Source organism: Galeopterus variegatus, unplaced genomic scaffold (genome assembly GCF_000696425.1).
Source record: "Galeopterus variegatus unplaced genomic scaffold, G_variegatus-3.0.2 Scaffold7302, whole genome shotgun sequence".
NCBI lineage: Eukaryota > Metazoa > Chordata > Mammalia > Dermoptera > Cynocephalidae > Galeopterus > Galeopterus variegatus.
The window spans coordinates 34,532-103,852 of record NW_007733413.1 but is presented as its reverse complement, the minus strand read 5'-3'; the positions used below and the strand labels follow the sequence as shown (position 1 = coordinate 103,852).

General features: G+C 37.2%; 2 protein-coding genes and 1 pseudogene across 2 annotated transcripts in view; all 3 read right to left on the bottom strand.

Annotated features, from left to right (window-relative positions):
• Positions 1-6,618: 6,618 nt before the first annotated feature.
• Positions 6,619-7,667, bottom strand: LOC103607285 (annotated as a pseudogene).
• Positions 7,668-23,610: 15,943 nt separating this feature from the next.
• Positions 23,611-51,614, bottom strand: UHMK1 (U2AF homology motif (UHM) kinase 1). The gene is made up of 8 exons (XM_008591807.1): positions 51,347-51,614; positions 49,729-50,021; positions 48,919-49,110; positions 45,692-45,786; positions 40,774-40,850; positions 40,524-40,622; positions 36,637-36,725; positions 23,611-30,633 (listed from the first exon to the last, which is right to left on the bottom strand). Exons 1-8 carry the CDS (start codon positions 51,612-51,614, stop codon positions 30,535-30,537), a joined length of 1,212 nt encoding a protein of 403 aa, XP_008590029.1. The 3' UTR covers positions 23,611-30,534.
• A 12,731-nt stretch (positions 51,615-64,345) lies between these two features.
• The window catches only part of LOC103607286 (SLAM family member 6-like), a 25,095-nt gene continuing 20,119 nt past the window's right edge, over positions 64,346-69,321 (bottom strand). The window contains exon 5 of the mRNA XM_008591808.1: positions 64,346-64,592. Within this exon, the coding sequence (XP_008590030.1) occupies positions 64,346-64,592 (247 nt within the window). The remainder of the gene's footprint in view (positions 64,593-69,321) is intronic.

Below are 69,321 nucleotides of genomic sequence, written 5' to 3'. Positions count from 1 at the left end.
TCCTGATGCCAATTGTAAAGCTACACCACCATGTCAGTTGTCGGGCTGTTTTACCTGCCGTAATCCTGCCCCGAGGCGAGGGAGCCTGACCAAACTATTCTATTTTCCCAACAATCCACCCCTTCAGTGTCACTACCCACACAATCTACTCATTCAGAATCTTCCGAGATGTTCCCTTAAGGAGGATAGATGACCCTTACATTTACATATTACACATTCCATCCCAGTCCCAAAAGTCTTTAGCTTGTTACAGCACCAACTCAAAAGTCCAAAGTCTCATCTGAGACTAAAAGCAAAACTCCTTTCAGCCGTGAACTTGTAAAGAGCCAAAAACAAGTTTATCTACTTCCAAGATACAGACATTGTGTAAACGTTCCTATTCCAGAAGGGAAGAATAGAAAGGAAAAACAGGCCCCAAACATATCCAAAACCCAAACACGGCAAACGTTAAGCACACTGGGGCACCTGGACCCCTAAATCATTGGGCAACTTTGCTCCTACAGCTCCGCCAAGTGCAGACCATTGAGCTGCCTGGTACCTGTGGCTTTTCCAGGCTGGCACTGCACACTGCCAGCAGCCCCACAGTTCTGGGCTCCTAGTGGCAGTCCCACCATCCTGGCTCCACTAGACATTTCCTCAGTGGGGGTTCTCTGTGGGGGCTCCAACCCCACTTTTCTGCTCCACATTGCTTCGTGGATGACCTCCACAGTGGCTCCACCCCTGCAGCAGCTCCACCTCTGCAGCAGGTCCCCACCAGAGTGCCCCCAGCTTTTTCATATATCATCTTCTGAAATCTAGGTGGAGGCTGCCACTCCTCTACTGCTCTCACATACTGCAGGACTGCAAACTTAACACAACGTGAACGCCACCAAGGTTTTTGGCTTTTTTCTTCAGAGGTGCTCAGGCAGGATTGATCCAGCCAGAGTGCTGGGATGCAGGGAGCAATTTGCCGAGGGAAGTGACACCTCAGGTCTGTCCTCTGGACAACTCAGTCCTTCTAGGCCTCAGGGTATGTGATGGGTGGGGCACCCTTCCAGACTTCTCGAATGCCTTTAGGGCTTTTTTCCCATTGTTCTGGTTCTTAGCATCTGCCAAGATAATGTCTCTAGCAAACAGTTTATCTGCTTCACCCTTGCATTTTTCTCTTGCTCTCTGCTTCTCTACCACATGGCCAGGCTGCAAATTTTCCAAATCTTTATGCTCTGCTTCCCTTTTACATTCTGGCTTTTGAATTACTTCAATCAGCTCATCTTACACTGGCTATTCACTCAGTCTCGGGCAGTTGTGCAGCATTCACCCACAGTTCAAACAGCTGCATTTGCCCAGTCCATCAAGGAGTGGCTGCCCTGCCCTTTGCATATCTGCAGTTATTCTGCAGCTGCTGCCTCAGGGATGGGTGCATAGTAATGGAGACTAACTTTTCCACCTTTTCACCAGGTGAAAACATACTTGAAATTCTGCAGGGGCACCCTTCCTCGGGTCATCTGCCCATCTGCATGTGGCACTCTTTTCTCAGGTTTATATGGCACCCATCTGGCAATGGGGTTTAAGTGGCACTCTCCAGGCCTTTTGCCTTCACACAAATGCAATATGCATTTACTATAGCTTCTCTAAAGCACGTTACACCATCCACCCCTAGATCTCATAGCTCCAGCCGCCAGGGGCTCTCCCTGTTTCTGCTGCTTTACTGTCTCAATTTCTCATACACAACAGGTTGTGCCTGGAGACACAAAGTTTTCCCCACTTACCACTGGGTTGGTTGTCTTCACTGGTGTGAGAGGCAGGAATGGCCCATTGCTGCACATCGTCCTCCAGGATAATCATCCTTGCTTCCAACAACTCTGCTTTCTGCCGCAAATCTTGATCAGTTTGCAGTACAGTGAGCAGCAGCCAGGCTCCGGTCAACAGAAAAGTGGCCACCAGGCACCACATCCTCAAGGAGAGCCATATTTCCTCCCCCTCCCAAGGGGTTTTGCATTGTAGTACCTGGTCTACGCTGCCTTGCAGTACAGTGTGCAGCAACCAGATTCCAGTCAACAAGAAGGTGGCCACTGGGCACAGCATATTCAAAAGTAGCCACATTTCCTCCTTGTTCCAAGGGCTTTTGACTCCTGTACCTCCTCAGAATCCTGTCACAGCCTATGCCAATTGTCGCACTATGGCTAATGTTGGAATCCTGTCAACATAGCCAATTGTAGAGCTACTAATCCTGTTCCTGATGCCAATTGTAAAGCTACACATCTGTGCCACTTGTCAGGCTCTTTTACCTGCCAGTAGTCCTGCCCCGAGGTGAGGGAGCCTGACCAAACCATTCTATCTTCCCAACACCCACACCAGAATCCCTCATTAAATTACATCATGATGGAATTCTACTGATACGTATTTGTTTTGCTAAAGATTGATGTGTCATTTTATTTATCTGTCACTGAATACTATCCTATTAGTATTATGTTTTATTAGGTTCTATTGCAATTACTAAAAAAGTTGTGATATTTTGTTTGGAAGTGGTTATTTTTGTTTAAACTATTTAAAAATTGTCATTTATTATTGGCCATTAAAAACACAGCTTTAGGCCACAATTTAGTACACAGAAATAGTAATTTGCTAAAAAGTAATATGAAAATATGAATGAGACTTTTCAAATGGCAGTTGGTGACTCTTCTATAGCATCCAATTATAGCTGGTTTAAATCATTTTTATGATGAGGAAGGTATACATCAAATTTAAAATGTAAAATATTTCCAATTATTTGCTTGAAAGTTTTTGACCACAAAAGGTAAGGTAATTTTCTAATAATTTCTTGGTTCATTTTTTCATCAGTTAATATCTTCACAATTGATCTGGTAAAAGTATCCATGAACCGTGTTCTAAACATGATTTATTGTTATAAGATTGGCAGATTTCCAGAATTTCATTATTAATTATATTGACTTGCCTTTTGTTAAGCATAGCAAAATGCATTTTGGGTAAATTTAGTTCAAAATTGACTGAAATAATATATGAAAATCCTTTAGTTATTTATAACTATAGAAAATTTTCCATTATTTCTTAGGTGCTTACTGTAAAATACTAGGTCTAATTTATAACTTTTTAAAAATGTTAAAGTGCCCATAAGTGATTCTATGCTGTCATAACTTCTGTCAAAAAGTAATAGTGCCAGGGCCGGCCCAGTGGCTCACTCGGGAGAGTGTGGTGCTGATAACACCAAGGCCCCGGGTTCAGATCCCATATAGGGATGGCTGGTTAGCTCACTGGCTGGGCGTGGTGCTGACAACATCAAGTCAAGGGTTAAGATCCCCTTACCGGTCATCTTTTTAAAAAAAAAAAAAAAAAAAAGTAATAGTGCCAACAAGAGATAATTATCACATCAAGTTAATCATGGTTTAGAAAACATGGACATTTCTAAATCACTGAGCTTTTCTGTTTCAGTCTGCTTGGGCAGCTATAATACGATAGCATAGACTGGGTAGCTTAAACAACGGACATTTAGTCTCACAGTCGTGGAGGCTGGGAAGTGGGAGATCAGGCTGCCACTGTAGTTGGATTCTGGACTGCAAACTGGTGCCTTCTTGCTGTATCTTCACATGGCAGAGAGAGAGAGAGGGTAAGCAAGTTCTGTGGCTCTTCTCATAAGGGCACTAATCCTATCATGAGTACCCCACTTCAATGGTTTCTTCTACACCTGATTACTCCCCAAAGGCCTTGTCTCCAAATACCAGCACATTGGGGGTTAGGGCTTCAGTCAAAAGCATCCTGTCCCTGACCCCCAGAATTCGTGTTCTTCTTGAATACAAAATACCATCTCAACAGCCCCAAAAGTCTTATCTTATTCCAGCATTAAATCTAAAGTCTAAAGTCCAAAATCTTACATAACTGTCATCTAAATTAGGCATGGGTGAGATTCAAGGCATAATTCATCCTGAGGCAAAGTTCCTCTCAGTTGGGAACCTGTGACACCAGAAAAGTTATATGCTTCCAAAATACAGTGGTGGGTCAGGCATGGGATAGACATTCCCATTCCAAAAGGGAGAAAATAGGAAAGAAGGAAGGTGTTTTAGTCCATTTTGTGTTGCCATAACAGAATACCTGAAACTGGGTAATTTATAAAGAAGAGAGGTTTATTAGGCTTACGATTCTGGGACAGCTGCATCTGGCACGGGCCTCAGGCTGCTTCTACTCATGGTGGAAAAGCAGCAGGCAGCTGGCAGGTACAAGTAGATCACATGATGAGAGGAAGCAAGAGAGAGACAGAAAGGAGGTGCCAGGGTCCTATAAACAACAAGCTCTTGCAGGAACGAATAGAGGGAGAACTCACTCACTACCCCTCCTCCCCCAGGGAGAGCATTAATCCATTCATGAGGGATCTATTCCCATGACTCAATCAGTTTCCAACACTGCCACATTGGAGATCAAATTTCCACATGAGTTTTGGAGGGGACAAGACACCCAAACTCCATCAGAAGGGATGATGGGTCCCAAATAAGTCTAAAGCCTAGCAAGGAAAATTCCATGATATCTTAAGGTTCGAGAGTAATCCTCTTTGGTTAGATGCTTTGCCCTCCAGGCCCACCAGGGTGGCAACATCACCCCCACAGCTTGGGGAGACACTGCCCACACTGAGGCTCCCTGAGGTGCCACTACCACTAATGGGGGGTGCTGTGGATTGAATTGTGTCCCCCAAAGTCTATGTATTAGAAGCTTAATCCCCACTATAACTGTTGAGGGTGGAAAGTCCTTTTATGGTAATTGAAATGTGGGGCCTTGAAGAAATGATTAGAATGTGAGGACCATGCCATAGTGAAGGGATTAATCCATTTGATAGTTGTATTAGTCCATTTCTATTGCTTAACCACAAAATACACAGAACTGGGTAATTTTTAAGAAAATGAAATTTATTGCTTACAGCTTCAGAGGCTGGGAAGTCTGAAGTCCAAGGAATACATCTGGTGAGGGTCTTTGATCGTGGCTTTATGGCAATGCAGGGGTCTCACATGGCAGAAAATGTGGAACAGAGAGTAAGAAACTCTCACATGCTGTCCTTTTAAAGCCCTCAGAACCATGTCCAGGACCACAATTGTTAATCCACTTATTAGGGCATGATCCTTAGAATCTAATCACCTCTCCAAGGTCCCACTTTATAATTGCCATAATAGGATTTCCCACCCTTGTCACAGTGGGACGCAAGCCTCTGACACATTAAACTTTAAATTCAATCCACTGCAATGTTTTAATGGTGGTTGTGGGCGTGATTCTGAGGCTTTAAAAGGAGAACGAACATGTGACAGTCTCTCTCTGTCTCTGCTCCACCATTCTCACCATGTGACACCTTGCATTGCTGTATAGTCACCTCACCAGATGTGTTCCCCAGACTGTGGGCTTCCCAGCCTCCAAAACCATAAGTAATAAATTCTGTTTTCTTACAAATAACCCAGTTTCAGGTATTTTTGTTATAAGCAACAGAAACAGACTAATACAGGTGGCATCCCAAGAGGTGGCCCCACCCCTTGAAAACCAACAGCTAGCCCTGCCCCCTAGGAATGTGGTTGGAGTGGCCACCCAGATGATCTCCGAATTGCCTTTCAGCTCATTTTTCCCTTTTCTTAAGGACTAGCACATTCTCAATAACTAAAATGTACTAAATGATTTTTATTAAATTTTTTATGTGTGTGGGAAAACATCTCATTTAATTGTGACATTCTAAAATCGTACAAGTGTGTTGACATATTTAGTCTCTTAAAATGACGGGAAAACACCAACCAATCACAGGTTTAATGGGTTTAATAAATTTACCCCTTCAGTTTCCATTTGCAGCACCCACTATTCCTTTGAAACTCCAGACTCGGCAGTGGCCAACAGTAAAATGGAAAGTTCCAGTTATCTGAGCATTCTATTTTGTGGTGGCAGTTGTCCAGAACTGGTACCTCCCCACAGTTTGGAAACTTTAAATTTACCGGTGAAAAAAGCTTTTTCCCCTTCAAGGTGAAGAAAGAAATTCACTCCTCAAAACCCAGTAGATCTGGCTGAGGTCTTTCCTCCTGTCCTATTTCTTCAGGCTTTTGTTTTTGTTTTGTTTTGCAGTGGAGCAAGAGAGACTGAAACCTAACCTGAGTTATGAAAAGCAAGACAGTGATGGCTATAAGGGGAGTAACCAGGAGCAACTGAGATACTCTTTTACCACCCACATCCAATGCATGTGCTTTACAGAAAAACAACAAAAATAACAAATCCACACAATACAACAGGTAGGATTACAAAATCCATTCATCCAAGGGTAGCGGAAGTCAGGAAGGAGAGGGGGGAGGGTAAATGGCAGAGGAGAAAAACAAACTATTCAAATCGGTTCAGGCAGAGGGGCTGGCAAATGCTAGAAAATAGCTGCAGTAAAACCTGTGGTCCTTTCAGACTCACGGTGGTGTTAAAAATCCACATACTGGTGTCAGGACGATTCTACCTTATGTGCACCAGAGACAAAAATTCCAGTTCTTCAGAGGGAGGGGAATATGCAGAGGGCCCTTGGCAGAGTATGTCCTGCCTTCCCTGGTTGGGGGAGGAGAACTGGGACAAGAGCCCCCACAGCCTCCTTCCAATCTCGCTTGTCCCCTCTGGCTGGCAGGCGACTCAGTGGCCAGCAGCAGCCTTCAGTTTGGCAGGACATGGATGTGGTGAAGGAAACTCCTCTGCAGAGGCCGAGCTGCTCAGGGCAGACTGCAGGTAGTCTGCTTTGTGTAAGAGTATATTGCTAAAGAAGACCACCAAGGAGAAGAGGTGTAACTGGAAAAGGTTTGCTTTGCCAGCGGTCTTTGCTTCATAGGCATGGATAATGAGCAAAGAAAGGAGAATAGAGAAGAGGCAGCCATCGTGTATGAGGACCGCACTGCTGTGAGGAAAGCCTAAGGCAAACCACATCCAAAGTAGTAAGGCCCATTCCTTTCTGTTTGACAGCTGCTGTTGCATTTCGATCCCTTTCTTGAACCAACGATATTCGAAGCAGTATAGTGAGTAGAGAAGGGACATATACAGGAGACTAACCAGCTGACCAACAAAATGAATGGCAAAGAGACTCACAAACATCCCCTGGATGATGAAAAAAGCCTGCATCAAAAGATTGAACAGCATGTCAGCAATTATTTTGCTGACACTAGGGAATGAGTGAGGCTTCCACGCTGATACCTCAAATGCCAAGTCAGCTATATCCTGAAACCAAATGGCATTCGCAACTTTGCTAAGCACTGACAAGGGGAGTACCCAAACAGCACTGAAAATTGAGGTGAGGAAGAATTCCAGCCATGACCAAACATCTCCATGCAGTGATAGATCACCAGTAATTCAGGCTGTGACTGACTGAAGCACAGGAATAAACACTTGATAAAACAGGAGGAGACTGAACCAGAGTACTCCACTCCAAGCCCGGCAGTGGAAAATTCTAACAGTTCGTGGCTCACGCGCTTGCCTTTGCTCTGCTCTCTGGGCTGTCCTCTGTGCGGGGACAATACTTGCCCTTCTTGGACGCTGCACCTGTCTTTTGCTGGATTCGAGCAGCTAGCTTTGAGATGGTACAAATACCCCAGCTGGAGTCTTTGATTCCCCTGGCAAGGTCCCGGAGACAGGTTTTGACACTGTCAACCATCTCTTCACCACCCAGACTATCAAAGGAGAGAGAAGCATCCCCAAATCTCTCATCATGAAGGACCCCAGAGCTCCTCTGCCACAGCTCCAGCTGGCCCCGGTCACCTCGGGCCCACTCCGTTCTTCTGCGTCTGGCTCCGGCTCCACCCGGGCCCTCCCCAATTTTTATTAAATCTTACATACATTTTTCATTGTCTCATTTCATCTTCATAATAACCTATTAGGTTAATTATGATTTTATTTTCATCTTATAGATCAAAAAATCAAGGCTGAGAAATGTTAAGTAGCTTTTGCCAGGTCTCAACCAGTGGCGGATTTTGAATTTGAACACGTACTTGACTAGAAATTTCATGTTCTTTTTTTTTTTTTAAAAAGATGACCGGTAAGGGGATCTTAACCCTTGACTTGGTGTTGTCAGCACCACGCTCACCCAGTGAGCAACCGGCCATCCCTATATGGGATCCGAACCCGTGGCCTTGGTGTTATCAGCACCACACTCTCCCAAGTGAGCCACGGGCCAGCCCGAAATTTCATGTTCTTAATCACTGTTTTATTGAATCCACATCTCTAAGCATTTAATTTCCAAAATTGTAAAAACTCTCTCCAGCACCCACTTAAGTAAATATTGCATAGGAATGTCTCAAAAAGACAATAATGGTGACAAATTACGTATCTATAACCTAAATGCTGGGGTTTTTTTAATAAACCTACATGCTGTTAGGAACATAGTGTAATAAGTTATATTTTAGCTTGCAAAAACATTCCTTGTTTCATGAAAGATAACATCACATTTAGTTTCGTGAACTTTTTTTTGTCGTATACCTGAGATGTTTGGTCTCAGGTATTTGTATTAAGGACAGGGATAAACAAATGTGTTTCTGATATCTTCCACTCAAGACAAAAAACAGTTGACTTATAAGACAAACATGAAATGTGTTTGTTTATCAGTACTTAAGAAACTAAGCAATAGCAACTATTAGAATTTATCCATATTATTTAACTTGCTGGAACTTTGACAAGGATTTCATTAAATCTATAGATCAACTTGAAAAGAATTGCAACCTTAACAACATTGAATCTTCTGATCCATGAACATAAAATGTTTCTGTATTTATTTAGGTTTCCTTTTTCTTAGCAATGTTTTGTAATTATCACTGTAAAACTATTGCACTTTTTTTTGTTAAATTTATTCCTAAGTATTTTGTTCTTTGTGATACTAAACAGAATTTTTTTAAATTTTATTTTTAGATTCTCCATTGCTTCAATAGAAATACAATTGATTTTTTATATTGATCATGTGAACTTATGAGGCATGCTTATTAGTTCTAGTAATTTTTTGGTAGATTTTTTCATGTTCAGTGCAATACACAGTTTTTCTTTTTTCCTTTCCAATCTATATACCCTTAACTTCTTTTTCATGCACTAGTACACTGGCTAATATTTTTACAGGAATTTTCTATCTTTCTTCATTGATCTGTTGTATTTTTTTCTTGTGATGTCTTTGACTTTGATATCAGCTTCATAGAATGAGTTGGGAAGTATTCCTTCCTCTTCTTTTTTCTTAAGGAGTTTGTAGTTATAACACCAAGGTCAAAGGTATGGATCTCCATACCAGCCAGCCACCAAAAAAAAAAAAAAAAAAAAAAAGTTAAAAAGTTTGTATTATTACTTCTTCTTTTAAAAATTGATAGAATTCACCATTGGAACTATCTGGACCTGGGCTTTTCTTTGTGTAGATTTATAATTACTGATTCAATTTCTGCTTGTCATAGGGCTATTACTAATTTCTATTTCTTTTTCAGTCAGTTTTGTTAGTTTTTGCCATTCTAGAAACTTGACCATTTCATATACTGTCTAATTAGTTGTCATAAAGTTGTCTATAATATTCTCTTATAATCCTTTTAATTTCTGTAGAATAGTAGTAATTTCTAATTTACTCTTTAATTCCTGATTTTAGTAATTTGTGTCTCTCCTATTATTTTCTTGGTCATTTTAGCTAAACTTTTATTATTTAAACAAAATCTTTTCAAATAAACAACTTTTGATTTCACTGTCTTTCTCTTTTGGTCTGTTCAAATTCCATTTATTTACACTATGATCTTTATTGCTTTTATTGCTTGTTTTTGGTTTAATTTGTTTTTCTTGTTATAGTTTTTTTTAAGATGGAAACTTAGATTACTTACTTGAAAACTTTGTTTTCTAATAGGGTGTTTAAAGTTATAAATTTCCCTTGAAGCAAGGCTTTTGCTACATTCCATAAATTTTTACATGCTGTGTTTTCATTTTCATTCAGCTCAAAATATTTTCTAATTTTTCTTATGATGTCTTTTTTTTGACCCATGAGTGAGTTAGCAGTGTGTTCCTTATTTTCTAAATATTGGGGGATTTTCCATATGTCTTTCTGTTGCTGATTTTTAATTTACTTCTACTGTGGTCAGAAAATTTTCAATAATTTAAATCCTTGTAAATTTATTGAGACTTGTTTTATGAGCTATTCTGGAGAATGTTCCATATGCATTTGAGCAAAATATGTATTCTACTATTGTTGAATGGAGTGTTCTATAGATATTATTAGATATTAGGTTAAGTTGGCTGTGTTGCTCAAGTTTTTTATATCCTTGCCAATTTTCTGTCTAGTTTTTCTATCAGTTATTGAGAGTGGGGTATTGAAACCTCCAACTATAATAGTGGAATTGTTTGCTTCTCCTTTTAGTCTGTCAGTACGTGCTTCACATATCTTAGGGCTCTCTTGTTAGATACATATACATTTATAATATCTTTGTGTGTGTATGTGTGTGCTGGCCAGTACAGGATCCAAACTCTTGATGTTGGTGTTATAACACCATGCTCTAACCAGCTGAACTAATGGTCATCCCTATAATATCTTCTTGATATGTTAACCCTTTTCATCATTATGAAATATACCTCTTTGTCTCTAGCAATGTTCTTTATTATGAAGTCTTTTTTTTTTTTTTTTTTTTCTGTGGCTGGCCAGTATGGGAATCTGAACCAGTGACCTTGGTGTTACAAGGCTGTGCTCTAACCAACTGAGCTAACTGGCCAGCCCTATAAAGTCTATTTTTCTGATATTAATATAGTCACACCAGCTCTATTATGGTTAATATTTAAATAGTATTTTTTATCCTCTTATTTTAAACCTAGTTGTGTTTTTTGAATCTGAAGTGTATCTCTTATAGATAGCAAACAGTTGTATCTTCATCATTTATCCAGTCTATCTCTGCCACCTTATTAGTCTAGTTCATTTACATTTAATGTAATTATTAACGTGGTTGGATTTACCGCTGCCATTTTGACATTTGTTTTCTATGTTTCATGTTTTTCTGGTTTTCTGTTCTTCCTTTATTGTCTTCTTAATGTTAAACAAATATTTTTAGTGCAACATTTTAATTACTCAATTGATTTTTTTATCCATAATTTTTTTGCATTTTTTTTCCTGTGGTTACTTTAGGGAATACAGTATACCTTGTAAGTTATCACAATCTACTTCTGGTTAATGATGGTTTAATTCTAGTAAAGTACAGGAAATTTGCTCTAATATAGCTTTATTTACTCATATACATTACATATTTATATGTTATAAATCCAATAGTAGTGTTAACATTATTCCTTTATACAATCTTAGCTCTTTTAAAGAATTAAGAGAAGATACATTTATTCAGTCTTATATTTACACACTATTTACATTTCTGGTGCTCTTCATTTCTTCCTTTGGACTCAAATTGCCACCTGGTGTTACCTCCTTTCATCCTAAAGTACTTCCTTTAGTGTTTCTTGAAGGCAGGCCAGCCAGCAGAGAATTCTCTAAGAATTTTTTTTATATGGGCATATACTTAGTTTGCCTTCATTTCTTGAAGCATAATTTTCCAGAATATAAAGTCCACTCTTTATTTCTGATAAAATTTGCTATTTTTGCTGAAACATGTGTTTCTTGCTTTTCACCCAAATCAAGCCAGCCCCCTGCAGCAGTGAAGCTTCTGGTTTTCTCAGGCAGTCTTACCTCAGTAGCACTACCAAGCTAGTTGGGAGCAGGGGAGGTAGAAGCATCCCCCTGGCAAAAACACCACAGACTCCCACTGCTTAAACAGAACTTCAGCAGTTTCTCATGAATAGATGCTTCTTAATTTGTTGTTTGCCTTTGGTCTTTTCCCAGAGTCCTTAAATGATTATATTTAAAATTTTTGTCTAGTTTTATAGTTGTTTTTTACTGCCAGAACTCCTGCTGTGATTTTTACAAATCAGATATTTCCAAAAGTTTTAACTCTTAGAACAGCCTTTGATTTAAAAACCCTTTATAATTTGGGCTGTTTCGGTCAGTAGACGTGATTTTCCTATCCAGTCGTGGAAATCTATTGCTCTTGTGTGTGTCACTTTATTTTTTCCTGCTGGAAGTAGAACATATATATATATACACACATATGTATATATATATATATTTTTTTTTTCCCCCATCAGAAATAATAAGAAACTTAGATTTACTGAGCATATACCAGGTCTCTGGCATGATATACCCTCACGTGCACTATTTCTCTTTGAAAGAATGATTTAGAGATTTTTATAACCGTAAATGCAATGTATGCTTGTTTTAGAACATTTGAGAAGTACAGAAAAGAGTCCTCTCCCCAGAAATATTTTATAATGCCAACACCTAGAGAAAGACATACTCAAAATATTTAACACCTCAGTCGATTTTCCTCTCTTTCTCTCTTTCGCGCTCTCACTCCTTTGTATGTGTGTTTTGATGTTAGCTGAAGATGAGAAATAAATCTACTTCCCTCTTCTCAAGATCATAGCCCTCCTCTAAGGCTCTAAGGTTTGTAAAAAGCTTTCTTCTTATAGCAGCTTCTGGGGTCAGAGGAGAAACCTTTTGAGTCTGAGCAATAACACATGTGTTTTGGTAATATGAAGATAAAGCAAAGATTCCATACTTCAAAGAGAAATCAGATATTTAGCTCCAAAAAAATTATATTGTTTTATATATGTAAAATTTGTCTTCTGTGTGGGTGCATACCATATCCTCCATTAAATTTTTTAACATAAATATGGATTCAGACTGCTTTGCTCTTAAAAATTATTGCTGACAGTAGGATAGATTCCCATCAGGAGAAAACTTGGAATAAAGAAAAAAAATTTAGTTTGAGCTGTTTCTTCCCCTTCTTTATAGAAAATAAAGAGTAATTTACAGCCAGAGCATAATATAAGACAGGCCCAGGAAAGAGCAAATGCTTCAATAACCAGGGTGTGTTGTTTGAAAGGAACAGCCAAACCAATAGCAGTATTTAATGTTTTGTTTTTTAAACTTTAGATGTAATGTCCCCAAAGGGGGAAGGGAGGGGAATAAATGCTCTTCTTTGTTAGTTTGAGTTGTGTCCTTTTTTTAGGTGAAGTCAGTAAGGAAATCATTGGCTACTCTCACTGATGGTGAAACTGAATTGGAAATGGACCACTCCCCACCCCCCACTCCCACCTCCACCATCACTTTCAATCCAGAAAGGAGAGCTGGTTCCTCTTCCCCCAGGAGCTGACACAGACTGAGAGGAAGAGAGTCATCATTAGCATCTGGGAATAATCTGCAGCATTCCCCTCGAATGCCTATGAAGAGACTGAGAAGAAATTTTCCTTCTCCAATAGCTGGGATGGCAATTTTCCGGTGGAACAGTGGTCATGGGGCCACCTAATTGACAGATCTTGAAGGCAGACTGTACAAGAAAACAGAGAACTGAGGGAAGAGGGGAGTGTGTGGATGAAGAAATTAAATGATCAGTCAGTCTAGACTTTGAAAACCCATTTGATAGACATGGTGAGAATCTGCTCATGACTCAGTCCTGGGGGAAGTGATCAGTCTAAGACACATGTGGGTAGAACACCAGAGTTCAAAACTATCTCAAATGGATCTAATATGTAACCCAACTGCACCAAGGGGGGTGAGGGGTTTGGCCTCCTGAGATTAACACATTTTTATCACCCAGATAAAATAATCCCAATTTTATGTCTTTTGGTTCCCCATAAGCAGAAAATCAGGCAATCACTTAGTCTCTGTAGACAAGGAACAGAATATTTAATATACAGAGCAGATTGATTCCTCATTATCTCCACACACTAGTCTGCCAGTACTGCCTTTATGTAGCCTGAAGGCCCACTGAATTGCTTCCCCAACAAAAGATTAATTTTCTCTGAAGCTATAAAATACAGCTTATAAAATTGTAATATTTTTACAATCTGTGACTACCCCCAAAAAACTATTTTTAAATGATCAAGGTTTTCCTGGCTTCTTGTCCAGAGCTTATATCCAGGATCTTAATTATCCTATCTAGAATACTTTTCTTTAAAATTTGGTACCCTTTTTATTATGCTCAATGTCTTTGGATAGGGAAAATATAACATTCATATATAACTCAAATTCATTAAACTAGAAAGAAAAGGATTTTGTCATCCAGCAGGCTCAGTCTGGGCTTTTAATTCTGCTGCTAACCCAGTATGATCAGGCAAAACTGCCCTCTCCTATAGATGGGCTTTGAGCATTTGTTGGGTTGTTCTAACAAAGACCGCAGTTGCCATACTTACCCTTGATTGAGAACTGTAATTTTCATAAGGAGGGATTGTTTCAAGCTGGTAAGGAACTTCAGAAGGGCTTAATGATGGGGTGGTAAAAGAACGAGGAAAGGCCTATGATTTCGGGCAACCAGACGGTTGAGACACATTAGAGTCAGATTCGATTCACGTCCTCTGAGGTCACTCATTATTAGCCTCTGTGTGTATTTTTTGTTTTCCCTTGAAAACTAGAAAATTAATCTTTGGTCATGTTTCTGAAACTCAAAGAATCTCATGAGCAATGAATTAAGTGTGAATTTTATCCGTGTAATGTAGCTTACCCACATGGAGCATACATATGGGGGGCACATATTCAAAATTACTCAGGTTTGTTGAAGCCAATTGTGAAAAGCATAATGAAAAAAAGATTTGAATCTTGAAATTCTGGCTACACTGGGGATAGACTGTTTGAATGAGGTCATGCAATTTTATTCCTGACATTTAAGCAAACAGGTTAAGAAACAATTGGCCCACATAGATCCACGCCTATGCTAACAATGAAATATCCTTTGTGAATTAATCATCAGCCAACTCACTGAGTTTTTCATACAAGTAATAATCCCCTTTCACCTATTCACACATCTATAAGCTACAAGCAAAACGAAGGGCCCACTATCTGTGGAAGGAAAGATACTGTTAAAATCCCAAACAAAAATCTCCCCAATCTTCATTTAGACCTGACAGTGAGGTTGTATTAATGAGGTTAACTTTAATAATTTTTATATGAAATAAAAATATTGATGGTAGAAGTATTCTTTTTTTTTTTCCCTACAGCATCAAAGGGTAAAGAATATAGTTTATATTTAATCATTCCTTGACAGGTTTACGGACCTAATGAAAAGAATAACAACAGCTGGGGCCGGCCCAGTGGCGCACTGCGCTAGTGCGCCGCTTGGGAAGCACGGAGGCGCTCCCGCCGAGGGTTCGGATCCCACATACAGACCGGTTCCCGCTTACTGGCTGAGCGAGGTGCGGGGGCAACACCGAGGGGTGCGGTCCCGTTGCCGGTCCCGGTCCGGGACGGGGGGGACACTGAGGGTTGGGATCCGTTGCCGGACACGGAAAAAGACAAAAGACAAAAAAAAAAAAAAAGAATAACAACAGCTGGGGCCGGCCCAGTGGCGCACTGCGCTAGTGCGCCGCTGGGGAAGCACGGAGGCGCTCCCGCCGAGGGTTCGGATCCCACATACAGACCGGTTCCCGCTTACTGGCTGAGCGAGGTGCGGGGGCAACACCGAGGGGTGCGGTCCCGTTGCCGGTCCCGGTCCGGGACGGGGGGGACACTGAGGGTTGGGATCCGTTGCCGGACACGGAAAAAAAAAAAAAAAAAAAAAAAAAAAAAAAAAAAGAATAACAACAGTAATAATGGGGAGAAAAGCAGAAAGCATTAATAACTATGTTTCTGGATCCATTGCAGATGACATATTTTTCACAGGTGCAAGTAAAAATGAGTTTTCCAAATGTAAACTTGTTAGAAATATAGAGTATGGGTTTGCCAAAAAATCCAGCTATTAGGGGATTCCTTATATCAAAAATAGTTACAGGATGAGCTGTGCACTAAACCAACATGGTTGGAAAAATGGAGACAACACTGAAGGGGAAAAGTTTTGAAAAGCTCAACTTGCAACCTGACAAGAGAAGAGTAATTAGGATGATGATGAGAACAAAGGAAAAGGAAAAGGAAAAACAAAACCTCACTGTGGTGTTTCACGTAAATTAGCTCAGTTAGTCTTCACTACAATTTTATGATGTAAATACAACTATTACCTCTGTTACTAATGAGGAAACCAAGCCTTATAGTGTTTAAGCAGCTTAATAAGGTCATATAGTTCCTGTGTGATGGTCTCTCCAACTCCAAAACTGAAGGAGAGTCATACATGTCCCTTTATCAAATGTCCCTTTTTACTATTTCATTTCCAAGCCAGCTCTTTGCCTGGTCCTCAAATCTCTAATTCATTTATTCATTCTCTCTCTCTCTCTCTCTCTCTCTCTCTCTCTCTCTCTCTCTCTCTCTCACACACACACACACACACACACACACACACACACACACACGTTTGACATTTGATCATCTTTCACCCTAGTAAAACTTGGCCTTTGTTAGCAGCATGGTGGCCCTGATGATCTGTTGAAAAAGATATTGGGGAAATATGGCATTAAAAAGGAACCTCCTGTTCCTTAGCCCTTGACTATCTATGTCCATTTGTGATGCCGACAAGTATTGTAACATCACCAGCCCTTGCCAGATCTTGCCTATTGCCTAAGGGTTAGCCAATTAGTTGATTTCCTGACCCATTTCTTTGGAAAAGAAGAAAACAATTGTGTCATGTGCATGAACAGACACATGAAGAAGTGGATGGGAGTCATTTTGAGCGGCAGAGTTCCAGTTTGCCAATGTGGGTATAACGTGGGTCAATATCTGGTCATAGCTTATTGGCCTAGGATGGACACTTAAATACACTATGCCAATTAAATATTCTCTTCTGGGAATTTGTGATTGGGCCTAAAGAAGCCAGCTTTTACATGTGGCTGGAATTTTAACTGTCTGGGCAGTGGGCAGTTGTTTTAGTCCATTTTGTGTTTCTGTAACAGAAATACCTGAGACTGGGTAATTTATAAAGGAAAGAGGTTTATTTGGCTTACGATTCTGGGACAGCTGCATCTGGCACGGGCCTCAGGCTGCTTCTACTCATGGCAGAAAGTGGCAGGCAGCTGGTGGGTACAAGCAGATCACATGGCGTGAGGAAGCAAGAGAGAGAGAGAGAGAAGGTACCAGGGTCTTTTTAAGCAAAGAGCTCTCACGGGAACTAATCGAAGGAGAACTCACTCATTAACCCCCATTTCCCCAGGGAGAGCATTAATTCATTCATGAAGGATCCACCCCCATGACTCAATCAGTTTCCAACACTGTCACATTGGGGATCAAATTTCCACATGAGTTTTGGAGGGGACAACACATCCAAACTCCATCAGCAGTCATATCCCACCAGTGGATTGGGAAGCTGAGAGAAGACAACGATAGGAAGAGGAGGAGGAAGTGGGCAGAAGAGGAAGAGAGGGAGAGGGAGAGAGATTAATAAAGCACAGAGAAGGCATACACCGAGAGAAGCAGCAGAGACCAAGAGACTAAATAGGAAAAGAATCAGGGAGAGTGCTGGGAGCTTCCCAGATTCTGGCTCCTATCCCTGTGTGACACCTGGGCTGCACTGCTATTATATTCTATAAGCTCAACTGTGTCCTAATGATAAATTCTGCTTTAGTTTTTAGTTTATTCATTTAAGCTAGCACTATTTTCTGTTATTTGCAATAAAAGGATAAAGATAACAAATGGGGTTTTGGACATATGGAGATTTAAATATCCACAGGACACCCAACTGGAAACATCTGGCAAGCTGTTCAATATACGGTGTAGTACACAGAAAAAAGGGAAATGGCTGGAATGAAATAAATACTTGCCTGCACTTGGCATATAAGCGGAAGTTGAATAAGAGTGGCTATGGTCACCAAGATAGAGCATAAAGAAAGCAGATAAGAAATATAAGCCACCCGGATACTAAAATGATTCTGGAGGAAAGTTAAAGGTGTTATTTCTGAGGAAGGAGAAATTATCTTATGGGAACGTGTGTTGTAGGGAAAACAGAATTTTCCCCAACTCTTAGAATTATTAAGTATGATTAAGGCCTATAAATACTGTAATTAACCTAATAAGACTGTAAGTAATAAGTAATGACACACATTAATAAAGAGAAAACCTCCACGTACAAATCAGACACAGTAATATTTATTCCAGATGAGTAAAAATATTCGTGCTCAGTGTCTTCAGTTTTCTCTCAGGAAAAACCAAATATCAGTGACAACTTTGATGACTCTATTATCACCTACTTCATAGAACGCAGAAATTCAGGATATAATACAACTGATTTTGCTGAGGAAATTGGGAATGATTCCTTAGTTTAGCTACAAATGAGAATCAGAATGCTTCATTGAGTCAAAAACTTTACCACAATTCCTAAATCAGCAGCGTCCTGGGATTATCTGGGATGACTTCCAAGCATGTGTTAAGCATTATTTGTCATGGAACTTTGTGTAATAAAAAGTTGTTTTTTTTAAATTAAATGTTCACTAGGACATTTGTCAATTATGATAGTTCTTTGGACCATACTTGCTCTTTCCTTTTCCTCTCAACATCACACAAGCCTTTAAAATGTTTTTTTAAAGTTTAGGCTCTGAAATGTATGTCATTTTCAGCATGCCATTTCCCTACCCCAAAATCCATATTTAGTGACATAGAAAAAAGACAGAAAGGAAACAAACTCTATTTTTTCCAAATTTTCTTTGAGAGTGAAATTTATGAGAAAAGATAATTAGAAACAGCATTTTAAAAAAAGGAATCTCTGTGGGTCTGCACTTTTTTAGCAATTAATATATACAGGTGGTCTTCAAAAAGTTCATGGAATGGTTCATATTATATTTTAATTCAATTTTTCCACAAACTTTTTGAAGTACACTCGTATTAAATTTCCAAGGCACACCTGAAGTTAGTTAAGTTTCTGTAAACATTATTTGCTATTTCAGTGAATATTCAGGTACTTAGTAATTGTAGTTCTGTTTTCCTCTGCTAGCATAACTGAGAGATGCAAAGGATAAAGCATATAGTCCAGTCAATACTGCTTCCCCTAAAAAAAGAAAACGCATTTTTAATGTTAGCATTTGTTAAATTACAAGAAAAGAGATAGATTTAAATATACAATCTAAGCTTGTTTTTCCCAAGCTGTGTTCTGCAGAACACTAACATCCCACAAACTCTCAATAGATACCTTGAAAACAAAAGCCTTTTATTAGGTCCTGGGTTGGGGGGAAAAAAGTTATAAAAGACATTATGTGAGACAATTGGGGAAAATTGAATATGGACTATATATTAGATATTTCTGTATCAATGTTAAATTCTGTGAGTGTGATAAAGGTATCATGGTTGTAGAGGACAATTTAATATTTAGGAGAGTCATGTTGAAGTATTTAGAGATCAAGTGTCACAATATCTGCAACTTTTAAATGGTTCAGAAAAAAGTTACATTTATTTGTGTATATAAAGGGGGAGAGAGCAGGAAATAAAACAAATGTGACAAAACGTTGACAGTGGGTGAAGATCAACTTGTACTACCCTTCCAACTCTTCTATAGGTTTAAATAGATTCCTGACTCTTCTGAGAAAATTGGAGAAAAGTATGCAGCTTATCCAAAACTTATTTAACTTTGGAATATTTTTGACCTACCATGTTCCTCAAAGCTTCTCTTAATATCATCCAATATGCTAATGTTCCAAGGATATAGTTTGGGAAATGCTGAACTAAACACGAATAAGCACTTCTCTAATTTCAACTTATTCCATTACTGCTTAAGTAAACTTTGGCCTTGATTCTTTCTTTAAAGATGAGTCTTCACATCCTTAATCCTTTCTCTTGGATCGCTTTATTTAAACATGTTTTAACACACAGTTAAATTATATGGTTTACCTTTTTGAAACAAAATAAGCATACTGGCATATTAGCCTCCCAAAAAGCTCTCTACTGCCAACTGTATAAAGCTGAGACACTATGGGCCATGCCACTAAAGTGACCAAGTGTTTGCTACTTCCATAAATTCCTCATTTCCAGCTAAAATGCAGTTTTTGCTCTTTTGTGAGCTTCATCTTCAAAAGGTTATTGCAAAACCTCAACTTTGTTTTCCTTAATCTATCACTGATCCCTCCTTTCTTTATAGGACTGTGGTCTTAAAAACGTAAATGTTCTAATTATATGACAGTAATCTTTTGCTACTAGTCTGATGAATATGTTCCAAGAGAAACACCAGTAATATGACTCACTGCTTTACAAATCAATCTCAACTGAACAGACTTGTTCAGAGGTCCTTATCATAGAGCCTCTTGCCTGATATTTACAACTCTAGGAGACATTTAATTTAGCTGGTATTTAAACATACAGCTGTTTGAGTGACACCAAATGAGTGAGGGGGAACAACACACACCATTTTTCCTCTACTCTTACTCCTTAACTATCATCATGACAGAAGACCGACTTTGTGACCAAATGTGTGGGGTTCTTCCCCTCACATCAAGCAAGGAATTTTTCAGCCCAGGTGCCTTTTGATATAATTCTGACACTATCTACCTGGAGATAGCATCAGATCCCACAGGTTGAGGGCTCAGTCCCCAAGACTGCCCGTGCCACACACCCCCATTCTGATGCGAATCATAAGCAACAGGTTGTTTTGCCTGGGCTTCTGATCGACTGGCTATAAATTGGGGTTCCCACAACACCCTCCCTTGGGTTTGATTAATTTGCTGAGCGGTTCACAGAACTCAGGGGAACATTTACTTACATTTACTGTTTATCATAAAGGATATTACAAAGGATACGGATGAAGAGATGCAGAGGATTAGGTATGGGGGAAGGAGAGCAAAACTTCCATGTCCTCCCTGGGTGTGCCACCTCCAAGAACCTCCACATGTTCAGCTATCCAGAAGCTCTCTGAACCCAGGCCTCTTGGGTGTTTCTGGAGGCTTCATTATATAGGCATGATTGATTAAATTATTGGCTATCGATGATCAACTTAACTTTCAGCCCCTCTCTCCTCCCTGGATGTTGGAAGGTGGGGTTGAAAGTCCTGCATTGGTCTTTCCTGTGACCAGCCACCATCCTGAAACTACATAGGGACTGCCAGCTGTCAGTCAAGTCATGAGCATATGAAAAGATAGCACTCTTAAGATTCTAAGAATTTTAGGAGTTGCGTGCCAGGAGACAGGGATGAAGACCAAATATATACTTTCACAATATTACAGCAGCCTTCAATCACCCATTTTCCTTTGAATTGATCTGAGCATTATTTTTACTTCATACATAAATGAAGATGTTGAAACACACATGTAGACATTATATATAGTTTATAATGTACATATGCAGATGACATTGTACACCGCATGAAAAATGAGCTTTAGGAAATGTCTTAGTAATTGAGAGTTGCAATTTCCTCATGTTCCATCCAACCTTTAGGTCAAGAATTCTTATTAAAAGTTGCAGGACAGTGGAGAGAACATCATAAAAAAACCCTCATATTTTTAAATTAGAAATTTGCTTAGCAAGTTCAATATACTAAGAAGGAACTCAAGGGTTTTGGTTGTTCAGATATACAATTTTATGCAGCAGAAGGAAATGAAAAATCCTAATTCTTTAAGACTACAAACTCTTTCAAAATAATTTGCTATAATTTTAAAACCCAAAGAAAGTCTGTCTTTCCATATTCCTCTGTAAATTATTTGATTAATTGCTAATATTGTTATTACTCATGCATCAATAGGTTACATTTTCTAACCGTTTCCTTTTGTTTTAAAGTTAACTGAAGTAGAGACTACCAAATTGTCATTCTTTGAAATACTGGAGTCATCCACATCCAACTGGTGTAAGCTTCTCATATAAATTCATTTTCAATTCCCCAAACATCTACCAAGCAAGGTTAAGGAGTGCAATTGGGGTAAGCAAAAAAGAAAAAGGTAAATCTAACCATATAGGACATGCATATATTTGAAGTACAGAGCTGATACGGAGGTACTAATAATTGTTTTGATGGGGGGATCACAGGAGAGGTAACTACAGAAGGTGACAATGAGCTATTTTAAAAGATAAACAGTATTTCATCACCCAGATAAGATGGGGGGTGGGGGGCAGAGAATTGAACAGCTTTTTCTTAAGAGGTTCAGCTACAGGGAAAAGCATGGAACTTGCAGAAATACGGGCTGAAGCATGAAATATTAATGGGAAAGAGATGAGGCAGGACTGAGAGGTAAAGTCAGATTACAAAGTCTTATATGCCAATTTAAGGAGATTAGATATTATTTTGAAGGCAAATGGCAGAAGAGATGTGAAGTAAGATGAATTTTAAAACAGGAAGTAGCATGATTGGAATTATTTTTAGGAACGAAAACTGTCAGCAGTGTGAAGGAGACACTAGAGGGCATGAGACTGGAGATGGGGGAATCTTGTAAAAATCTCTAGAGAAGAGAAATCAAGGACTAAACTAAGTAGTATCAGAGGAAATGAAAAAGGGGAAAGATGAATTTGAGAGGAATTATTGGGTTGACTAGAAGGTAATCTAATATAGTGGTGATAGCAGCCCAACTTTAGAGCTAGACATTCATTTATTTACTGTGCAAATCCTAGGAAGTAAGCTAACCTAAACATCCATTTTCTTCAATCATAAATGGAGTGAATATTAGTACCTTCCACATAGGATTGTTGTGAAGATTAAGTGTGAGGGGAAAAAGATAATGCACAAAAGCATTTACCTGGTGCAAAATAATGTTCAGTTAGTTACTATTATTATTACAACTATCAGGGAGGAGAGATAGAGAATGACTCCCAAATAGCTCTTGAATCAGGCCTGCTTCTAATTTTCAATCCCAACACCAACGCCTTTGTTTAGACTAGTGGTTCTCAAAGTGTGGTCTCTTGACTAGTGGCAGCAACAGCCTCACCTGGGAATGCGTTAGAAATGCAGATCCTCAGACGCTACAAAGAAACAGTCAGAAACTCTAGAGGTGGGGTCCAGCAATCTGTATTCTAACAAGCCCTCCCCAGTGATTCTGTTACACGGTGAAGTGTGAGAACTGCTCATTTAAACATTCCTTATCTTATCTCTAGTCTGAGCTCTTAAAACCGTCTTTCAGGGTATTGCTCCTAACCGCATCTTTCCCTTGAATTTATCATCCAGATCAGTCACTGACTACCTAAAAAAACATGCCAGTGCCACTCCCAGACAGACCAGTATGTGAATACACCTCTAAGTTTTATGAAATGTTGGGCACGTTTATATAACCTACTCGGGCCTCAGTTCCCGTATGTAAAAAGGGAACATTAAACATGGTATAAACTATCTAAAATAGTTGATGCTCCATAAGTGATGGTGGTTGTTTATCATTACTATTGTTCCTACTATCTCAGTTGATCCTCACAACATAAAAATACAACTATTGTCAAAATTAAGTCACTTGATTAAAGCTATCCAACTTGATAAAAGATCCAAGATTAGAACACAAATCTCATGACTTTGAATTCTGGTTCTTTTCATCAAATCAGGCTGTTTCTACAATATCAAGAACATTTTTCCCTAATAAAAAATTACATTTCAGTATTGTCAATCTGATGCACTATTTCCAAAAATGAAAAATCATATTCTTTAGAAATGGACAGTTGAAGCTACATGGAAATTTTTTCAATGGTAGCTTTTAGTGAAAATTGAATCATTAAATGAACAAATTTATCTGTTATCTGAACCTGAATGCCTTTAGTTATACTAAGTACAGAATAGTTGAAATAAAAAGCAATTACTTTATTTTTAAGCTTTATTTTATCACTCTTATCAAACACACATCAGAAAGCATATCAACAGTGCATCTTACGGTTAAGTCAGTTTACAACAAAACTGAACAAGGCAATTGTGTTTACAGAAAGTTTTCAGCAAAAATTCGCAATACAGTCAAAAACGCAGTATTCATACTTTTTAGGTACATAGGAAGTGTAAAATAATAGTTCTCTGCTACTCAGCAAGAGAAACCAAGTTTAAAAGACTTGAATGGAAATCAGATATTTAGGGATTCGGGAAAAGAACTTCTTGGCACTGACACACATCTACATTTATAGTCCCACTTGGTTATTTAAAAAACAAAACAGAACAAACCCTCATAAACAATAAGACATCACAAAGAACAGAAAACCACAGTGCCAAGAAATGCCAAGACTGATATGCTATTGAAACAACAGGTAGAAATGTTATAGACAAATATTCACTATGTATTGTAATATTCTTATAGTTCTGAGGTGAAGGTAAACCAACAGGAGAGAATACTCCTTATAACTGGCTTTGGTTTAAGTGATCTTTCACATTTTTTTCTAACCATACCTTCTTATGAGAAACACAGCAACTACATGTGACTGAGGGAAAATAGTACTAGGTTTCAATATTCACAACCAACCACTCTAGTGCTGACATAGGAGGTCATAAGCTGTTAAAATTTATTGATCATAACTGGATTTCTAAGAGTGATCAAAAGATAGCAAAGATGGAGCTCTTATATGGGGGCAAAAATCCCTCCTACACCAGTTTGACACTGTTAAGAGGATATAAAGGAATGTTAAATTATTTAAGATTTTTCAAAAAAGAATTAAGAATGAAAGAATAAATCCTGCTGGAAAAGACATGACAGTTTACAAGCTGCAAAGTAAATTTCTAAAGAGGTGCAGCTTAATTTTTTTTATTATAATAAATAAACACTACTTAGTTCCATAAGGTGCTGTAATTTTGCAGCTAGTGCATACTAATGCCACCCACTGTATCCAATGTGCAAAGGGATATATATGGAGATGGCTAATCCCCAGTTTCTTTCCAATCCTTGATTTGCATGAGTAGTGATATACACCATATACACACAAGGTGGAGCTCAAACACTTATTTTTAAATATTAGGCCAAACTGAATATGAATAATTCACCTGGTTTCATAAACTCTTACAATAATTTTCTGGGGAAAAAATAGCGAGGAATGTGTAGGAAAGGCAATGTTTCTGTGCTATAGGTACCAAACCTGGATTTTTAAAAAATAAACATCATTTTTAGATCCTTAACTATATGGAAGATGCCAGTAAAGGAGTCATTTTCTTCACCTCATTTCTCTATTTTTATTAGTTATCTTTTTCCTCCTTACTCTTACTTCGGCAGTCTTCTGACAACCCACACTAATAAAATAACATGGCTACAGATAACTCAAGTAACTGAAGAGATTTTGAGTGCATACATAAATGATTTTAGAATGCTTCACTACATTTGCTTTTACACACTCATTGTCCTGATATCATGAATATTATTAAGGGGAGATAATCTTGAAAAGGAAGGCAATTCCAATCTCAGATAAAAAAAGACTACAAATAGTTCTCTTGCTGACAATCAAGAGCTTATGGTAGTAAGAAGTTCTGATTTTTACATAAGGGCTTCCCTAAAAGAAACAAAAGGATGAACAATTCCGGGGCATTATTTTTGTTTGTTTTTTCCAGAATGTGACTTACTTTCATTATACAAAGCAATATAACAATGTAAGCTCTCTTCTGCACAACAAGGATTAATGGCCATATAAGGCAAGTAAGATTTACCTTTAAATTAAAATACTACGAACCTAGGTCATAAAACATAGATAGTCTTCAAAAGAGCCATCAATTTTCTTCAGGTTATTGTGACAGCTACCCAATTTAATGGGAAATGACTCAGGCAATCACTGGATAAGATTCCCATGAATCCCAGCATTTACGGTGCCACAAACACAACTACCATGATTATGACAACTCTCTAAAAAGCACAAATAAAGCAAATTTAAAACAGTTATCCTCATAAGCAGTACAAGGAACAACAAAAGTGCTGAGCTGTAGGAATATGAATAAAAATTTCATATCAGGAGAACAAAGTTTGTGTAAACTATGTACCTTATATTCTATAGATCACCTTAATGACCACCCATAAAATATAAAATTTCTTAAATGCTCTCTGGTTTATAGATATTTCTTTTACAGCCCATTTCTTCTATAAAATTTCAGCAAAAATAGTTTAAATTGTTTACCTTCTTCTTAAATATCCATAGCACTTGTCAATTGCATGCCACTTTGTGAATCTATTGATGATTTATTTAAAAAATAGTGAAAAACATTTAGGGGAGACAGCTAGGATAACAAACATGACATATCCTGTGGTATCAGGGAGAAAAAAAACTAATCTAAAACCAAACAAAAATCTTTAAAATTCTGGGTACTCCAAAAATTAAAATATCCATGTTTCTCTATGATTAAGAATGTAACTTATTTAAATATACAAGAAGCTCAGATGAGGTCCATATGATGAAGACTCAATATTTTTATATTCATTGAGAAAGCTAGTAATACTAACTTGAAAGACTATCATCTCAAAATAAAGATGATTTATTGGGCACCTTAAGAAATGGGAATTCTTTTGAGCTGTGACCTCTGAAGAAATTAATTATATCAGAGAGCTAGAGTAATAAAATTTGAGAAGAAACCTAATATTAAAGATGGAATTAGATCCAAGAATTAAATTTTGCCAGATAACTCTGGCTTTTCCATCATATGTAATATTGGAATAAAATCAACACCTACAAAAAAAAGGTAAACCAAGGAAATTTTGGACTTTCACACCACGTGATTCAATCCAAAAGTTAAAAAAAAGGCAGAGGTGCAATTATCATCATCTGGGAAACTTTCACCCAAACGAGTTTTAATATTTTCCAGGAAACACAAGGCACTTGCTTAAATCTTCAGCTATCTACACATCCACCAGACTAAAAGTCATGATGCGATTCCATCTGTACCCTAATCTGAAAAAAACACCTGGCATGTACTCTTGATAAGAATCTAGGTAAAACACTTGGTTACTGACTGTCTCTCCCACTCTCTCATCCAGTAAGCATGTTATTACAATTACTATCAGTTACTATGGTGCTGATTTTCATTAAGTTAATTATAAAAAATTAAATGTCATACCACCAAGTTTAACTGAGAGTAGGAATTTTGTAAGATAGGTCCAATTGAATAAAGTCAGAAAATAAGACCTAAGAAAATGATGCCAAAATGTTAGTTACCTGCATTTGATGAATGAACTCAAATGAGCCATGAAACAGGATCTGATGAGAGTTTTAACTCTAACTTTAATTTATTCCAGAAAAGTAACTGATGCCCTTCCCAGAGTGAAAGTCCATTGTAATAAGACAGAAACAAGCATTATGCCCGTAGCTTCTCTTCAACTTCCCCTCCATGGCAGCACTGTTTTTGGCAGCATTCCTTATAATAAATCTCCTCAAAAGTTAAAATATAAGTACATGTAACATGAATCTAGAAGGCAAGTTAAATAAGAATTCAGAGATTTATTTTAAAAAGGTTAATTTAACATATCTCAGCACTCTTTAGCAGCTGGAGTACCAAAAAGAAGGCAATGCTTCTCTCAATGAAAACAAAGAGATGGATGAATAAAACTGTATTGATGGGTTTTGTTATAAAAGCAGCCACAGTTTTGGCTCAATGCATAGCAGAAAGGAAATGTGTCTAAAGAGAGTTGCCATATTGATGGCCACAAAACAAGGAAGACATCCAGCAGTAATAAATGTAGATCTCTTATTGCAAGAGAATAATTTCTTTCAATTTTTAAAAAATGCAGCCAATACTTACTTTTAGCTAGTGTTATCTCTTACTGAGGTGTCCAACTGTACTAGTTCTTCTCCTCTAAATACAGCATTATAGTTTTGATAGTAGCTAGCTAGCCACCTCTTCCAAACATGCTTCTGGAGAACCAAAGATCTCCTATAGAATAATCACTTTATATGCCTTTTCTGGGGCAAAATATGCCATAGCCATACCACAGAACAATAAGAAGAATTTAGGAAGATGAGAGGGAAGAAAGCACAGGTATTAATTTAGGGAAAGAAAAGCTACCTGAGATAAAATTTGCCCAAAAGGGTAGATTAAGTGACATGCACCCTCAGCTCTTTACCCTGCCTCTCAAAAAGAAAGTTTCTAGGTTTTCAATAACTTCAAGGAATCAAATACTTGTGAATACATTTCATCCAAAAAGAATCACGAAAATTGCATCTTTTGCTAATATTTGGTTTAGGTTTAAAAAAGATAATAAGATTAAATTTCTGATATCAGAGGAGGGAAAGAAAATCTGCAAATGTCATCTTTGGTTGAATGGGCAAAGAGATATAAAATGACCATTTAAATCATAGGAGGCATTTTTTTTTTCAGTTCTGTGGCTTTAATATAAAATATTTAATGAAATGCAGTTACTTAGGCTCATCAATTATTCCCTCAGCTCCCTTAAAATCTAGTTAGCATCTTCTGTAATAAAATTCCACAGTGTCAAACACTACATATATGTATGAATACATCAGCAATAAAATGATCAAAGAATGCTGTGACAATAAGCATCAAGATGTCAGCAGCATACTGCATGACTAAGCTTAGAAGCTGACTGCAGTTTATTGTAAGGATTTTTCTTTTGGGGAATGGAGTGAGAGAAAGGTACATATGCCAACCTAGAATACTGGCCCTAAAAATGATTCAATTGTATTCTGCATTCATTAGTATATATGTAAGGACCTGGTGTTTCTAATCACCACAGAAGCTGCTCCCCAGACATTTATGTTTTAGGAAAGCTTAGGTCCTCACAATACTGGTTTTACTCTCTTGAAGTTTTACTTGAAAACAAATCAGCTAATCAACTTCTAAAAGGGCCAAAATAAAAAATAGTAATTCTTCCTTCTAAGTAATTCTTCCCCTCATACTGAGGACCATGCCACAAGATCCTTTGGTAATTCATAAATCAGCCTCCTTATATCAAATTTGACACCATAATAAATATTAAGGGAGAGTCCTGAATAATTTGATAACTGTAAATAACTAAAATGTCAAATAGTGATTGTTTAAATAGGGTAAAATAATTCAACCTCTAAAATGTAAATTCTAACTGGGCTCTCAGTAACCCGCATGGCACATGTAAGGAAAGACTATATAAGAAAGTTTCCAGCAGGGAAAGATATAAAAGAATTTTTCCTTAGGAAAAAAATGAATAAATTAAAATTTCATTCAGGTAAGGAAACAAAAAAATTCATAACCTGTATACAACTTATCTTTTTTTTTTTTTTTTGTATAATCAGTGCTTTATGAAGGTTTCCTAATTGTTATACCTTTAAAAACAATCTACCATAAAGTGAGAAGAATCCATAATTATAATTCTTAAAACCATGTAATCAACCTGTGTACAAGAACTCATGCATACTGGCATCCTCTACTCAGGGATACATTAGATTGTTATGGAACCTTTTAAGAATTCTTTGAGTTTTTCTTCCTTTCTACTTCTACTTTATTTTTTCTACACCTTTCTTAACTTCCTTGCAGTCAAAGGAAGGCCACCTGGGGTGCTATTCCTCTAGCTTCTCTTCAGCTAAGGACAGAGGTAGAGGATGGGGAAAGGGAAGGAGGAGCAGAGGGGAAAGAGAGCCAGAAAGGAAGAAAAAATTATCCATCCTCTTTGCCTATTTTTTTCTTTTCCCTCCACAGTACATCTAATTCTTTCTTTTTGACCCACTTCAATTTTCCATCATAGTAGGTAGAACCACATCTTGAGAAATCTTACAATTATTATAGGAGATTCAGTACAAAAATGATGAGCCAATTCAGGGTCTAAAATTGATTGAAGGATGGGGTGATTTATGTATAATAAAACTTTTTCTTTGCAATAATCACTTTAAGAGTTTCAATGTAACCCCAGTCTAGACTCCAGTTTGTTCTGAGCCTCTCAGGAATGAACTGTTTTGTCATTTACATTTTATCAGACAGACCAGCTCTCAACAAATGTATATCCTAAATTTTACAGATGTGAAACAGATAGGAAAGAGATGAGTAGACTGTATTTAGCTCACAAGATTCACACTACAAAGTACACTGACTCAAATTTTCTCTAATCTTTCACACCTGCACTCACTCAAGCATACATACTGGACATAAAAATTGTGCAAGATCAAGCATCAGCTTTCTATTTTAAAAGCCTTAATAAAAAAAAAAAAAGTAGATAGGCTCACTGCAGTTTCTTTAAAGGAATATTCAATACTACAGTACTCCTTTAAAAAAAATTCACAACTCAGTGTTAAGAACACAGTAAGTAACTGTTGCTTGACAATTACTTAACATTACTGAGAGCATCCAGTGCCAGCTATAAATATCAACAATAAGGAAGAACCACCTGACAACATAAAGGAATAATCTGTAAGTGATGCCATCAGCCCTAACAAATCTGTTAATAATATTCACTATGACATGATACTATTCATCCTTGCTTCATGATCACATGGAATAATTAATATCTTTTTAGGTTACATATTGAAGAGCAGCACCTGCTCTACTGCACAAAAAAAGGTTGCCCACATGGATGCTCTAAAACCCCTCAATGTATAGCTGAGAAGTTTTGTCCTATTCAGTGCCAAATGTTTATGATGCAGTCACTGCTTGGGCAATGGCTACACGTTAGTAGGATTACATAAATGTACAAAGTACTCCCTTAAAATGGTAAGGAGGTACTCCTGCATTCAGATGTGGAATACAATAACCCAAGAAATTGAAGAGGAGAAACAGGAAAAAGTCCTTAGGTTACTGATTAAAGCAAGGTTTGATACAGATATCCCCTCTTGTAGGCACTCAGTGGTTAGAACGTAGCCACAACAAACTTCCCGTCAAACATCCTTCCAGTCAGTAATTTCTGAGCAGCTTTGGAATCACCAGCATTTGCATACTCAACAAAAACCTGAAAGAGGACAGAGAAAACAATTTCATCTCCACCACGATTGTTTTAATCAGTGCTTTACCAACCTTAATACCTGTGTGTGTGTGTGTATATATATATATATATATCACTTGTTATGTATCTTGTTAAAATGCAATTTTTTCTTTCCTTAGGTCTAAGGTGTGGCCTGAGCTTCTGCATTTCTAAATAAACTCCCAAGTGATACAATGCTACTGGTCCCTGGACCATACTTGTAGAGCAGAAAGGTTTAGAATACTTTCTTAAAACTCAGTTCAATTCTAAAAAATCCATCAAAGACCAATTGGGTGAAAAACATACAACCTTTGACAAGTTCATACAGGAGAAATGAATAGCACTATACACTTGCCAAACATAGGGATGAACAGTCCAGAGAGCAACTGCATTTCAATGATGCCTCAAAGATTATCTGAACTTTTAGAAGTGGAAGGAGAAAATATTGGTCAAAAGCTCCTGGAAATTATACCTATTTAAAAATGTATAGGAGCTATAAACCATAACTGTAGTAAAGAAGAAGTTTAAAATGAGGCAATTTCCTTTTCCAGAACATATGAATTCCTACCTGAAGTAGGGAGTGAATGTAATATAATAATTTGTAAGTTCTTTTTGTTGACCTAAAGTAAAAGTTATAGGGAAGCAAAATGATTTGAAATGACTTGCCCTGGATTACCCTGTGAATTGGTGATTGAGACAAAGAACTCTCCCTCCTTAGCTGTAAGCCTCATTCATTATGTCCCCAGTCTTCAAACTGGTATTCTGGCATCCTAGGACACTCAAGAAACTTTCAAAGGGGACGTAAGAATAGATCATTTTAAGAAAATCAATTTCCAGATTCTCAACTTTCATTTGTACTTTTTCCTATAATCAACTGACCTACAAATTCAGGCAGGTTATCCTTTTTAATTTCCCATTTCATAGGAGTCCTTCTTCCACTTGAAAAACAAAGTTATTTCCTCAGAGTATAAAAACTTCCAGGGCGTGAAAAAACGAGGCAATTCCTAACATGGTACCCTATTTTTAAAAAAATCCTCCTTCATTGATAAACAAAGCCCCATGACCTATGACTGGTCACTCCCTGTGCTATGTAAATATTGTTGTTAAGGGTGATATATGACAGTGGACCTAGGTTATCTGGGCCTGTGATGGGATTTTCTGAGTTCATATATATTAAAAAATGGAGAAGTGGAGCTGATTTTGCCTCTTCCATCCCATGACTATTTTCAAGGTATGCATTGCTCTTGAAGAGAAAATAGAGATCATCCAATGCTAAAAACTGCCTTTCAAATAAATAAAGTAGTGCTTATTAGCTATTTTTAAAACCCACCCCTAAAATGTGTCATTAACTGGAAATAAAAGCACTTCCAAATGACCAAAGTAGTAGAGTCAGTCAGGCTATTTAAGTATAATTGCATAGAGAAAATGCCATTAATAAAATTTTATGTGATTTCTTTCAGAGTAGATGTACTTCATATAATAAAGTAGTTAAAAATCTATATTATCAGACTATACCATAAAATATAAAAGGTTAATGCTCATTTTATTTCACCTTAGAAATACTTAAGATTTTATATCTCCTTTTTTTTTACAAAAAGGAATATAAGTATATATTGGCTGCAGGGCCAGTTTTAGCAGTATATACTTTATCATCAAATACAAAAGAAACTCTAGCTGCCACCTTGCATCCCCACATGTGTATGCCAAACCTCAGCTGGTCTGCTCAACACCCCCTGAACGCCAACTCTAGTCCCCCGCGTGGCCCTTTTTCCATTCTGACAAGATTAAAGAAAGTATAATGAACCAGGAAAAACTTGCCAAACTGCAGCCTCAAGTGCACATTGATGGGAAAAGGAACTGCTCACAGAAAGAAGGTGGTGGTTCATAGAACAGCTACAGCAGATGATAAAAAAACTTCAGTTCTCCTAAAGTCAGACTGGTGCAGACAGTCTGACTAGCTTAAGAAGACTGGCTGAAGCTCTGCCTAAACAATCTGTGGATGGAAAAGCACCAACTTGCACTAGAGAGGAGGAGGAGAACGAAGTTCCAGATCTTATGGACAATTTTGATGAAACTTCCAAGAATAAGGCAAACTGAATTGGGTGGACTGAAGAAGAAGATAAAACTTGAAGAGGTTTCTGGGAGCTGCTGTTTTATATTATGACTGCTTTTTAAAATTGTTTTGCTTAAGGATTTGATAAAATCTAGATCTCCAATATTTTTAAGTCCAAGCCTCTTGGACACTACAGCTCTTTTCAGTTTTTGCTTATACACAATTCCTTCTTTGCAGCTAATTAAGCTGAAGAAGCCTGGGAACAAAGTTTGGAACAAGGTTAACCAAGAAAAAAAAAAAAAAAGAAAGGAAAGTTAGAACATGATGGCCAATAAAAATGAATATATTTCATTTTTTTACCCGATTCTTTTTTAAATTATTGAAACATAATTGATTATAGATATCTGTGGGGTACAGAATTGAATACAATACCTATGTATAATATATAGCGATGAATCAGGATAATTAGTGTTGGAGTTTGGATGTGTCCTCCCCTCCAAAACTCATGTGGAAATTTGATCCCCAATGTGGCAGTGTTGGAAACTGATTGAGTAATGGGGGCGGATCCCTCATGAATGGATTAATGCTCTCCCTGGGGGCGGAGGGCTAGTGAGTGAGTTTTCCCTCTATTAGTTCCTGCAAGAGCTTGTTGTTTATAGGACCCTGGCACCTCCTCTCTGTCTCTCTCTTGCTTCCTCTCACCAAGTGATCTACTTGTACCTGCCAGCTGCCTGCCGCTTTTCCGCCATGAGTAGAAGCTGCCTGAGGCCCGTGCCAGATGCAGCTGTCCCAGAATCATAAGTCAAATAAACCTCTCTTCTTTATAAATTACCCACTCTCTGGTAATTCTGTTATGGCAACACAAAACGGACTAATACAATTAGTATATTCATCAATACACAATGTAATCATTCTCTGTGACTCTTTACCAATTTCTCATTAACTCCTCTCCTCCTCCCCTTTTCCTACCTCTGGTAACCTCAGTTCTGTTCTCTCCTTTTGAAAGTTCAACCTTTCACTGTAATTGTTGTATCATCTTTTTTTTTCTAGCTCCCACTTATGAGTGAGGACATGAGATATTTCTCTTTCTGTGTCTGGCTTATTTCACTTAACATCCAAGTTCATTCATGTTACTGCAAATGGCAGAATTTCATTCTTTTTTATGGCACAGTAATAGTATCCCATTGTGTATGTATACCACACTGTCCTTACCTAGTCATTTGTTGATGGAAATTTAGGAAGGTTCCAACTCTTGGCTATGGGAGTAAAGGTATCCCTTCAACAAGATAGTTTCCATTCCTTTGGATATACACCCAGTAGTGGGATTGTTGGGTCATATGGCAGTTCTATCTGTAGTTGTCTGAGGATCTCCATACTGTTTTCCATAATTTACACTAATTTACAGGCCCACTAATAGTGTAGGAGGGTTCTCTGAACTAATTTACAGTCCCACCAATAGTTAAGGAGGGTTCTTCTTTTTCTGCATTCTTGCCAGCATTTGTTATTCTCTGTCTTTTGATAACAGCCAATCTAACTGGAGTGAGATGATATCTCAATATGATTGTGATTTGCATTTCCCTGATGCTTACTCATGTTGAGAATTCTTTCACGTGTCTGTTGTGGCCATTTGTATATCTTCCTTTGAGAAATGCCTATTCAGCTCCTTTGCCCACTTTTTAATCATGTTACTTATTTTTTTTACTGTTGTTTGAGTTCCTTGTATATTCTGGATATTAATCCCTTGTCAGATGCACAGTTTGCAAATATTTTCTCCCATGCTGTAGGTTGTCTTTTTACTCTGTTAATTGTCTCCTTTGCTGTGCAGAAGCTTTTTAGTTCGATATAATCCCATTTGTTTATTTTTTCTTTTGTGGCCTGTGCTTTTTAACTGATTCTTAATTACTCTCAAACCTATACATCAAAGTTCAATAAATAGGTATACATGTATTTATAGGAGGAATATCATACTTTGTCATACTCCCTGCTTCACAGATAACCTATAATTTTACACACTACACACATTCTACACTAAATAAGAAAAGCATCTTACTAATTTCTATGAAATTAAAGAACTAAATTAGAGCTATATAATTTTAATCTTGACTACAATTTGTAATTATACGATGCATTCATAATTTATTTTTCAGTGGTTTTTATAATATTCCTTAAAAATTAAGGTTATTTGAATTGAAAAATTCAATTTGTCAACTAAGTAATAGACATTTTTAATAGCCTAAATAAATTAAACCTGTGATTCCAAGAGTTTATCAAAAGCTGCTTTCACTCTCCTTTAAACGTCAGTGAAAGCTTCTCAACGTAGCAAATTTCACCTCACTGATAAAGACTTATTTTTCTCATATCTTCTTAAAGCTAGATACTTCTCTGTTCCTCGTGTGTTGCTATTCTGTGTCTTCCGTTTCACTTTGACCAATGAAGTTAATGCTGAGTCAGATCATGTTAGTCCTTGATTCAAAATCTTCCAATACCTTCTCCTCTCACTCAGAGTAAAAGCCAATGTTATCTCAATGCCCTACAAGGCTCACTCTACTTGATCTGCCCCCTACTCCTCCTAACCTCTTCTTTGAACTAACCTCTAACTATTCCTTCCCTTTCTCACTCTGCTACTCAGGTCTTGAAATGTGCTGTTCCTTTTGCCTCCAATTTTCTTCCTCGTTTCCTTCAAATATTTTTTTCTTTTTTTTTTGGTGGCTGGCCAGTATGGGGATCCGAAACTTCCTTCAAATCTTGACTCAAACGTAACCTTCTCAGTATGTCTCTCCCTACCACCCTCTTTGAAAGCAGAATTCACCCTACCCCAGCACTCCTTAAGCCTCTTTATCAATCTATTTTTCTCCTTAGCTCTTATTACAACATATTTTTTGTGTTTTGATCACTGTTGCATGCTGAGTGCCCAGAACATAATAGATGCTCAATAATTATTGGTTAAGTGACTAAACAGCAAGGACACATTTAGTATGCTCCTGACACTGAATGAGATAAATGCTGTTATTACTAGATTGGCAATAACTTTTCACTAAGACTAGAATGAATCTTCTTTCATATTTTTTCAGAAGACAAGAATTTTCATAATACTGAACTGTAAGATAAAATAATAATCCGTGACCAGAGGCAGTTTCACCCCCTAAAGGACATTTGCCAGTGTCTAGAGACTTTTTTGGTTGTTACAATTGGGGTTGTGGGGGAGTGGATAGAGGCCAGGGATGTTGCTAAACATCCCATAATAATATAAACAGGATTGCTCCCCCAACAAAGAATTATCAAACTCAAATGTCAATGACATCAGGTGTGGGAAACCTTGAGATAGAGTAAAACAATACTGTTTCTCAGGAAAAAAAAATACTACAGATAAAGATTTTCTTATATCCTTTGCCATATAACTTATTTTAAAATTGCAGAGTTTCTAAAGAAAATACTATGCTCGTAGTTTTAGCCTGTATATTTTATAGACTGAGAAACTGAGTATCATCACAAAGCTAGTCACATTTAGACTAGAATTCAGGTTTCAGAATTCTTAGTCCAGTGTACTTTCTTTCTTTAAATTATCACTGATGATTCTATTATAATCAGAACCTAACCTAATTAGGTTTCTACCTAATTACAACAAAATTGGACCAAAATATTTCTCTAGCTGAACCTGACCTAAATTAGAAAATGATTCAGTTAGTGGAACTGTTTACAATGGCTCAAAAGTAGATTATTAATACTTTTTAAAAAACAAATTTTAAGTGATAAAAAATGTAGGCATATTATAGAACTTTTAGAAAAAGTAAAAAAATAAGAAAATAAAAATCATCCATAATGCAAAACTCATAATTCTTAGCAAAATTTTTGTATATATCTTTCTACACAACTAAAACATTTTACACAGAATTTTGAAAATCTCTGGATAATACTGCAATATGAAAACATTCACTTACTTGTCCTCTGCCAGGATTTTCCTTTGGAACAAGCAGAGATACCACTGGTCCATATTTTTGACACTCCTCTTTTACATCTTCTACAACATCTGATTATTAAAACACATAACAAAAACTGCTGTGATGTAATGAACAAGAATTCATCATTTTAAAATTTTAAATCATCAAAGAATTCAGGAATACATATTTAACTAATGAGATCATTTTCTATATCTTCTAAAATTAAGCTTAAGTTAGAAATAACATGAATTCAATGCATTTAATAATTTTCTTTTTATATTTTAAATGTAATGTTTTGAATAGTTGATACATTCAACTGATTCAAAATTTAAAAAAATAAAGTCTTCCTCCCACCTTCCCAACTGCCATTCTGTTCCCTTTCTTGCAGGCAAAAAACATTATCAACTTCTTATGCATCCTGCCACAAATATCATAAGCTGATACTGTAAAGCAAATGATTATAGATAATTAAGTAAAAAATTCCAATCTTGCTTTTTTTTTTTTTTTAAATTTAGGCTCTTCAATATGGCAGAAAGCTTTTTGTTTATTAAACAATATATCTTGAAGATTTTTCCATATCATTACACGAAATTTTCTCATTTGGAAGGGGGGAGGAGGTTGGCTGGTATAATGGGGATCCAAACCCTCAACCTTGATGTCAAAACACTGTGCCCTAACCAACTGAGCTAACTGACCAGGCACTCATTTGTTTCTATAGTTGTACAGTATTTCACTCTATGAATGTTCAATAAATTATCTAATATGCCATCTGCTGATGAATAAGTAAGCTATTTCCAAACTTTCTGCCACGATAAACAATACTGTAACAGATAAACTTGTACATATCTCATTTTACTTGTGTATTTCTAAGTCGACATTCCAGAGGTGAAACTGCTGTGTCAAAATTGACATGAATTTAAAGGAAAGAAATATTCTAGAATAATCCAAAATAAAACATTAATATTTTGTTCAAATATTCATTAACATAATTAATGACAGATGAACTGAAATAAGTGGAACATCATGACAGACCTAAAACACATTCTGTGAGGTCAATCAATGGACAGTCCCTACTGTTCTTCTTATACCAGTTATTCCACTTCAAGAGGTCACCCAGCAACAATGACATCAATTTCAACCTAAAATAAATTTGAATTGAGTCTAACCTGTTTTTCGGACAAATGAAAAAATAAACAAAACTGAAGTCAGGAGGGACTTAATAGCTCTCCCATAAACATGTGGTATACAGACAAAAAGTATGCTTTTTGTGAACTGATTATAAGACAGCCCCGTAGGCCGGCCCGTGGCTCACTCGGTAGAGTGCGGTGCTGATAACACCAAGGCCACGGGTTCGGCTCCTATATAGGGATGGCCGGTTTGCTCACTGGCTGAGCGTGGTGCTGACAACACCAAGCCAAGGGTTGAGATCCCCTTACTGGTCATCTTTGGGAAAAAAAAAAAAAAGACAGCCCCGTGATGAAAATACCTATCATAAGTAAATTAATTCTTAAGATTACATGCATACATACTATCAAAGCTTCTCACATCGATTTTTAGATCCGGATAGACACGGGTTCACTTTCAGGCTCTGTCCATTAAGCTATTAGATCTTTGGGTAAGAGCCTTAAATTCCTGAGACTTTGTATGTTAAATATAAAATTTATCTATATACGGATGACTAGAGATATGAGAATTAGAGATTGTAACATTAAGTGCCAGCAGTGCCTGGTACACAGTTGTGGCAACAACTGGTAATCTGGGAAAAGTTACCATTTGAAGCAATAATAAAGAAGATCACAAGATGTAAAAAAATAAAATAAAATAAAATTGACATGAATTTGTAATTTTGTCAGAATGACTAACTTGCCTTTCATAAAAGTTTACCAATGTAAACTCTTTGTAGCGATGTATGAGAATGTCTATTATTTCTGTATCTTTACCCATAAGAGGGTTATCAAATGTTTTCATCACTGTCAATGGGGCAACAAAGATATTGCAAACAATGTTTGGTTTTAATCAGTTTTTCAATAATAAGTGAGACTGAAAATGTATGTGTAAAATGCATTTGCACTTCCTTTCCTGTAAACTGTCTATGATAAGCGCTGTAAATATTTTTTCTTAAACTTTTATTTGTCTTTTAGTCTTTCTTAGGGTGGTTTTTGCCAGAGTACAATTTGTTGAATTATTATTTTATTGCTTCTGAGTTCTGTGCCATACTTGAAAAAGGCCTTTCCTACTCCAAGAATAAAAAAAAATTCTCCCATGATTTTTTAAATTAAAAAAAGTCTTTGCTTTCTTCCTTCTTTGCCTCATCCTTTTCTTTTCCTTCCTTCCCTATTTCATTCATTCCCTTACTTCTGTTTTTTTTTGTTTGTTTTAACATTTTAATCTTTACTTCATTTGGAATTTATTTTGGTCTACAATGTAAGGTTGAATATAACTTCCTCCCCTGTCCCAACAATATTACAAGACAGCTATTTCAACACATATAACAATTTCTAGCTAAACAAACTTACCTGTAACTAATACATGTTATTTGACGATGACCCTACTAATTGGAAGGACCTAACAAAGATATTTAATGGTACTATATTACCTGTTGTACTTTAGTTCATGTAAGATTCTTAAACACTAAGATTTAATAGCAATAGAGAAACATACTCAGTATGTTAAGAAGCAGAAAACTGTTACAAAGCAAGATACAAAGAAAACAGTAGATACTGCACAGTCTTCCTCAGGTTTATTGTAAAAGCCCAGGCTTAAGTTTTATAGAGACAAAAATTTTTAGGGGTAGACAGAATGTGGTGATGAAGACAATAGGTAGATAGCCTTAAAGGACATAAATAGTATTTTGAATTGGTCCCAAGAGATTATTTAGCACTACTGTATTTAGTGACCTTATTAAAACAATGCTGAGGGCAAGACTATTTTTTCAAATAGGCATCCTGAAAAGTCAAGAGGCTGGAGAATCTTATAATTATTACAGACTCAAAGAAACTGTTTGTTTCTTTTGGCAGATAACTATTATTAAAGCTCCAGGACATAAAATCATGTACCCTTACAAGAGGTAATGTGGTCAAATTAGCTTTATCTGTAATGTTTTAATTTTCCACAAGAATAATAGTTAATACTAAGCAATTAATATTTAATACTTTTTATTTTTAAATAGAAAAATAAAAGAGCTTTAGAAATACAGAGACCTAAATATCTGACTCTTTTCATTTTTACTAACTTTGTGACTAAGGCTGAGTTTACTCATAAAATGGAAAAATAATAACTAGCTCTCAGGTAATATATATAAAGAACTAGGCACAGAGCAAGTGTTTAAAAAATTATACCTACTAACATTACTAATGTCAAAGAACGATACAAACTGACTTAGGGATATCTAGATCCAAAAAGTATAATATAAAAGAAAAAAAGATGAATCAGAGAACATGAAATAAAGTAAAGGGAAAAGGAAACAGTATAAAAGAAAATTTTCTGTTTTAGATTTTTTTTTTAAATATTAGCAGGATATAACCTGAATAGTCAGGGAATAATCCCACAACAGCACATAGTAAGTTCACAGTAAATACACCTTGAATGAATGAGTTATTAAAAGCAAGAGAGCTAAAAAGGAGAAATAAAAGAAATAGAGAAGGGCTAGAATAGACAGAACAGAGAAAGAAGTTGCTGGGAAAATAAATCTTTACTAATTTGGTAAAAATGAGATGTAAAAGGGTCAAAAGGACCTAATGAATCAAAAATTAAAGAGTATGTTAGAGATCATATAGTTTAATAACCTCATCCTATGAATTAGAAAAAAAAATGAGAATCTTATGATCAGAAATGTCTATTCTAGACATAGTTACAACACATTAAAATATAAGTTAGGAAGCACTAACCTTCATATTCCTCTTCATTCTCAAGATAATCATCATCTAGCACATTCAGCAGTCTTAGCACTGGAGTAGGAAGCATCACCAGATCTTCAATATGAGGGGCTATTAAAGTTCATCATAATATAGTTAAATGTAAATCCTCCCAAATAAGTTGATGAACACCAGATAAAGGAACTTGGAAACATAAATTAGTTCCATTGTCTTATCTGATTGCCAAATGACCAAGAAAAAAATAAAGATATATACAGCTTACCAAAAGGAATGCTAAAGAATGGGCTGCACAACGCCATTTCAGCAGGAATTCTTCTGCTTGGATCATCATGAAGCATGCTAAAACATGAAAATAGGTATCATTACCATTATAATTGATGCTTGAACAACACGACCATTAGGGGCACTGAACCCCTGCTCAAAATATGTGTATAACTTTTGATTTACCAAAACAACTTAACTACTTATATTAATAAGGCTTAATTACTAATAGCCTATTGTTAACCAGAAACCTTACCCATAACATACAACAATTAACACATATTTTTTATATTATATACATACTGTATACTTACAATAAAGTTATAGAAAAGAAAATGTTATTAAGAAAATCAAAAGGAAGAGAAAACGACAAAAAGATTACTTTATATTGCAATACATAATTTACTGGAGAGACAAACTATTCACACTGAGATGACTTATGTCACATAGTGTTTTAAACAGATACTTGCAACACTTAAGCTCACCATGGCCACAAAATTATTGCAGTAGTACACTATATACTACAGTTAATTTTATGCAGTTATGGTTTACGACTGTATCTTTACATTTGTTTACATTTCTCTCCTCTCAAATGGCTCCATGTATGGTCTGTGTTTGTGTGCATAAATTTTGATTAACTTTTTGTAATAGATTTGTGTATATTTTATGGTAGTGAGTTATAAAATAGACTAGTATCTACATATATTTATGCCATTCATGACATACTTAACTTTTTCTTAATTTTTTCAGTATTTCTAGGCTACTCAGTTCATCTGCAAGTTTTTTCAAATTGTTGCAAATCTCCAAAAGATTTTCCAATATATTTATTAAAAAAAATCCATGTATAAGTTGACCTGCAGTTTAAACCTGTGTTGTTCAAGAGTCAACTGTACTGTCAAATCTTTTGAAAATCCACCCTTCAAAGAAAATAAAATGTCTAAATGTTTACCACAGCATTAATTATGTTAGCAGGATTTACTGAATCACTCATCTATAAAGAATATAAATGCTATTTATGAGTAAATGATTGCAAAAATCATGATACATACCTATGATATAATATTATACTGTGATATAAAATAATGTTTTTGATTAATGAAACATGGGAAAGTGATCCACACTCTAACACTGAGTAAAAAAAAAAGCTAAACACAGATTTAGGGTAACATAATTTAAAAAAAGAAAAAGAAAATAGTGAAAGGATGATTGTTAAATCTCATCAAATTCTCCTAATAATAAAGCAACTTGACAGCAAAACCAAAAACTCATGGACAACATCTACAAAACTACAGAGACAAACTATCGATAGCAATAACACTATATAGGTACCATATCAGCGTTTATATGTAAAGAAGCAGAGGAAAGCAACAGATGATCTGATGAACCAGAGAAAAGAATAACCCAAAACAGCCAACAGGTACACATTGGAAAACACAGAAAGCCAATTTGAGAAAGGCAGCTCAAACTACAAGGGGTTATCCATTCTAATATCAGGTGAATGTAAGAGATCATCTGCAAAATCTAAAGGGATTGGAATAATCTAGACACTAGCACCTCTTAAAACTAACTAGCTGACGCTCCCTTCCAGGGCGAAGTCCCAGAACAAGAAATAGTGGGAACAGAATCAATATTAAGCAGAATGGGGGAGGTAGAGCAAGGGAAAGGGAAAGAGAAAGGGAGAAGGAGAAGGAGAAGGAAGGCACAAAAAAAAAAAAAAAAAAAAAAAAAAGCAGGGGAGGGGAAGAGCCAGGAGATCTCCAAAAAAAAAAGTCACTTTTTTTTTTAAACATTATACAAAAACAATAGAAGAGGAAACTCTGTATAAATAGAAAAGCTATCCCAACTACACCTTCTTCTATGTGTTTAGAAAAATGAAATTCACATAAAAATGAGGAACATAAAAAGGATTATAATGAACTTATACAAAAAGAGAATTGCAAAATAACACCTCTCAGATAATGAACACATGCCAGAAAGACATGACCACAACACAGATGAACACTATAATCTATCATTTCAAAATAAACTAAAGACATTTTTTAAAATGATACAAGAAAGGGCAACATGTATCAAAATTAGAAAATCTCAAATACAACTTGGGAAAGAATTAGAAATAAAAAAATCATTTCATAAAATAAGACTAAGTTAGAAGAAATATAAGGATAAATAAACACAACAGATAATGTCTTACAGAGAAGTTGAAGGAAGTAGGAAAAACTCTAAAAATCAAAAAGAATTAATAAAAGAGATAAAACGGACTCAAGAGAAAGTGATAATATTGAATACAAGCAAAGAAAATCCACCATACATAGAACACAAGTGTCTAAAAGAGATAACCAAACGAAAACAGAACAAATACTAAAACTGTAATTTAAGAGAACTTTTCTAAAACAAACAAAAGATCTGAAACTATATATTGAAGGGCATACCATGTTCCTGAGAATACTGACCCAGAACAAAATCAAGAAATATTACTAGACTTTGAAGAAAAATATGAAATCTTTTGGGAATCTAGCCAAAAAGACCAAGGGACTTTCAATGGAAAGACAGAGAATCATCAGACTTTTCAAAAGGAACACTATAATGTCAGAAGAAAATGCAGTAACATATTTAAGACACTCAAGGAAAGAAAAATGTATGCCAAAGATTTTTATACTCAGCTAAACACTTTCAAGTATAATAAGCACAGTTTGACTATTATTAAAATGCAAGAATTCAGAGAATATTAACCTTATGATCTTCTAGAGAACAAGATTCAGCAAACTAAAATGATAAAAGAGACATCAACACACACAAGGACCAGTGGTGAATATTAAATATATACTTATATGTAGAACTAAGATTAAATGGTAGTATTAAAACAGACAATGTGTATAGTACATAACGGCCACGTAATCTAACAATGCAGATATAACTATTATTAAAATGAAGAATGGAAAGAGCATATGCAAAAATAATTTAAGTAATCTAATTAGAGTACTATTATTCTAAGACTATTTTATTGTAATGTGGAATAAAAAATGAGTAATTATGAAATATTCTAATTCTGGCATTCCCTGTGTCCTCAAAAACCAGAATTCTTGATGTGGAAGAAAGGAGATACAGATGTACAACAGAAGAAGAAAAGTAAAAACTCTGTCATCCTGAATTTGAATTGGAAATATCCGTATGAACTCTGCCCACTTAAAGGCCTGGAAACAAGGACTGACCTAGCAATGTGTATTCCTAATATCCAGATTGTGGTTTTAAAACATTTCCTACTAAAAAAAAAACCAAGCTTCTTGGAAAAATGGTTAATCACAGGTCTGGGGCAGGAAATGCATAAGATGAACTGAGAACATCTTGCCATACCACATAGCAAGTAAGGTATCAAAGATAATAAAGTCTGCCAAAACCAACATGCAAAGTCTCCCATTCGTCAAAGATGAAACAATTTCAACTTTGAATAGGATTCAAAACTGCAATGGATTGCAATACATCAAATACACTTAAATTTTTTATACTACTACTTTGAATCTTTAAAAAAGGGCATGATCACCTTTGGAGGATGACAGGAACCAACTTATCTTGAAAACTAGTAAATGAAGAGATACTAAAACTATTTAAAACTAATTTGAAAACACACAGACACAAATAAGTCTGTGCAAAATTGCTGAGATCTGAACAAATTCTGTGGATTGTACAAATATCAATTTATTGGTTTTGATATTGTACTAGTTATGTAAGATGTTACCATCAGGAGTAACTGGTGAAAGATATGAACCTCTCTGTAGCATTTCTGCAACTTCCCGTGAGTCTGTAATTATTTAAAAATAAAAAGTAAGAAAAAAACTAATTTGAATGTTTATAGGGCCAATATTCCAAAGAAACCATCATATTCTCTTTTTTTTTGACCGGCAAGGGGATCGCAACCCTCGGCACAGTGTGCTCTGCACCACGCTCAGCCAGTGAGCGCACCGGCCATCCCTATGTAGGATCCGAACCTGCGGCCTCGGCACTACCAGCGCCACACTCTCCCAAGTGAGCCATGGGGCCAGACCAAAACCATAATATTCTGACTCAACTAAGGGATCCACCCTTTTCTGACACACTAATTATTTTAGTCATTTCTGGACCATAATGCTATAAACCTGAAAAGCCTACCATTTGCTAATACACATTATTTCATATTTTTAAAATATCTATTGTATATAGATCTCTCCAGATATCAGAAACACTATATTTGTCCCCAGAGAATTTTCAATGGGAATTATCTAAAGTATAATTTAAAAAACTACCTTATCCAAAATGGTTTTTGGGTTCTTTTTTTGGTAGTCCAAAAGCAAACTGTCTTTAGTTAATAAAGACTCTTTAAAAACCTGTTTTCCATGGCGTTTATAGAACTGCCAGAGCTATGAGAAGCCAAAGGGATACAGTGGCCCAACATCTATCTTCCAGTGAATAAACAGCTGCCAAGAAGAGCTTAACATCTGGTACTCACCATGAACAAAAGAACAATTCTTTGAAAATAAATTTAGTAAAACTGCTTGATTACTTATTACTTATAGGAAGCTAGCCTGTACAAACGATCTCAACTAAAATTCTTTTTTCTTTTCTTTTCTTTTTTTTTTTTGTCTTTTTTTGTGACCGGTAAGGGGATCGCAACCCTTGGCTTGGTGTCACCTGCACCGCGCTCAGCCAGTGAGCACACCAGCCATCCCTATATAGGATCCAAACCCGCAGCGGGAGCGCCGCTGCGCTCCCAGCACCGCACTCTCCCGAGTGCGCCATGGGGCGGCCGTAAAATTCTTTTTTCTAAGGAAGCAAAACCTCTACACAATCAAGCAAATCAGATATAATATAAATCCTTTCAGAGAAAGAAGAAAAAAGCTTAATATAGTAAATATAGACAAAGCAAGTTTATAGTACATGTCATGTACCTTTTGATAAGGTCTCTTAGGTGATAGGCTGGAATTGCGGCATTCACCACTGCTTTACTGGCAAATATGTGATCAATAATAGCAGAACTGTTTGCCTAAAAAAATGGAGAAAAGTATTCCTTTGGTTATTAAATTCAGTCTGTATTTATTAAGTACTAGAAATACAGTGCTGTTTGGTGAGTAACGTGCAACAAAAAATACTCTCTCCTGAGAGCTTACAACCTTAATGGAGAATATATACATAATTATAAGCTTCTAGAGAGGAGGAACATTTTTTCTTCATTCTCAGCACCTAGTATAGTACCTAGCACTCTATGAACAGCTACTAGATGAAAAAATAAGGAAAGAAATACCAAAGCAACCACATAAAAATGTAGTTTAATGCAAAGTGAGAAAATGAATATGGTTAGGTGAGTCACAGTGTCTTAGTGATGAGTTTTCAAATGGTTTTCAGACAAAAATAAAATAAATTATCAAAGAAAAAATAAGGCACTATTAAAATACTGCATTTGTCACATTATTCATACTCTATCTTTATGGAATATTACATTTTCTCCCTAAGCACTATGTTAACTCAGAATTTGGAACTGTGTAGATGAGTAAAAAGACTTGATACCATCATTATCACCAAAATTTATTGAATACTTACCATGGGCCAAACACTATGCTAAAAACTAAGTGTAAGTTCTTTTTCAACCTAAATACTCTTATGAGATATATACTATTATTATCCTCATCTTACAGAAAGTAAACCGTGTTTTAGTGAACCTAAATAAATAACTTAGTAAGAGGTGGAGGCAAAATATGAACCCTAATAGTTTGACCTCAGAGTCTGCACTCATACCTAATTGGCAATAGAAAGTTTGCCTCCACAAAAAGTGATAAACAAGAATAATGTTTTATGTAGAGAAGCCTGTATTAGGGATTCCATTAATATATATTATGCTTCCAAATTTCACACAAATTTGAATGTGATCTAGTTCTAATGAGCTCTAGGCCAAGCAGATACAGTCCAAAGGGCTCAAAGATAGTCAAAGCTAATTCAAGTAATTGATCTATATTTGTATTAGCCCTAGAAAAAGGAATACTTATCATCTTGACTGTTTGGGAATACCAATGATAATGAATGATCTGGTTTTACTCCCAGGGCAGAGATTTTTTTTTTTTTTTTTTTTTTTTGCTAAAAATAAGCATTAGGTATAACCACTAGGCTATAGAAAGTATTCCATTCCAGAAATTGCTACACTAGGAAATCAGTGACTAGGGTTTAAAAGAAATAAAACTTTATATGTTATAATAGCTATACACTAAGATGCTCTAAAAAAAAAATACTTGTTGCTTAATATCAAAATACTTAATCAAACACCTATTTAATATCAAAAACAATAATTCCAAAGCACTGTATTATTTATCAAACCTCAAGCCTTTTAAAGGATACTAATATCATCACAATATTAAAGTCCCCCAATATGTTTGAAAACATACTGTAGTTAATTTCTAACTTATAAACATACAAAAAGTTCATTCAAATATCAGAGGTTTGAGTCTTAGAACCCATGTTCCCACAGAAACAATCATATAAGGAGTGGTCACTATACCACATTCACATATGGAATATAAATATTAAACAGTGTGAAAATGTGGAAAGAACACTAAACTTTGAATAGTAGGAACCCAAGTTGAAAACAACCAGCTGTATGATCTGGAGCAAGCTGCTTTACATATCTGTGCCTCCAGTTTTTCATATGTAAAACAAAAATAACCAAAGCCCACTCTAACCTCATAGAATTGTTCAAGGAATTCAGTGAGATTGTGCATTAAAATACGTTAACTGTAAAGCATTATGTAAAGATTACCATTTAACTTATAACCTATACTTGTATTCATAGTACTTTAGAACCTAATAAAATGAAATTACTAAACAAAAGAAATCACTTTTGCTTCTCTGGAGAATCGTATTCATTCCAACATTTTATCAAGCACCTACCACATGCCAGGCCCCAGGCTAAGAACAGTGAGAATACAATGCTCACAAGCATATCTCTACTCAAGGGAATGAGTAGTGGTGAAGTTACAGGTTGAGCATCCCTAATCCAAAAATCACAAATACAAAATGCTCCAAAATTCAAAACCTTTTGAGCTCTGACATGATGCCACAAGTGAAATATTCCACACGTGGAAAATTCCATACCTGACCTCATGTGATGGGTCACAGTTAAAGCACAGGCACACAACACAGTATATTCAGCATCCCCCAGGGGAAAAAAATCCTTTCAGCACCTTCAGCTGTGATATATCTTTCTCATGCATGCCCAGACTCTCTTAAGCAAGAATGCCTGAAAAGGGTAACAAAATGACACGAGTGCAGACCAGATGCGCTAACAGCAATTTCCCCATGATACTCTGCATTAGGCCAAGACCAAGGCGCATTACTCACTGTGGGATTTTTTGATTATTCTCTGCTGTGTGATGAAAATGTTGTTGAAAATGTCAAAAAGACCTGGAGATACCCATATGTATGGCAGTGATAAGGAAAAAAAGAAGCACTTATGGTTACTGTACAGTGTATAGTAACCTTTTAATCAAAACACACCAAAACACAAGTGGAGACTGAAAGCCTGCCATTGTTGTTGCCGTTGTTTAACAGGTGAAACAAGTGTTCTGGTGATGTTACTATGACGCTTAATTACCCTAAACACATTTTTTCACTGTATTAATTGCATGTCATATTTTTTACTGTTAAGTACTTATGTGTGAATAAGCATAAGAAAATTACTGCTAATCAGTAGCATATAAATTCAGAGTGGAGAATTATGGTGATGCCAATCAGATTGTCCATGTGGGTGGCTGAGATAGTGGCACCTGGGTTTTCTGATGGCTAACATACACTTTGTTTAATTCACAAAATTATTACAAATATTGTATATATTAGCTTCAGGCTATGTGTATAAGGTGTATATGAAACAAATGAATTTAATGTTTAGAGTTGGGTCCCATTCCCAAGATATCTCATTATGTGTATACAAATATTCCAAAATCTGAAAAAATCTGAAAACTGAAACACTTTTGGTACGAAGTATTTTGGATAAGGGATACTCAACCTATACCATAAATACAGAAAGAAGAGAATGGGGAGAGGAAGCAGAGTCCCCAACGAGAATCATCATAAATTAAATACTCTTAAATTGGGATTAAAGACTCCAAAGCAAAGCACTGGTGCAGTTTACCTTCCATTCCTGAGATCTGACTGTATGTTTCAGTTTCATTCCTGAGAACATTTCCAGTAAAATGATTCCTAGGCTCCACAGATCAACAGCTGAGGTACATTCTGTATCACTCTGCAGGCCAGCCTGGGCCAAGCAATTTTGCAGTTCTGCTTCTGGAGCCCGATACCCATCTGTCTGAATATACTTTACATCCTAAAGAAGATAAGTAAACATATAACCAATAAAAATCTGCTCACTTTCCATCCATCTCTATAGTTTTTACTTCCTAAAAGTGCAGTAAACCTCTGCCAAACTGAATGTCGAAAATTTTTAGCCCTTTGCTACCATAATTATTTGGTTCATTAACTGGGCAGTTTTCACAGGCAAGCTGTACACTTTCCATTCAGCTGCTCAGAAAGAAGTCTCTTACCTTTTAGGCACAGCTGATAAATAAAGACACTCTGCAAAGAGCTGATAAGCTATGGAGAATGGAGGATTTGCCAGAACTGTCATATACATTCTGCCATGAGATAGAGCCCCAACACTGAAGATACCAGAAACAGTAACTCAGCAATTAACCAAATGCTCATAGAATAAAAAAAGCATTCTATGTAGGTTAAGTACTTTTAATAAATCCAGAGCTCTCCTGTGTTTCACTAGCTCCTCCTATCTGACCCAAACATATGGCCTTTTTATTTGCTTCATCCCCAGGCATTTCAGTATTTTAGATAAAAATGCCTCTTAAGTCCCTACTAAACTACCATTGTTTTTAAAAATATTTGCTTAGACCACGATATTTTAAACTGAGGAAAAAGAAAAAATATTTCTTACCTGATTGCCTTCTTTGAAGCTAAGTCCAAAGTCAATGAGTTTAAAACACTCATTCTCTGCACTCCACAATATATTACGTGGTTTGAGGTCTGCATGGACATAACCCTCATGATGAAGAAAAGCAAGGGCCTCCAGAACATCTCTGGCACAATGCTGTATCATCCACATGGAACAACCCTGGTGACTGGAATATAAAAGCAACTCCGAAACACTGACATCCAGAAGTTCAAGCAACAGACAGCGCGATGGCACATTTGGAGAGAAGTGGATTGTAAAGACTCCATATAAAGTCACTAGAAAAGGAAACAAATTATAATACTTTAAAAATCAGACTCTGAGTAAGTTACTACTAAAGCAGATTAATTCTGCAATACAAATTTGGGATAGTCTAGAAAGGATAACTTTGATAAACAAGCAAGCTTCCACTGTAATTTATTTTTCTCATTAAAGATATTTGGGCAACTAGATTATTTTAATAAAATAAGATGAGATAAACTTCAAGAGCTGATTACCATTCAAAGATATTAAATATGGCACAATGATTCAAATTGTTTTTTACCCAGCACTCGGTGGTGGGTGAATATGCACTTAGGATATCAAGCAAAAATTACTAAAAGTAAAAATCCAAATATTAATTACCTCTCTTAAAAGGAATGTCACAATGTGTAAAAACCAAACTGAAGATTGCTTCTTGATCCAAAATTGCACTCTATAATCTAAATATTAAAAGAGATTAAGACTTTCCAGACAACATTTTAAGCTAATCTTACATAGATTCAACAAGTCCTTAGGACTGCAAAAATTTTTCCTCTATAATACCAGGGTAATAATGATACACGATTTAGCAAGCTAAGAAAATGCAGCACAAGTGTTAAGAAATTCTTCTCCAAAATGGTATTATAAAAAAAGTTATTCTTTAAATCAAATATAGATTATACTTACCAGGAAATAAGACATTTCTTTACTAACCACAGCTATAACTAATTATAAGCTCTCTGTTGGTAACTACAATAAAGATTGTTTTCATAGATCAGTCATCAGTGATCATTATATATCTTACATTCTGAATACCTGAGTCATGAAACAGTCTTACAAGAGCAAAAATATAAAGTATTCCTAAATTTTACACTTTCATAAGGATTCCTATGTAATACTGACTCATTTCTTTCAAATTCATACTAAATATACATCAGGTGATATCTATGAGTTATTAGCATTGATGTCACAAGCCCTAGAAATATCTCCCGTTTTTCACTGTTATGCTAAGATCTAAAAATTTCCACACAAGAATGACGATCTACCAAAGATATGCCTCCTTTCACTAGAGAAGATTTTTTTCTATGCTAATAAGTGCAGCATTCTCCGAGGAGACCCGAAGCAAAACAGAACTTACTGAGCATCTACCATGTGACACTGGGCAAAGCAGACCACCACCACCACCATACTGCAGACACCAATAAAGTGAAAGGAGGATGGGAAAGGGTCCTGGATCGGGAGATAAGAAGGCGAGACCCGCTTCTCCCGCCTAAAGGACGGAAGACCGAACGCCAGGCTGAGACAGGAAAAGTACGCTTGGTCGGGACCTGGGCAAGAAGAAAAGGGAGACAGCGGCAATTACCGATGTTTCTGTGACCCTGCAACTGCTCCAGCGCCGCCCTCTCTTTGCGGAAACCGTACTCGGCGGCCGAGGCCGCAGCCCCGGTGGTTCCTGGCGGCAAGAACTGCTTGAGGGCGCCGGGGGGTGAGCTGGGGTTGCCGCAGCAGCGCACCCGATACACCGAGGCCGAGGAGCCGCTACCCAGGCGACTCTGTACCTGCCACAGCCGCCCGAAGGCCTCCAGAAACCGCGGGGGCTCCGCGCCCCACGCACAGCCGGATCCCGCCATCGGTGTGTGCTGAGGGCACTGACACGGGAGCTGACGTGACGCCCGTGGCAGGCCGGCACGTCCCGTGGTCACATCCCCGCCCGCCGGACCAGCGGCTCCGCAGGGAGGGGCCTGCAGCCGCCTCACCGACTCCCGGGACCTCAAGCCGCCATGACACCGGAACCCGTAGTGCACCCGAGCCCCAGAAGCCGGAAATAGAGGAAGAGCCAATCCTACAGGCTGAAGGAGGCGGGTCCCGAAGGGGCGGGGCCTAAAGTTGATTAGCTGAATTAGGTTTGGAGAAGAGGGCTGAGAGAAAGAGAAGTTAAACTTAGTTATTGAGTACCTGCTATTCCAGGCCCAATGCAAATAGCTTTCTCGTACCTCACCTAAGACTAAAACTGGTCCTTTTTCATGTTGAGGCATCTCACCATTGGGAACCCAGGAAAATAAAAGCCCTCCTATATTTCTCATAGAAGGGATCCTAAGAGAAATATCCCAATTACTAAATGAAAGAGTTTACCATCACCTCCAGTCCTAAGGTCACTAGTAGCCATAATTCTGAATGCCCAAGCCCTTGTGCTCCTCTTAGGCCCTCGTGCCTGTAGCTGCCTCATCAAAGAGCATCCACCCTGGGCAAACTTGGATCTTTTACAATTTTTTTATTTTTCATTTCTTCATTCAATTCTGTTACTTGTTCAACAAACATTTACTGAGTAACAAATGTAGCAAATAGGAATCTCAAACCACAAACTAGGGTGTGTAATAAATGCAGCCTTTTTCTCAATAATTGAATTTTTTCTATTTCCAGCTCCATTCTGATGGGGCGGCAAGAACTCAGTGTCAGATAATTCATCCCCATTTCCTTTTCCTCAGGTTTTGTCTAAGTTCGCAGCTAGGTGGGGTGGTTTATATAGTGCAAAGTGGAAAAGATATAGTGCAAAGTGGAAAAGTGGAGAAGTCATCTGCTTTTCAGTGTCATTGGTCATTATCTTGTCTGGCTGTCACTGAGATGTGCCATCTCTCTGTTTGCATGGCCCTTTTAGGGTCTGGAGTAGCACTGTGCACTCTCCTGGTGTTTCTAACAAGCCTTTCCTCTAAGTCTGAAGTCCACACCAATTTCTTGAGGGCTTGAGCTTTTGGAATACAAAAATCGAGTAAAGACTCACAGGCTTTTGTGATTTTGCAATCACATGGTTCCTCTAAGGCAATAAGCACAGCCATCTATTTGCTTGTATAGAGGTAAGGCAAAGTGGGGAAACTGAGGAGGGGGGAGAAAAGTGAAGAACACAACTGCATTAGGTCCCAAATAAAGGGAAGAGATGAAATAGAAATGAACTCTAATTTCAAGGAAGTCAGAGTTGGTAGAATGCATTAGACATGTGTAACATTATGATCCAAGGTGTAAAGGTAAAAATGCTCTAAAGGAGGTGCGATTAAAGTGCTAGGGAACTCATATGTTAGAAAAGTGTGAATAAAAAGAAGTATTACATTCATGTCTTGTTGAAATAGAGTGAATTGTAATCAGAAAGGGTAAATGCTGAACTTTTAGAAGTTGACTATGCCCTTCTTATGAAAAATTACATTTTTATAATCCATATATTGATTAGGTATAAGCCATTTTCCTGGGCACTAGAAATAAAAGTTATCAGTCTGAAAATTTTCTCTAGTGGCTTTATTTCTTTCTGCTTTCCCAACTTCTCTTGTGCTATCATGCCTTCTCATTGCTCCACTTGTTAACAAACAAGGTAAGGATACTAAATTATGGACTTAAACCATATTCAAAAGTGGTACCAAGAATTATCTAAAACAGATATGCCTTGGAATATCTTTAACAGAAGGAGTGGCCCATATTTTAACTGTTGATCTCTTGGGGATCCAAATCCTTCAGGCATGGAAGTAGTAGCCAATCTTAAAATGGTCCCAATGGTCTTTGTCTCCTAGAATTTATGCCCTCCTGTAGTCTCCTCTCACATTAAATAGGGATAACCTGTGTAACCAAGATACTGTGAATATGATGGTGTGTGACTTCCTAGGTCATAAAAGACATTGCAGATTTCACCTTGCTATCTTTTTGATCACTCGCTTTGGGGGAAGCTAGCTAGCTGCCTTGTTATCAAGACCTTTGAGCAGACCAATGGAGATGTCTACATGATGAGGAACTGAGAGGCCTCCTATCAAAAGCCATGTCAGTGAACCACCTTGGGAATGGAACTTCCCATCCTAGTCAAGCCATCAGAATGACTGCAGCTCTGGCTGAAATCTTGATTGCAAACTCATAAGGGACCCCTCTGCTAGAGCCATCCAGCTAAGCCACTTCTGAATTCAGTGCTACAGAAATTATATGTGATAATAAATGTTTATTGTTGTTTTAAGTTTTAAATTGCTAAGTTTTGGAGTAATTTGTTATATAGTAATAACTATACACTAGAAAGGAATAAATATTTAATTAATGTCTACAAAATTTAACATTATCATGAAATTGCTTTGCAGACCAGTTGTGTACATTTATGCTCTAATCAGCAGTCAGAAAGCACATAACTTACTATATCCATACTAATAAAAACATTATTATTTAAAATTTTTCTTTTTAATTTTATAAGCAAAAAATATGTTTTGATATTTTTATTTTTTGTTATTAGTAGGGTATACTTTTTTCACACTTTTAAAAGATATTTTTATTTTCTCTTTTACAAACGTTTTTGTAAGGATTACCTTGTAGATTTCCTTTTTCCCTTTAGTTTCCCTTATTCCTATTGTCCTTTTCCTTAGATCCTCTTCCTTCTACCTAGCTGCTGCAGGCCAGAAAATACCAGAGACTCACTTGGATTTGCAATCTCTAAGTGAAAGGAATCTATTGCTTTTCCTTAACCCGTCCTTCATTCTCTCCTGAGCAGTGTCTCCTTGAAATGGTTATGATGATCTTTGGCCACCTGAGGCTCCCTGAGGACTCCTACAATAGAATCCATTTCTTTCTGGCACTATAAATACCTATTTTTAAGATAGATCTTTGTTTCTGGCTCCATTCTCCTACACCCCCAGACAGGTGAGCCAATCAGTGGTCTGTCACAACATTTCCCACTTTTTCAATTTCCACATCCCCTTCAATATCAGCAGCAACTTTGCAAAGAGACTGAGCCAGGTCCTTTGGTGCTTCCTTTGTAAGTCTAGAGACCATGCCCTGGCTTCAGAGTTAGACTGGATTTCAATTCCTAGCTCTACCACTTACTGTCAATATGACTCTAAGCCAATTAATGAAACTCTTTGGCCCTAGTTTCCTCGGCTAATTTTAAGGTGGCAAGAAATATTAGTTATAATTAGATAAAATTACAAAAGTAGGTTATCTCATGAAGTGCCTAGCTTACTGTGAGTTCTCAGTAAGATTTGCTCTTTTTGTTTATTTCTATAATTCTAAGTTTGGACTTAGAGAGCCTATTAGAACAAAATAGAACCTTCTACTGTTTGCTCCTTCTTAGTGAACTGCAAGGAAGCTGTGGATGATTGTGTTCCCTGCCTCAGCCTCTAAATGTTTCTTCCAGGTTTTCTGTGCCCTTATGGTAACTAAGGGACCTGAATCATATTCCTTTTTCTGTCCAGGTTACTACCCTTCAGATGGAGGAGGGGAACATGTGGTGTAGGAGATTCATCCTGCAGGCCCTTTTGGGAAAGATAGAATGGGTCAGCCTCACCAGGGAACTCCATCATCTCCAGATATTTAAAATTGAAGTCTTATTGCTCTGAAGGCTGCTGGGAGGACTTTAGAGCATTGGTTCCCTCTCTTGTTACACTGGAGAAATTACTGTCTCTGAGGGCATAGTGCCAAGTTACAAAGCATTGCAAAAATATTCTCCCAGACTCAGAGTAAAACAGGGATAGGGAGGCTTTTTTTCCAGGCTGGAAAGGGGGTGGCTAACAGGAACAATTGACTTACCTAGTGGGTCTGATCCCAGTATCTCTCTTTTTGGCCAAACATCACAGGAAAACTAGGCATGTCCATTGAAGCAGGAGCTGCAGCATCAGAGCCCAAGGAGAGATAGTGTGACTTGCAGAGAAAAAGACTAATTTGTGACCAAAAAGAAGACATTATTTTGAGAAAAAAAAAGGCAACAAAATCTATAGAGCACTTGTGAGCTGTTACACTGTGAGGGCCCTTTGATAAACAATAGGTCTTTATAGAAACTATACTAAATTATTGTTCCCAATCTACAACCCTATATTCATAGTTATTTTCCCAAAAGAAGCACAGCAAAATTTAACAGCAAAGCCTTTCTTTTCAAACTACTTTGGGACCAAAACCCCCAAAGAATAAATCGAAGAGATGGAAAAACAGCTCAGATATGCCTGTGGTTAGTTATGCGTTTCCCAACTCTCATTCCTATTGGGATAAAACATGGTCATACATGTGAAAAGAGTTTGAAAGCTATAAAACATGTTATTATTAATATTTCCCTGTAGGGACAAAGGCAATAGAAGTGGAAAAGTCACGAACAGAAGATTATATAGGTCTCCAACTAACTCGTATCTGAAAAGTAGGTGCCTAAAAATATAGATGGGTCTAAATAGTAGAAAGAGTTATTCCACAAGCTACTAATGAAAATCAGTAGGCCAGAAAGATTGCAGATTCTAGGGAGAGAGCTGTGGGGCCCCAAATCTAGAAAAGACCAGTAGTTTAAAATCATTCAATCATTTATTCACCCACTTATTCATCATTTTAATAAATATTTATGAAGAACTACTAGAATTTCCTGGGCAAAGGACTAATAGTCAGGTGGGGGACACATACAACATTCAAGAAGGAAAAAACAAAACACAGGTGAAGGACTTTGCTTAGAGCCAAAGAGAAAGTTCATCATTTGAGACTGGAGCGAGTTACGAGAGGGTGAGGTGAGGATGTAATATGATTAACTGAAAAGTGCTGGATGACCCCAAGCTTCTCCATTAAGGTGCTGTGATAGCATCACTGGAAGAGGGGAGGAAGAAATGGGGGTTGAAAGAGAGATTAGTGAGAAGTGTGTTGGAGAGGCAAGTTTAAAATGAACAACATATGTCTATATTGAAGCTCGATTTCAGACTGGCTTTTAGACAATATTAATCAGGCAGTTCAGCACTTGATACAATATTGGGGGAGAGGCTGCGGAGAGGGGGTATGTTGCAATGTCACTCATCATCTGGCCCTAGGAAATATTTGTCTTGAGAATCTTGACCTGGAAATGTTCAATGAGCATTTTATCAGCATCTCAAACTCAATATAAAACTATACTCCTGATCTTCCTCCCCACCTTGCTCTTTCTACAGTCTTCTCCAGCTCAGTTAATGGAAACTCTTTCCTTCCAGATGCTCAGGCCAAAAACCTTGAAATCATCCTTGATTCTTTCTCCCCCATCTTCAAAATATACTCAGACTCCAGCCTTCTCTTTTCATTGTTGTTTTTTGTTTTTCTTCACTGCCTCCTGCCTAGACTATTTAAATTACTTTCCTTGCTTCCACTTTTGTCCACCTACAGTCTATTCTGAACTCTGTAGCCAGAGCGATCCAATTAGAGCATAAATCAGGCCAGGTCATATCTTCATTCTGAACCCTCCATCTCACCCAGAGTAAAAGTCAAAATCCATAAAACAGGTTATAAAGCCATCCATGATTTTGCTCCCTCTACCTCTCCGACCTTGTGTCCTTCCACTGTCCCCCTGTCCACTCTGGTCCCCACACACTGGCCTCCTGCTTGTTCCTCAAAAACATCAAGCAGCTACTTTCCCAAGAAGGAAATTTGCTGCCCCTCATCCCCGACTACTGTCCTCTGCCTAGAACAGTCGTTCCTCAGATAGCTACGTAGCTCACTTTTCATTTCTTTCAAGTTTCTGCCCAAATGTCATTGACTGGTAAAGCTCTTCCTGACACACTTACATAAATTAGCAGTTTCCTACTTCACAGCCATTCCACGCACCCCTTACTTTGCTTTCGTTTTTCTCCATAGCCCTTTCATTTGACAGAGTATGAATTTTAGTTCTTAATTAGATTCCCTTGAATAAATGAAAACAAGTTTGATTTTTTTTTTCCTTTTTATCTTTTTTCGTGTCCGGCAATGGATCGCAACCCTCAGTGTTGCGCCCGTACCAGACCGGGACCGGCAACGGGACCGCAACCCTCGGTGTTGCTCCCGCACCTCACTCAGCCAGTGAGCGGGAACCGGTCTGTATGTGGGATCCGAACCCTCGGCGGGAGCGCCGCCATGCTCCCAAGCGGCGCACTGTAGCAGTGCGCCACCGGCCGGCCCAAAACAAGTTTGATTTTGATCTGTTCACCAGTGTATCTCCAGTGCCTGGAATAGTATCTAGAACATTTTACACACTTAATAAATGTTTCCTAAATGGTTGTCTTTTTTTCTCCAGAGGCAGTAAATGAGGCCAGTTAATGCAGAGGAGATGATAATCAAAAGGGGAAAATGGAAAATCCAGAAGATGGGCTTTAACGAAGGCATTATATCCTAAGGAGGAAAAACATAATTAGAAAGAGAATTAAGGAGGGAAGAGAACAGAGAAGCTGAGGTGAGCAAAATCCACCTGCCTTACAATACTAAAGGTGCTTGACTCATTGTGAGGCCACAGGAGAACAAGCAACAGTCCCAGGTAAAGGTTCAGTGTGCTTATGGGTCAAGATTTGGAGCTTTCTTTATTTCATCTATTCCCATTACCCTCTGATTGAGATGAGAATTCCCTATACAAGTGAGACACATGTGACAAACAGTGTAGCTGGAGGGTTAGGTGGGAGAGGATTTTGAGTCTGTCCTGGAGCTTTAGCTCCAAAAGAAGCTCCAAGGCTCCCTCTGGAACACCAGTCTGTTCTTTCCTGTAGTAAAGGAAGTCTCATGTGTGGGACTGTTGCTGCATTGAGAAGTCTTCCCTGGTATACCAGGATGATGGATCGTTTTCTATTATTTGCTTCCCCCTTTGTAATCATTCTTTTTTCTTTGTAGCTCTGCATTACTGTTTTGCTATCGTACTACTCCCCAAACCATGCAGAAGCATCTGGAACATATGAAGGGAGGACCCAGGCCCATGGCCCACCCACTGTAGAACCCCAGGTCTATAGCTTTCTCCTAGGCAGGGAAGTCTCCAGCTGGCTTTTTCTAATCCTCAATCCTGGACTAAGATTGTTTTGTGTAGGATTGGAGGGTAATACAAGATAAAAGATGGGAAGGAAGAGGGAGAGACTAAGGTGATGGGGGAAGAGGAGGCAGAAGAAAAGAGGACTAGGCAGAGCAAGGCATTCATTTCAATACCTTCCTTCCCTCTCTTTCTTTCCCAGCACCAGCCAATGCTTAGAAAATCAACAGATGGTGACATTTGAGTGATGTGGACTTCTCAACCTCTCTGCTCTGTTCTCCACCTTCTGGTGGGAGTGTTAATAAACAGAAAAAAAAAAAAAAAGATCAGCAAAACCAAGGAAAATCCAAGGACCTTAATAATCCAGAAATCGCATCACTAGTTATAGATAATTGCGAATTGTCTCTAGATCCAAAAGCATTCTTTTTTCCTTGATCCTGGAAATCACAAAAGAGATACATAAACTCAGATCATTTTAAATCATCACTTGTCGCTATTTTACTTGGTGTCACAAACTAACTGCCTTAATTACTAATTTGCATAAAGAGCAACATTATTCTTTCAAGCGCCAACAGTTTTTTCTCTGAAAATTTTATTTTCTATTTATGAATTACTGTTCCGGTTCTTGCAGCATGAGCAAGTTTCCATTAAATCCTTTCTGTTTCATGGGTTTATGTGTAATATTAAGCTAAATGACTTGGTAGATTACTATGTCCTAGCATAATATGGGCACTGCATATTTTAATACTGTATCTTTTAATAGATTTTTGTATTGTATTTATTCTTTTGGAGAGGCATGGACACAGAAAGATAGATGGCAGTCTTTTTTTTTTCTTTTTTGGGGGTTATGCTAGTGCTGTATTATAATATAGAAAGTACTGATGGGATTTGGGCAAAGGAACCAAACTGGTGTGCAGTAGAAAAGGAAAGATTTGTATTCTTCTTGCTCCACATCCCAATCCTAATGAAGAATAGCACCAACTTTTTAAAAACCTTTCATGTGATAAGTCGGAGCAAAGGGCAAGGAGAACCTTTTCCTTTCCACAAAAGAACTCCTGCTTCTCTCTTGCTAACATGTTCAACCATCTCTCCATATGGTTGCAGGGCAATTCCAAGGTCTGACCTTTGGTTCTCAGCATAGTGTATTAAAACAACCTATACTAAGAGGTCAGAAAATTGCAGGCACAGGCAATAAACTCTCCTAGTTGGGAGGTGTGGGGTTAGAAAATTCTTAAGGAGAAAAATCCAGAAGTTAGCCAATAAAATTTCTCAAGAAAAGTGTCTCTAGTATATTCAGTGTTCACCATGTTTTCCAAAAATATTAATTTAAATTCTGCTCTGCAAATATTTACAGGCCTCAGCAGAATAACCATTAAGTGATACGATGTCTTTGCAGATGATGTATTAATATATCCGGGGTGGTGGTTGAGAGCATAGGCTCTGGAGTTGGATATCTGGCTTCTAATCTTAGATTCACCACTTTATCATCCTGTGTGTGACCTTAGGTAAGTGCTTTCTGACTAAACCTCTATTTCTTCAACTGTAAAATATCATTGAGTTATTATGGAGACTAAAAGAAATACTGTGTTTAAAGAGCCTAGCACAGTGCCTGGCACAGAATAAATGCTAAGTAGATGTTAGTTATTCTTATCCAGATTTTGAATTATTTACCAAGAATTATTTACCGTGGCCAAAAAAACGCCTGGAAGGATTGGATTGAAGAAACCTAAAATGGTCTTCTAGGTTGGAACCTAGATGGTGCTACCACTTCATCATTCTATTTTCTAGAAAGGTGGTGAGCAGGAGCCCCTGAGCAAGGCCCAGTGAATAAGGACTGGGAGCCAGAGTGGCAGGTGATGTAGCAGGAGGAAACCAAACTGGAGAAATGAGGAAAAACCTTTTTTTCCTTCTGTCTTTGAGCCCCTTTTTGGATGCCTTTCTTTGAAATCTAGCCAGTATGTTTTATTAAATGGGTGGACTTGGGTTTTTTTCCCCAAGTGACAGTGAACCTAAGGCATTACTCTTAATTCATTTTGTTTTTAATGCCACTAGTATGATTTTAACCTGTCAGGTTTGTTTTATCAGAAAAAATCACATGGCATCAAATTTTCCTCCCCAAACATGAAATTTTTATCACTTACTATCTGGCTGCAACAGACACAGCCACCTTCTATATCCTTCCAAAAGTAAGGACTTTTTGTGGTCTTCTAGCAGTTGTTATTACCAAGACTCCACTCAAAATTTCACAGTAGGCAATGGACAAATTATTGAATATATTTAAAAGAATCTGAAATACTGCTGTTAAATTAGGAAACTTTCTAAAAATTTTTATTTCAAAACAACTAACATTTTTAGACATATGACTTTTGTATGTGAATTTTACTCTGTTTTTCTAGAGACCATGAAGATTTTCTTCATTAGTCTCCCGTACTTATTTTCACAAGAGCTACTGGAAAAAATATTCGTATAATGCACCTACACATAAATTAGACAAAATTTAATGAACATGTAAATAAGGTGAGAGAAATATTCTAATGAATCAGATATAAGAAGTAAATACAATATGCAAACTGGAGATTTAATTGAATTACAGGTTAGTAAATTCAGGTAGGACTTTGAAAGAAGCACCTTTGTGAAACTAGAGAATAGTAATGCACTATAGAGCACTAATGTTCAATGTAAACTAGACTTGATTCTTGTATTAGTCCATTTTGTGTTGCTATAACAGAATACCTGAGACTGGGTAATTTGTAAAGAGCAGAGGTTTATTTGGCTTAGGATTCTGGGACAACTGCATCTGGTGCAGGCTTCAGGCTGCTTCTACTCATGGCAGAAAGTGGTAGCAGCTGGTGGTACAAGTAGATCACATGGTGAGAGGAAGCAAGAGAGAGAGAGAAGGTTCCAGGGTCCTTTAAACAACCAGCTCTCACGGGAACTAACAGAGCAAGAACTCACTCATTAATCTCCCCTCCCCCAGAGAGAGCATTAATCCATTTGTGAGGGATCCGCCCCCATGACTCAATCAGTTTCCAACACTGCCACATTGGGGATCAGATTTCCACATGAGTTTTGGTGGGACAACACATCCAAACTCTATCTATTCTTTTGGAAGTCAATGCTCCTTAGCTCATTTACTTCATGGAAAATTTCAAGTCACAAGGAATTAAAGTATCATCTTATTTGAGAGGAAAGATGAAGGTGAAAATGTGAGTTACTATAGCTGTATCATTTGCAAAATCATATAGCTTTTAAAAGCTCAAAATTAAAACTTTTATAAAGCCTACAACCTAAGCCATCTATTAAAAAGTACAAACTATGTAATAACTAATGGTTATTACTGATCAGAATAGAAATATATTAAGAGGATAAGAAATGTATTTGCTTGGGCCGGCCTGGTGGTGCACTGCTATAGTGCGCCGCTTGGGAAGTGCGGTGGCGCTCCCACCGAGGGTTCGGATCCCACATACAGACCGGTTCCTGCTCACTGGCTGAGCGAGGCGCGGGAGCAACACTGAGGGTTGCGATCCCGTTGCTGGTCCCGGTCCGGTACGGGCGCGACACTGAGGGTTGCGATCCGTTGCCGGACAAGGAAAAAGACAAAAAAAAAAAAAAAATGTATTTGGTTAAAGAATTAAAGAATAAGTACGTTCAATGTGTTCAGTTAGGAATTTTATAAAGATATAATTATGTAACTATATATGCTTGGAAATACCTGCATGACATGTTAACATAAATAGAAGGTATTAAGTAATAGATTTCAGAGGCTATGTTTTGGTTAGCAAGATATATGAAGATACAAATGAGATGGGCCAGTTACTAATTTATTGTCTCTCCAAACCTACCCTTCTTTTACCTGCTTTGGAATACTGGAACAGTACCCTGTAAACATTTCTCCTTTGCCAGCTATTTTTGTTAGTAGAGGGTACTAGAGGGGCACTGCCAGAGAATGGGGCTTCTCTTCCTGGTTCTGGAGTGCTTTCTTTTTTTCCTTAAAAAAACCGTGAGGGAAACCTAACAAAATTCACTCTTCAGTGAGTTTTCCAGCATCCTAGCAGGCAGTTTTCTGAGGAAAAAATCTGACCCACCAGGAGCCCAGTGAACTCTCTGCCACTCAACAAGCAGGGCTGCAGCCAAACTCCAGCAAGGTCTGAATCTCAGTCTTGAGTTATGGGTACCTTTCTCCAAATTCTTAGTTTCCTCCTCAAATATTCTCCCCCTTAACCCTAGAGGTGGTCGCTACTTCCTGTATTTGCTAGTCCTCTTCTATCCCTTCTAGTTAACCAACTTTCCTGCTTAATAATTCTTTATAATAAATTTTCCCTGCCCAAATTATTGGTGTGGTTTTTGACTTCTAACTAGACTCGCACTAATACATAAGACAATGAGGGGAGGCTAATTGACCATTGAGGTCAGCCTTTCTTAATTTCCTTACCCTGGAGGAACCCTTGAAATACTTTTCAATTCTCAAGGATACCCTACCAGAAATTATTAAATCTATGGCTTATGTTATCAGTAAGTTATAGATAATAATGGTCAATGCTCTGTTTAGTAGAGAATGATGTTGATCTAGAGATCTGCTTATCTCGGCCAACTTAGCAGTATACTTTTTGTGCGGTTCTCCCTCCCTAGAAATGATAGCGCTAATCCAAGTCAGTGTAGACAGAGAAAACTTCAGTTTTTCCTTTGTTTAAACGTCCTTGACTTTTTTACCCTATCCAACTGGGCCTAAAAGTCTTATAATAAATTCCAGCCATGTAAGATGGAAATGTGATATATAATATGAAATATTGCATGGGCAAGAGTAGTTTTTCCCCTATTTAAAACTAATAATTACTTTTTAGCCAGCATTTCTTGAAAAATACAAGCAGTTAAGCTTAGCTTACCTGCCTACCTTTCTTGAAATTAATCTTTCTTTTCTTTTCATAGATTTTTAAAACGTATGAGGTAGATAATACATTTCTGTTAAATAACTTAGTTGAGCCAAAAGGGGGTTTGATTTTTCTAAAGGTAGACTTGGTTGATTTAATTTTTTTATGGTCAATTTAACTTAAAGAAAGGCTGTACATTTATTTTAATGTTATTCACAACATGTTTTTTTTTTTTTTTTTTTTGTGGCCGGTAAGGGGATCACAACCCTTGGCTTGGTGTCACCTGCACCACGCTCAGCCAGTGAGCGCCCCAGCCATCCTTATATAGGATCTGAACCCACGGCCGCGGTGCACCCAGTGCTGCTGGGCTCCCAGCACCGCATTCACCCGAGTGAGCCACGGGGTCGGCCCCACAACATGAAATTTTATTAACATTTATTGGCTAGTTAAGCTATTAAAACCATGAGCCAAAACAATATGAATAAAAATATAGTTTAAGATACAATTTTATACAAAACTTAAAAGAAAACATTGTCTTACTGAGTGACATGATCAGGCTCAAATATAAAAGCCCTTACCCAGCCATACACTTGGATTGAAAGAAGAGAAAATACTGTTTAATTTTGTTCTGGAGTTCTTTCAGATTATTTTTAATAAGACTTGAAACTCACTGATTTCTTTTCACATTTCTAATTCTAAGCAGCAGAAGAAACAGTTTGAAATTTCCTTTTGCAATGTGATTTTTTTCCAAGAACTTCATTTCCTTTTAAATCTGAGAATCTAGTCACTTCAGTTCATACATTTTCTTCAGGGCCTTACAGAAAGACTTGTCCAACTGGCTTGTGGGATCAAAAGTATGTGCTAAAGAGGCTAGTGTCTGCAGCCATTCCACATCTCCAAAGCACTCAGCAAAATCCAGCCTCTTATTTTCTTGAAAGAGGGCTTGCAGTTCACCCTTCAGCTCAAACACCCTGTTGAGAATTCTTCCCTTTCTAGCCACCAGATACCCTTGTGTAGCAGGTGATGAATTTCTTTGTCCAGATTTTTACATAGGTTTTTAAACATTCTTGAGTGAACAGGTCTTTACTAAGTTAAGCATTTTTGTAGCATCATCCCCAAGTTTTTTTTATTATTATTTATCTTCAAGAGTTTTTTAATACCACCTCTCTTTGGAAAAAGCAATCTACTGTGACAATATCAGGATTTTTTTTTTTTTTACAGCAAAGGTGAAACCTCATCACTGAACCAACCCTTGATGGGGTGAGTTATATTTGCTAATACAGTGCCTCCAAGATAAACCTTCTTTTCTACACACAGAGACAAACACTTAATATTGCTAAGCTTTTTCTTATTTCACTCAGCTTTTGCAGCAGAAAAATAGCAAAATACTAGCAAACAGAATCCACCAACACATTAAAAAGATCACATGCCATGATCAAGTGGGATTCATTCTAGGGATGCAAGGATGGTTCAACATATGCAAATCGATAAACATGATACATCACATCAACAGAACGAAGGAAAAAACATATGGTCATTTCAATAGATACAGAAAAAGTATTTGATAAAATCCAAGATGGCTTCATAGTAAAAACACTCAACAAATTAGGTATAGAAGGAATATACTTCAACACAATAAAGGCCATATACAACAAACTCACAGCTAATATCACACTGAACAGACAAAAGTTAGAGGCTGTTCCTCTAAGATCTGGAACAAGACAAGGATGCCCACTTTCCCTACTCTTATTCAACATAGTATAGGACATTCTAGCCAGAACAATAAGGGGAGAGAAAGCAATAAAGGGCATGCAAATTGGAAAGGAGGAAGTCAAACTATCCCTATTTGCAGGTAACATGATCCTACACCTAGAAAACCCTAAACACTCCACCAAAAAATTACTAGAACTAATAAATGAATTCAGTGTAGTGGCAGGATGCAAAATCAACAAACAAAAATCAGTAGCCTTACCATACACCAATAACTCAATAGCAACAGAAGAAATCAAGAAAGTAATCCCATTCACAATAGATACCCAAAAATGAAATACCTAGGAATAAATTTAACCAAGGAAATGAAAAACCTCTACAATGAAAGCTATAAAACATTGGTGAAAGAAATTGAAGAGGACACAAATAAATGAAAAGATATTCCACATTCATGGGTCAGAAGAATTAACATCATCAAAATTTCCTTATTACCCAAAGCAATCTACACATTCAACACAATCCCTCTCAAAATACTAATAACATTCTTCACAGAAATAGAAAAAATGACCTTAACATTTATATGAAACCACAAAAGACCCCAAATAGCAAAAGCAATCTTAACCAAAAAGAACAAAGGTGGAAGCATCACACTCCCTGACTTCAAAATATACTGTAAAGCTATAGTAACACAAACAGCATGGTACTGACATAAAAACAGACAAATCGATCAATGGAATAGAATAGAGAGCCCCAAAATAAACCCACACATTTACAGCCAACTGATTTTTGACAAAGGTGCCAAAAATATACAATGGGGAAAGGACAGCCTCTTCAACAAATGGTGCTGGGAAAACTGGATATCTACATGCAGGAGATTGAAACTCTACCCCTGTCTCTTACTGTGCACAAAAATCAACTCAAAATGGATCAAAGACCTAAATTTAAAGCCCAAATCTAGGAAACCACAAGAAAACATAGGGGGAATGCTGCACGAAATGGGAGAGGGCAGTGCTTTTTTGAGTGAGACTACAAAGGCAGAGGCTACTAAAGCAGAAGTACATAAATGGGACTACGTCAAACTAAAAAGCTTCTGCACAGCAAGGGACACTATCAACAAAGTGAAGAGACAACCTACAGAATGGGAGAAAGTTTTGCAAACTACACATCAGACAAGGGGCTAATATCCATAATATATAGGGAACTTAAGCAAAAAACACAAATAACACAATTAAGAAATGGGCAAAGGACCTAAACAGACATTTTTAAAAGAAGACATACAAGTGGCCAACAGGCACATGAAAGATGCTCAGCCTCACTAGTCATTAAGGAAATGCAAATTAAAATCACAATGAGCTATCTCACTCCAGTTAGAATGGCTATAATCAACAAGACAGAAAATATCAAATGCTGGTAAGGATGGCAGGGGAAGGAACTCTCCTACATTGCTTGTGGGAGTGTAAATTGGTACGGCTGCTGTGGAAAACAGTATGGGGGTTGCTCAGAAAACTAAAAATAGATCTACCTTATGATCCAGCTATCACACTGCTGGATACATACCCAAAGGAAATGAAATCAATATATCAAAAGACACCTGCACTCCCGTATTCATCACAGCACTATTTACAATAGCCAAGAGTTGGAATCAACCTAAATGTCCATCAACGGATGAACAGATAAAAAATCCGTGGTTTATATACACAATGGAATACTACTCAGCCAGAAAAAAAAAAAAAAAAACCCAAAAAACGATATCCTATCGCAGTAACATGGATGGAACTGGAAACGATCATGTTAAGTGAAGTAAGTCAGACACAAAAAGACAAATACCACATGATATCACTCATACGTGGAATCCAAAAAAACAAAAGTGGCTCTCATAGAAGTAAAGAGTGGAATAATGGTTACCAGAGGCCAGTGGCTGGGGAGGGAGGAGGAAAAGAGGTGGACAAAATTATGCTATCTACCCTAAGTGAATCACTGTGAGGTACATGCATGTACTGAAACAACATACTGTACCCCACAAATATGTACAGATAAATGCTAAAATATTTTGAAGAAAAAAAGAAAGACTTGTCCAGACCAGTTGAAGGCAAAACTAAGACCACAGCTTAATTCTCCCACATCCTCCCATGGCTGGTCTGCCCACCTCCCCTCTCCAGTCACCAACTCTTTCCATTGCAGCACAAAGCTGAGTAGGGAAATAAATTAGTTAGCTATTGTATTAAATAATCACTAAGTAATGCAGACAAAAAGCAGGGAAGCACATAGAATTGTTAAAATTAGGGCCTCTAAAAATAATTCAAACCTAGTTTCAAATCTTGGTTCTTTCACTAACTGTGACCTTAAGCGAGTCACCAAATCACCTATTTCTTTGTTTATAAAATGGGGATATACTACTGACAGGATTTTGAAGATTAAATCTGATAATATCTATACAATGTTGTAGAGCGTATGAGTCAGAAACTGCATCTGGCTGCATGCAACAGAGAATCCACATAATAGAGGCTTACCCACCTGACACCCATTAGGATGATCATATTTTAAAAAGAAAGAAAATACAAGTGTTGGTGAGAACTTGAAATGCTTATGCACTGTTGATGGGAACGTAAAATGGTACAACTGCTATGGGAAACAGAATGTAGTTCCTCAAAAAGTTAAAAATAGAATTACCTTAAGATTCAGCAACTCAACTTCTAGATATGTACCCCCTAAAATTTAAAGCAGGGTTCCAAAGCTATGTTTGTGCACCCATGTTCATAGCAGCATTATTTACAAAATCCAAAGGTAGAAACAACCCGTGTCCATCGATGGATGGATAGATAAATAAAATGTGGTATGTACATACAATGAAATATTATTCAGCCTTAAAAAGGAAGGAAATTCTGACACATACTACAACATGAATGGATCTTGAGGACTTTATACTAAGTGAAATAACCCAGTCACAGAAAAAGACAAATACAGTATGATTCCACTTATGTGTGATATCTAGAGCAGTCAAATTCATAGAAACAGAAAGTAGAATGGTGGCTGGCTGGGGTTGGGGGAAGGAGGGCATGGAGGGTTGAGTAATGGGCATAGAGTTCCAATTTAGCCAGATGAAAACAGTTCTGGAGATGGATGGTCGTGATGGATGCATAACAATGTGAATGTACCCAACACTACTTATCAGTACACTTATAAATGGTTAATGAGGAAAACTTTATGATATGTATATTTTGCCACAACTTCTTTTTTTTAATCTGCCACATTGAATAAATAGTATGTCTTGTAAAAAAACAAAAATAATAACAGAGGGTTAACTAAACAGACATTTATTTTCTTCACATAGCAAGAAGTCTGGAGGAAGGCAGTAGAAAGTCAGAATGGACTTCTGTGATGCTGTCAGGGACCCAGAAGCCCTCTGTCTTTCTGTTTAGTGAGGTAGACCTGATTTTTGTTCCTCAAAATCCATTCTCCTCTTCTTCCATTGCTAATAGAATTTTACTTGAATTTCCCCACCTGTCTGTCAGCTAGGTGAGGTCATGTGACTCACTACTGGCCAATGGGATATGAGAGAAAGCAGTGTGCACCACTCTGTGTCTTGCCCTCTTCAGAACCAGGCGTGTACTTCCCTGGTCTCTTTCCTGCTTCCCAAAGGCCATGCAATGGCAAAAGGGGCACCATTGATCAGAAAGATGGAAGCCATGTTGAGAATAACAGAGCCCTAAACTGCTATCTTGAGAGAGAAATAAACTTTCTCTTATTTAAGACATTGTACTATATGTCTCTTTGTCACAGCCACTTAGCCTTTGCCCTAATTAGTCTACTAGCATCTGGCTTTTATTATCTCAGTTGCTTCATGGGTAAAAGATGGCTAATTCACCTTCAGCTTCATGTTTGTGTTCCACATGGGAAGAAGGAAGTGACAAGGAGAAAGACCTAATATTCATGTGAGTCCAACAAAACTTTCTAATGAGTTCTGGTCAAGATGGCGAAATAGGGGCCGGCCCGGTGGCGCACTGCTACAGTGCGCCACTTGGGAGCGCAGCAGCGCTCCCGCCCCGGGGT

Excerpts from the sequence above, each read along its gene's own strand:
- UHMK1 (XM_008591807.1), bottom strand. The coding sequence starts at position 51,614 with ATGGCGGGATCCGGCTGTGCGTGGGGCGCGGAGCCCCCGCGGTTTCTG. Across the intron at positions 50,022-51,346 it reads GCAGGGTCACAGAAACATCG|TGACTTTATATGGAGTCTTT; the intron begins GTAATTGCCGCT and ends TTCCTTTTCTAG. Across the intron at positions 40,851-45,691 it reads CTAAGAGACCTTATCAAAAG|CATGCTTCATGATGATCCAA; the intron begins GTACATGACATG and ends TTCATGTTTTAG.